Source organism: Bubalus kerabau, chromosome 7, assembly GCF_029407905.1.
Source record: "Bubalus kerabau isolate K-KA32 ecotype Philippines breed swamp buffalo chromosome 7, PCC_UOA_SB_1v2, whole genome shotgun sequence".
In the NCBI taxonomy this organism is placed as follows: Eukaryota; Metazoa; Chordata; class Mammalia; order Artiodactyla; family Bovidae; genus Bubalus; species Bubalus kerabau.
In genome coordinates, this window is record NC_073630.1 from 10,160,376 (window position 1) to 10,232,281 (window position 71,906).

The 71,906-nt window shown below is 39.7% G+C and overlaps 3 protein-coding genes across 8 annotated transcripts; 1 reads left to right on the forward strand and 2 right to left on the reverse strand.

Moving 5' to 3' along the window:
• The first annotated feature begins 4,855 nt into the window (after positions 1-4,855).
• HERC5 (HECT and RLD domain containing E3 ubiquitin protein ligase 5) lies at positions 4,856-51,403 on the forward strand. Of its 6 annotated transcripts, none has more exons than XM_055587598.1 (23): positions 4,861-5,340; positions 7,246-7,366; positions 7,979-8,055; positions 10,424-10,645; positions 11,851-11,942; positions 12,212-12,342; positions 13,786-13,931; positions 15,217-15,293; positions 17,133-17,236; positions 18,766-18,825; positions 20,365-20,458; positions 23,424-23,613; positions 24,909-25,063; positions 28,629-28,742; positions 29,658-29,768; positions 32,075-32,245; positions 34,006-34,149; positions 35,534-35,700; positions 44,172-44,238; positions 45,182-45,252; positions 47,685-47,868; positions 47,948-48,050; positions 51,126-51,403. In XM_055587598.1, exons 1-23 carry the CDS (start codon positions 5,046-5,048, stop codon positions 51,329-51,331), a joined length of 3,102 nt encoding a protein of 1,033 aa, XP_055443573.1. In that variant the 5' UTR covers positions 4,861-5,045; the 3' UTR covers positions 51,332-51,403. The 6 variants fall into 6 exon arrangements, 5 of the variants coding, with proteins under 5 accessions (XP_055443573.1, XP_055443574.1, XP_055443576.1 ...); XM_055587599.1 differs by having other exon boundaries at positions 13,786-13,913; XM_055587602.1 differs by lacking the exon at positions 4,861-5,340 and adding an exon at positions 5,500-5,768.
• A 3,562-nt stretch (positions 51,404-54,965) lies between these two features.
• Positions 54,966-55,753, reverse strand: PIGY (phosphatidylinositol glycan anchor biosynthesis class Y). The gene has a single exon (XM_055587607.1). It carries the CDS (start codon positions 55,751-55,753, stop codon positions 55,538-55,540), a length of 216 nt encoding a protein of 71 aa, XP_055443582.1. The 3' UTR covers positions 54,966-55,537.
• Positions 55,754-55,846: 93 nt separating this feature from the next.
• Positions 55,847-57,820, reverse strand: PYURF (PIGY upstream open reading frame). The gene is made up of 2 exons (XM_055587606.1): positions 57,512-57,820; positions 55,847-55,988 (listed from the first exon to the last, which is right to left on the reverse strand). Exons 1-2 carry the CDS (start codon positions 57,712-57,714, stop codon positions 55,847-55,849), a joined length of 345 nt encoding a protein of 114 aa, XP_055443581.1. The 5' UTR covers positions 57,715-57,820.
• Positions 57,821-71,906: the final 14,086 nt, after the last annotated feature.

Below are 71,906 nucleotides of genomic sequence, written 5' to 3' on the forward strand. Positions count from 1 at the left end.
CTAAGGCCCACTTGACTTCACAGTCCAGGATGTCTGGCTCTAGGTGAGTGATCACACCATCATGGTTATCTGGGTCATTAAGATCTTTTTTGTGTAGTTCTTCTATGTATTCTTGCCACCTCTTAATAGCTTCTGCTTCTGTTAGGGCCATAAAATTTCTATCCTTTATTGTATCCATCTTTGCATGAAATGTTCCCTTGGTATCTCTAATTTTCTTGAAGAGATCTCTAGTCTTTCCCAATCTATTGTTTTCCTCTATTTCTTTGCACTGATCACTAAGGAAGGCTTTCCTATCTCTCCTTGCTGTTCTTTGGAACTCTGCATTCAAATGGGTATCTTTCCTTTTCTCCTGTGCCTTTTGCTTCTCTTCTTTTCTCAGCTATTTGTAAGGTCTTCTCAGACAACCATTCTGGCTTTTTGCGTTTCTTTTTCTTGGGAATAATCTTGATCATTGCCTCCTGTACAATGACAAACCACTTCAGTATTCTTGCCTTGAGAACCCTATGGACGGTATGAAAAGGCAAAAAGATAATGACACTGAAAGATGAACTCCCCATGTTGGTAGGTACCCAATATGCTACCAGAGTTGAGAAATAATTCCAGAAAGAATGAAAAGATGGAGTCAAAGTGAAAACAATGCCCTTCGTGGATGTGACTGGTGATGGAAGTAAATTACAATGCTGTAAAAAACAATATTGCATAGGAACCTGGAATGTCAGGTCCACGAATCAAGGGAAATTGGAAGTGGTCAAACAGGAGATGGCAAGAGTGAACATCAACAAGAGTGAACTTGGATTACTGTGATACTAAAATGGACTGGAATAGATTTAATTCACATGACCATTATATCTAGTACTGTGGGCAAGAATCCCTTAGAAGAAATGGAGTAGCTGTCACAGTCAACCAAAGAGTCCAAAATGCATTACTTGGATGCAATCTCAAAAATGACAGAATGATCTATGTTCATTTCCAAGGCAAACCATTCAGTATCACAGTAATCCAAGTCTATGCCCCAACCACTAATGCTGAAGAAGCTGAATGGTTCTATGAAGACCTACAAGACCTTCTAGAACTAACAGCAAAAAAAGATGTGCTTTTTATCACAGGGGACTGGAATGCAAAAGTAGGAAGTCAAGAGATACCCGGAATAACAGGCAAATTTGGCCTTGGAGTACAAAATGAAGCAGGGCAAAGGCTAACAGAGTTTTGCCAAGAGATCGCACCGGTCATAGCAAACACCATCTTCCAACAACACAAGAGACAACTTTACACATGGACATCACAATACCGAAATCAGATTGATTATATTCTTTGCAGCCAAAGATGGAGAAGCTCTATACAGTAAGCAAAAACAACACTGGGAGCTGACTGTGGCTCAGATCATGAACTTTATTGCCAAATTCAGACTGAAATTGAAGAAAGTAGGGAAAACCACTAGACCATCCAGGTATGACCTAAATCAAATCCCTTACGATTATACAGTGGAAGTGAGAAATAGATTTAAGGGACTAGATCTGATAGACAGAGTGCCTGAAGAACTATGGACAGAGGTTACTGACATTGTGCAGAAGAGATCCTTAAGCACCTGACTTTTGGATTTTGTTATTCAGGCCTTTCAACGCCAACATTACTTTTTCTATACAAATGAGTGAGCTGTACTAAACATTTTAAGAACAAATAGTACCAGTTCTTTATATATTCTTTCAGAAAATGAAGAGGGAACACTTCCCAATTAATTCTCTTCTGCCAGCATTATTCTAATACCAAAACCAGATAAAGACATTACAGGAAAAGAAACCTACATGTATCTCTCATATGATCACAGATAAAAAAATCATTTACAAAGTTTAAACACATAAAACATTCAGTAAAATATAATATCTGTGACCAACTTGGAGTTAGTTCAGAAATTCATTTGAAAATGCATTATTTTCACCATATTAGACAAAAATCGTGTAATTACCTCAGTAGAGGTAGAAAAAAATTGACAAAATTCCGTACTCACTCATGCAAGATGAGTACTCTTGGCAAACTAGGAACTTACTTGACCTGATTACTTCATACTTAATGGTGAAAGAAATGCTTTCCTACTAAAATTGAGAAGTCCAAGATGTCTCTCATCACTTCTGTTCTAGATGTACTAGTCCATACATAAGGCCAAACTTAAAAAAGAAAGGCCATAATGATTGGAAAGGAAAGAGTAAAACTATCTTATTTATCAATTACATAGTTATCTGTAGGATATTAAAAGGCATCCACACAAAAAATCTACTAGAACCATTTATTAAGTAAATATAGAAAGGTGTCATGGTTCAAGGCAATATATAAAAGTTAAATGCATTTATATATACTCACGGGCTTTCCTTGTGGCTCATCTGGTAAAGAATCAGCCTCCAATGTGGGAGACCTGGGTTCAATTCCTGGGTTGGGGAGATCCCGTGGAGAAGGGAAAGGCTACCCACTTCTGTATTCTGGCCTGGAGAATTCCATGGACTGCATAGTCCATGGGGTTGCAAAGAGTTGGACACGACTAAGGAACTTGTATTTCACATATATACTCCCAATCAAACACTGAAATTTTTTAAAGTACAACTTGTAATATCAAAAAATAAATATAAGGATAAGTTTAACAAAATATGTTTGACTGCTCACCAAAAACTTGAAAATATTGCTGCAACAGTTTAAGAAGCTTTTAGTTAATGGCGAAAGATGCTCATGGACAAAAGAATCAATATTATCATCAGGTCACTTCTTCCTAAACTGATCTAATTTAGAGTAATTGCTAAATCCTTGCAGTCTGTTTTGTAGACATTGGTAAGGTGATTCTAAAATATTTATGGAAATGCAAAGAACTTAAAATAGACAAAACAACTGAAGAAGGACAATGGTCAAACACTTAGGTGAACTGATTTTGAGTCAATTAGCATCTACAGTAATTAACACAGTGTGGTATTGGAGTAAAAAACCGAAATACACAATGGAACACAATAAAAAGTCCAGAGATAAGTCCAATCACATATAGTCAAGAGTTTCGACAGGGACACTGAGGCAATTCAATGAGTAAAGGCAAACTGGAACAGGTGGAAATGGATAAAAAAAAAATGAACCTCTTCCCTTAATTTACCCCATAAAGCATAATTCATTTGAAATATAACAAAGACCTAAAGCTGTAAAACTTCTAGAAGATAATGTACGACAAAGTTTTAGGTTAGGCAAAGATTTTTTAACGTCAAAAAAAAAAAGCAGGAATAATGTTGGTAAGAGAAAAAGAATGGATAAAGAAAAAATGAATAATTTGCATCAAAATTAAAACTTTAGCTCTTTAGATGACATTTTTCATGTAATTTTATTAATTTTTTGTTTTAGTTTTATCATAACTTTCCTCTTTTTATTGAAGTATAGTTGATGTACAATATTATGTTAGTTAAAATGACATTTTTAATAAAATTAAAAGGCAAGCCACAGACTGGTAGAAAATATTTCAAAACATGTATCTAGTAAAGAACTTTATATGTAACATAGAGGACTCATACATTAAAAAAAAAAATCTTAGATGATAAGCAATGGAATCAGTAAGTAAGCAAAAGATGCAAAAAAGCAAAAAAGATGCAAACAGACACTTCACCAAAGAGGAGACAGAGATCAGCACTAATAAAAGCACTTGAAAATTTTCCCATCATTAATCATTGTTGTTTAGTTGCTCAGTCCTGTCCAACTCTTTTGTGACCCCCATGGACTCCAACCTACCAGGCTCCTCTGTCCATGGGATTTCCCAGGTAAGAATATTGGAGGGGATTGCAATTTCCTTCTCCAGGGGATCTTCCCAATCAAGGGATGGAGCTGGTGTCTCCTGAAATGGCAGCCGGCTTCTCTACCACTGAGCCACCAGGGAAGTTTTAATGGAAATGAAAACTGCAGTAAGATGGTATTTTAGACTACCGCAACTGCTAACATTAAGAAGACTGACAGTACTAAATGTTGGGAAGAATGCAGAGGGACTAGACCTCTCAAATGGCTGGAGGTAATGCTAAACGGTATAGCATTTTAGAAAAGTATGGTAGTTTCTTGAAACGATACTCATGTACTTGCCATATGACACAGCAACTTCATTTTTAGTTACTTATTCCAAAGAAATGAAAACACGTATCCACATTTATTCAACGCCTTGTTCACAGTATTCACAGCACTTCTATTCATCGGAGCCGCAAGCCAGAAAGGACTAAAATGCCTGCCTATAGGTAAATGGATCAAGAAATTTGTAGTGTATCCATATAATAGACTACCATTCAACAATAACAGAGAGAACTACTGATGAAACACTACAGGCTGAATCTTAAAACTTTATGCTAAGTGAAAAAAGTCAGACGAAAGACTGCACGAATCTGATTCCATTCGTAAGAAACTCTAGAAAAAGCAAAACTATATCGACAGCAGTGGCTGCAGGCACCGTCGTGTGGGCCGTGGGATGGGCTAGCTCTCTTCAGCTTTACCATGATGCTGTGGCCAAGCCTGGAGCAGAGTGCTTAGCAAACTTCAGCTTTCCTCGTCACAGTAGTTTCTGGAAATTCTGCAAGTCCGCCGGTGCCAAGGCTCCTCCTAGTGGAATTTGCAGTACTTCTTCGAAGGCCACCTGGTCCAGTTCAGGTGGCCACTGCCTGCCTGAGGACATCTTCTCAGCCCCGCCTCCCACCTCTTCACAGCCTTGTTTACTCTGGCCACCGTCCAAGCCAGTCTTAAAATCATGGAGTTTCCCTTTCTCTTTTCGATTCCGCTCCCTTAAAAAAACAACAACAATCAGTTTCGTTTCTCTCAGAAACTGCCGGCTCCGCCCCCAAACAGCACGTCGGGACCCAGCGTTTGGGCGGGGTAGGGAGCCTGCGGCTCCTAGACGTCGGTTTGCGTTCCGCTCGCTGCGCCTCCACACCACGACGCCCGGGGGCAGTGGGCGCCTTCAGGCCCTGGCAGCCTCTTTTCCTCGCCTCAGCTCGGTCTCCTTCGAAGGTTCGGACAGCTGAGACACGGCTGAGGAGCTCGGAAAATTGGTGATGGAGGGGAGGCCACGGAGGAGGTCGCGGGGCGGCGCACGCCCGGTACCCGGGCGGGTCCCCGAGTCCCGACCCCCCGCGGCCCGGCCCTCCGCGACAGCGCCCGCGGTGTCTTGGGGAGCGATGCTCTGGCTCTTCCCCAGCGCCGCCGGGCTCCGCAGCGCGCTATCCAAGAGGCCCGAGGCGACACGCCAGATGTGCTGCACGCGCCGGCGCCTGGCGGTGCTGGAGCGCGGCGGGGCGGGCGTCGAAGTCCACCAGCTGCCGGCGGGGAGCGACGGCGCCAGGAAGCCGAGTGAGTGAGGCCGCGCCCGCCCTCTCGGCCATCCCCTCCGCGGACTGGGGGTGTGAGTGCGGTGGGCGTCCTGGCCGGGGCCCGCTCGGACGCTTCTCTCTAGAGCGGCCCGACTTGTGGGTGTGCGGTCCTTCTTTGACCGTGAGAGACTCAGAGGAGGGACCCGACGGCGCAGCGGCCCGCGCGGGCCGTGGAAGTGCGCCCGGCCGGGGGTGTTTTCGCGTTTGGCACCCCTGAGTTCTCCAGCCTTGTTCCTCGCGGGCGCGGAGTTGGGGCCGGACGGTGGCGAGAAACACAAGGTCCGCTCCGCCCGCCGCCTCATGGAGGGAGTCTCCCGGCAGCGTTTCGGCCAGTCTGCCTCTATCTTTGGTTTCTATTCAAAGTGTGTTTTTCACTTACGCCTTTTAGAACATACCGGCTCTGATTTTGTGAGTCTTTGGAGAACCTTGTTTGGGTTTTCTTGTTCTCACTGATAATGTCTTACGTGTGCAAGCAATTTAAAGAGGGCTTTCAGTTGCACTTTGGTAATTTCTGTAGAGATTTATTAGCTCTGGTGACCCTGACTCCGGATTTTACAGGTGGAGGGGGTTGTAAATGACCACACATTTAATTTTGAAAAGTTTGCCCATCTATTGCGTGAAGAAAATGATATTTTACTTTTGTTCGTTTTGCTTTTAACTTGAGGGAAGTCGAGAACCTTTTTTCTGTAGGTTATTTGAGGTTTTTGGGGGGTGTGTGAACTGCCAGTTCATTGACAGCTTTGCCTCGCTTAAAAAAAAAAAAAGATGAGTTGTTTATCTTTTTCCTGTTTATTTGGAAGAGTTTTTGTGTATTGAGTAAGACTAGCCGTTTGTCGGTCAAATACGCAGTAAAATTTTACCCGACTTGCCGTTTGCTAATGTTATTTTATAGTTTACTACATCAGTCTTTTCATTTAAGGAGACTTAGGCATTTCGTGTTATGTTAGAAAGCTATTCTCAATCCGAATTTTTTTTAATGTGCTCATCTTTTTACTAATTTTAAGATTTTGCTTTTAAACCTAACATTTTAAATACACTTAGCAATTATTTTGACTTAAGGAGTGAGGTGGGGGGAATATGGATTGATTTATTTTTTTTCTCCAAAATGGCTAGCCGTGTCCCAGTACCTTTTTTTGAATAAACCCTCCTTTTTTTCAACTGATTTGAAATGCTGAGTCTCTAAAAAAGCTTTAGTCTATTGGGCCATTCTTTATTACCAGACTGGTTTGGTTCTCTTTAGAATTTGTATTATGAAGTGGTTTGTGCTTTGATCTTTCGCATAAATAGATTTATTTCATTAGAACTGAAAACTGAAACAAGGTCCCAACTCTACCTACTTTTTGTGAACAAATTAAATGAGATAAAAGTAAAGGGTTTAGTGGACAGTTTTAAATCTTTAACTTTGAGAAAGTGCTAAATATGCACTGACAGTACAATTTCTTTTAATAGCATCCTTTTAAAAAATTGTCCCCCAAACCCAATTCCTCATTTACTCTTAAAATGAAGTATGTTCTCCAAAAATTAAATTATAGTTTCTTACAGACTTTTTCATTTCTAGCACTTCAAATTTAGTTTCTCTCCTTGAACTTATTAAACAGGAATCTAAAAGCAAATATTTAGTTAGCTATTTTAATTGAAAAGATATATTCCATTTAAAACAGTATAAATCCATGCTTTCCCAAATTACAAAAAAAAATCTGTTGTCAAGACAGTAGTCGTTGCTATTTTGTCTGCTTGGTGCATTTGAATTTTCTTAAAAGAGACGTTCATGTTGAGTTGTGTAGTTGACATTTTTTTCCAGGTGTTTTAAGTGCATTATAATTAAGTGAATAGTAGTAGTGGGTCACAGTGAGTGATGATAGTTCCTGTTGGATTTGCTCTGCAGAGTGCATTAAGTTAGGGAAAAAAATGAAGATACATTCCATGGACCAAGGAGAAGAGCACATGCTGGTTCTATCCTCAGATGGAAAACCATTTGAGTACAAGTATAGCATAGAACATGCAAGGTAGGAAAGTTTTTTTTTCTTTTTATTAAAAATGATGTAAATTTCACTCAAAAAGCATCATAATTTTTGTAGGAAAATGTTACTTTATACAATCCTTGCTTTATATGGTGGTATCTTAAGTAAATGACGAATTCTGAACTGACTAGTGAACTGTAAATCAATTTGTATCTCCCAGGGCATGTACCATGTTGATTTGGCACTTAAAGGAAATGATTGGTTAGTCCACGTATCCCCAAATTGGACTTACATACTAATAAACTCATTTAACCCCAAAGTAGTTTTCAACCCCGGAGAAAAGTGAATTATGGAATGATTTGTGAGACTTTTTCCTAGTAGATCTTGTGAATTAGAACTTATTTTCATCTTGTATTATTCCTGCATCATAAAATTATGGTTTGTAAAAGAGTCTTAGAATCATCCTACCACAATTTTAGAATGAACATTATTTTCCTTTTAAACCACTAATTAAAGCATATTATTATTATAATAATTTTAGATGTGCTGAATGTGAAGTTAACTTTTTTGAGCTTCAATCCTAATTAAATACAGTTAATAATTCTTAACTGTTGTGACTTATTTGTGATCAATATAAAATATATTTCCTTTCATCAGGTTTCAGTGCATTTTACAAGAAAAAAATATAATTCAGATCACATGTGGAGATTATCATTCTCTTGCACTCTCAAAAGGTACTTTTCTAAATATTGTTTTTTCAAAGGGGGGTAAATCTATGTGTATATAGAACTAAGAGAATGTATGTGCTTCATTTGGTACCAGGACCGAAATATGGTTTTGAATGTGGTACGGTCTAGAACACTACTAAAAGAGATACAAAATCAGAATTCTTGGACCTGTAAAATCTTCCAGTTTTCATAATTACTTTTCCTACATTTTATTCTTTCAAATGAAAAAACTAAAGTAATTTGGTAATGAGTTTGATGTTCTTTCTTTAAGGGAAAAGAGCCTATTGATTGAAAGCGTTTAGGAGCTCATAAGCAATGGAATTCTCTTCCCAAGGGATTTTGAGCAAGGGCAAGTTTTGTAGAGTGTCAGAAGCTTCAATATGGAAACAGGGCATGATTGACTGTGGTTGCATATCTGATCAAGGAAATAAGTATAGAGCCCAGAGTAAACTTGGTGTTTGGGGATTGGCTGACTGGATATACTGTGTTTCTGGTCAGGCTGAGCATTCAGAGTGTGAAAGTTCGGTTTGGTGACATGGCATCTGGGTGCCATCTTGGGCCTAGAGATTTATTTCAGCAGTTCTGTTTTCTATTTTTCAAATATGAAACAATGAAAATATTCTAAATAATTAAAATCGTTCTCTCTGGAAGCAAGACTAGGAATGGTCCAACCTTTTCCAGAACTTTCTTCTCTTTTCCTAGGGTTCTTCCAGCTCCCATGATAGAAGCTCAGAATCCCTTGGGTCTGCTTTTATGGCCAGTTTGCTGGCCTTTGACATGTTTTAACATTAACTTTTGAATTTGGGGATTCTCCTCAACCCTGTATTACTTAACATTTCTTATCAGATGCCATAATGGTAGGAAAGGGAAGTAGTGAATTTGAATTATTTCATGAAGCCACTTGACCTAATTAAGACAGGCAGGTGATAAGGAATAGTGGAATTCAGGATCAAGGAAATTTTTTACATACATAGGACAGATACAAACTTTTAGAATGAAAGCTGAAATTCAAGGGAAGTAAGTGATCATGTATTTGACTTATACTGAAGGCTCTGTTAAGGTTTAAGTGTTAATTTGTATTGGAAAAAGCTGGTTGTTTGACATCATCCATTTATGAACAACTCTTTCATTTTGAGTACATGTTCAGGTTGTGAAGATGAAACAGATACATGTGCCTTCAAGAAGCCAATGATGTATGGATGTGGGGGGAAGGGATTGTTCAGGGTTTATTACTGGTAAGTCACAATACAATGTAGGAAGGATGAAAGTTGGGAAAGCAAGAAAGGGAACTACTCATCCTTCTCATTTTGGTATTTCCTGCTGACTGATAGGCACTTGGTAGTTAGGTTTGAAGGAAAATCTCTACCTCTCACCTGTTCTTGCATAGTATCTTGCAGACTAGTACTCACTAAAATTTAAGTCTCTGATATATTTTTTCAGCCTCTATTAGGTACTGTCATCTCTGTTAGATAAGATCTAAGAACTTTTCTTTAAAAATATGTTCCAATATGTGTATTCACTTTGCTGTACAACTGAAACTGACACCACATTGTGAATCAACTATACTCCAATAAAATTTTTTAAAATAGATAAATAAAAATATGTTCCATATATTTAATTCATGGAAGAAGATGCTCACTCTTCATGATACTGTACTGCAGTTTCAAATGTATGTTTACATTATTTATTTAGCATCTTTGGGCACATGGAGAGGGAGAGAAAGAAAGGTAAAGTTTGGAGTTTTTAGTTTTCAAAAGTAGAGTATTTCTGTCTTTCATAGGCCCATCCTGTGAGTTTTTAAAAATAAGTATTTCTTGAATTTGATTATAATATATTCCAATAGCTTTATTCTTTGTCTGTTTGGGTCGCTGTAATAAAAATAGAGTAGGTGATTTAAACAGCAGAAATTTGAAGTCCAGTTCAGAGTTTTAGCAGATTTGGTATCTAGTGAGGGCCAGTCTTCTTACAAGTGAAAAGGACAAGAGAGCTCTCTGGGGACCCTTTTATAAGGGCATTAATCCCATTCATGAGCGCTCCCCCTATCATGATCTCATCCAATTTTAGTCACCACCCCAAAGGCCACTTCCTAATACTATCACACTGAAGGATAGGATTTCAGCATACGAGTTTTGGGCGAACACAGACATCCAGTTCTTAATACTACCCTTTGAGGTAGGAGATAAGGAACTGTAACTTTTACTGCTGAAGAGAAGTTTCTTCTAGTTTTTCTGACTGAGTCTTGAGATCTGAGCAGTCCTGTCAGTTTGAATGGACGAGATTGTAATGGTGTAGTATGGATAGAATATAATGTCCTAGGGTGATGTCTGCTGCATTTTAAACTTACTAAGACAGCATTTTCTCTGTTAATGTCAAGGTGGTGAGCTTTTTGCTTGGGGACAGAACTTAGATGGCCAGCTTGGAGTTGGAAGAATATTTGCCTCAACTTCTACACCGGAGATTGTGGAGAACCTCTCAGGAGTCCCCTTGGTTCAGATTTCTGCAGGAGAAGCCCACAGCATGGCCTTATCCATGTCCGGAAATGTTTACTCTTGGGGAAGAAATGATTGTGGACAGCTGGGCCTGGGCCACACCTACAGTATGGAAATATATTTTAAAATTTCATATTATAAACATATATTTGACATATAAGAGAAATGAATATAATTGGAATGTAATCTGAACCAAAAATGGTTCAGATTCCCGCTTTCATTAGCACTGATTTGCCTGGTTATCTTTCTGTGTTCAGTGTAGAAGCGGTCTAAACAACACACGCAGTGTGCAGGTCATGGCTGTAATTGAGATGAGTGTCTGGGTCAAGTGGGAAAAAGGGAAAGAGCATTGGACAAGAGATCAAAATATCTGGGCTGTGATTCCCACTTCCACATTAACTAATTTCGCCTACCCAAGTCACTTCATTTTTCTCCATGTCTCATTTTCTTTTTCTGTAAAATGATGAGTTCGGATGAAATGACCTTTAAGGTACCTGTGGACTTTAAATATCTATTAATACAACATGGCAAAAGGATAGTAAAATTCTAGTTAGAAACACCTATTCTGATCTTATGCTTTAAGGTTTTAATTACATGTGTGTAGACACACATAAACATGTAATTCGCATTACTGAGCTACCTCCCCAAAGAAAAAGTCAATATTTCTGATGACCCCAAACCCCTTGTTAGAGATTTCAGGTGTGGCAAACTCCGATGCTTTATCAGCCGTGGTAATATACACATTCCGCCTAGGGTTACTGGTCAGATACTGCATTTCTGCCTCACATGTCCCCATGCTAGTTACTCAGGAGAACCCATAAGTCATTTCACAGGAGGAAAAGGAATAAAGGACTGCTGAACTTACTTTTGCTGAATCTCTTTGGGATAAGGAAGTAATCGTGATAGAGAGAAGAGGTAGTGTAAGGCAATTCTCTCCACTAGAGAATTTGAAAGAAAAATAAGAAGCTTTAGGTTCATTAGAAGGGTAATAATGCTAGACTGGAATTGGAAATACCAGATATGCTGCAATGAAAGCTAATCAAGTCAGGTTTAAAAAGAGAAGAAGGGGCTCTGGGAAGTGAAAGTGACACTTCACAGGTGAGTATCCCCAAGTGTGGCCCTTTGACCACCACCCCTGTTCCGGTTTCAGACCTAAATCTACCAGCATAGAGCCTTTCTTGTCAGAGTGTGTTGGGAGCTACTGTGATGGGCCTAGAGGAAGTAATCTGGGTGTTTTATCAGTAGCGTGGAACTGCATTATGAAATTCAATGTTTCCTTGTGGTTACTTGAACTCTTCTTTTCCTTGTGTAGATAAAGATTCTCCTTCCTGTATTGAAGCACTGGATGATCAGAAAGTTGAATTTATTGCTTGTGGTGGCTGTCACACTGCGCTGCTCACAAAGGTTAGTGTACCCTTGTCTCTTTGACTGCAGTTCCAGAAGAGCACTTTGTAGTGGAGAGAGCACTAGAACATGGAGATACGGGCAGCTGGTGTTTCCTGGGGAAGCAAGGTCACTGTTTCCCCATGCAGGACTGTCCTGATAATTGGGGGGCTTTGTTCTGATGGTGATTTTATTGATTTTTCACTGATGCCTTCACTGACACTTTACAGAAGTGAGTGTTACTTCTGTGTCATATTCTCTAATTTCTGATAAGAAATTCCCTTTCTTAGAGTGGACTGGTGTTTACTTTTGGTGATGGAAAGTACGGGCAACTTGGTCACAATTCAACAAAGAATGAGTTAAGACCCCGTTTGGTAACTGGGCTTTTTGGAAATAGAGTGACCCAGATAGCATGTGGACGGTAAGTTGTAAAGTATCAATAAAAATTGATAAGATAAATATAATAAATTTAGATAGGTAGTTTAATAAAATTTCAGTTTCTTTGAGTTAAAATTATCAAACATTTTCAGACAGGTGAAAATGCTTAATTCACACTGTTAGACAATCATAATCTTTATTTTAGTATACATATTTATTTTAATTGATTTTTTAAATGTGTAAATATACTTTCTGTTGGTCCTTCAGTGAAATACCTTTGTAAACATTCAAATGCACTTTATCTTTTAAAAAATTATTTATTTGGAAAAAATGAACAAACGAGTTAGAAAGGATTACTTATTGATATCCTCACTCTCTCTGTGTTAACCAAAGAAACTTTGTCACCACTTTGGATTTTTCATGACACACACTCCTCTGAGTAGCATGTGTTACAGGAGGAATCCTCACCTTAAGACATGTCTTAATGCAAACCAGAGCAGCACCCCTACTAACACAGGCGAGTTTACTGGAAAGACACAAGGCTCACTGAAAGCTATTATACTGTTGGTCAATTTTAAGAGGAGGATACAAATTATCAATAGAGTTAAAGGAAGAGCTGCATAGGACAGAGTCTAAAAGAGGTCCAAATGAGGAGCTTCTGATGTCCACTCCCCTTGGAGGCATGGACAGTGTTACCTCCTCCCAGCCTGATACATGACTGTGAAGAATATTGTCAATCAGGGAAGTTCACCCAAGTCCAGACTTTGATTGCTTAATCATGATTGATTGAATTATTGCCCATGTGACTGAACTCAGACTCCAGCCTCTGTGTACGCAGAGGTTCAGCTTACCTATAGCTGGAGGGGCCTCTATGAGCCACTTTGATAAACTATTAGGTGTGGTCAAGGGGCCTGCCATGAATAACAGAGACACTCCTATCACTTGGGAAATTCTAAGAGGTTAGACATCACCTCCTTAGAGGTGAGAATAAAGGCCAGAGCTCTGAGCAAGGCCAAATTCTTTCCTTATACATCTGTATAATAGGAGAGGTCATTAATCAGATTGGTAAGAAAATCAGCATAATTAAAGGTCTTTGGGAAGTAGAGTTGGAGCTCAGGATCACCTGATTCCATCTTCTAGGATGGGGAAGGGGAGGAGCTCAGAGATGGCTTCCAGGAGGTGGTGACTCAAGCCAAGGCCTAAAAAAGGAGTAGAATGCTAGAGGTGGTGCCTGTTCTGACCAAGGGAAATCCTTTGCCAGGATGCAGTATCATGGCTTTCAGTGGACTTTGGGGTTCCAAAATCACCTCAGCTACACATTAGTGATTTCTTAGTTTCCACATGGCTAATTTCATCCACTTGGAGTTTGTTTACTAGTTTCACTTACTGGGTAGCATAATTTCTATTCTGAAGTTTTACCAGATTGCTGCATATTCTGATCATTATGGAGAATTGAGAATTGACTGTATGTGCTTTTGTTTAATAGGCAGCACACACTTGCCTATGTTTCTGATACGGGAAAGGTCTTTTCTTTTGGTTCTGGAAAAGAAGGACAACTGGGAAATGGTAGGACACGTAATCAGCTGATACCACGTCCCATGAAATTGCCATCAGGTGAAGAACTCAAATCTGGTAAATTCTGTAGGAGCACAGGATTTGGCATAAATGCCTTTGTTGAAAACCTAATTTTCCTAAGTGTGTAATGTATCAATAAAAATGTATGACTATGAATGGAGTTTTACTGATTTCATGTTTACTTGTAAATAACTTAACATACCATATCTAATTTATCAAGTCAGAATAGCCATTAGTTTTCTAAGCCCTTCAGGTTAAGTTTAATGTGAACTTAGAATGATAGAACATTAAAAAAAAAACAAACAAAACTATATGGGTTCAGAGGCCTATGCAGTCTCTGATTCCAGTCTTCAAGGGACCTATCATTTCCATGATGATTGGTTTTCTTACCTGACTAAACTGACTCCTAATCATAAAAAACCCTCAGAATGATGAGCAGCTGACATACACCAGGCAGTGTAACTGTACTTAACTTGCTTGTGTCTTCTTACCTGTCCTTAAGCAGCATCAGGAGATGTAAGCTTTCAGTCCCATCTTACTGGAGGGCACAGAGACTTGGAAAGTGAAGGGTTAGCCTGTAAGCAGTTTGGGCTGGACTTGAACTGTGTTTGCACTGTGTAACTTCAGAGGCTTAACTCTGAAAGGTTTCACTATAGAAGTGCCTTGGAGCACTTGGGTCACTTGTTTCTGAAAGCTTAGTGGTGACCTAAAGTACTAAAGTTCTCTCAGTTCTTCTGGGGAAATGAACGATAGGGTTATTTCCGTAAGCAGTTTGTATCTTGTATCTAATTTCTTATAACCACGTACATAGGCCTTTGAAGTACTGTTAACATTCTTCAGAGCCAGTAGTCACTGATTAAATCTTGAGTTGTAGAAATGGCTTTTTGTTTGTTTGTTTTTGGCTGCACCAGGTGACTTGTACGATCTTAGTTCCCTGACCCGGGATCGAACCCGTGCTCCCTGCAGTGGAAACATGGAGTCCTAATGACTGGACTTCCAGGGAAGTTCCTAGAATGTGGTTTTTAGTAATAGGTGCTAAATTAAACCAGGGAACAATTAACTAATCAAGTATTTGTTTGACTGTGTTGAATATATAAGCATTTATAGTAACCATGTATATTAAACTGATACCACGTTGTCAGCCTTCCGAATCACCTGTTTGCCAACTAGACTTCACCCTGAAGTAGATAGGTATTTTTGCTTTGTGAGTGGGAAGTGTACTGAGTCTTCGTCTGTCAGAAAGATAAAAGGACTCTGTTTAAGAAGGATCTAAAGTTACTTGAGTGTGTATGTTTGTATCACATGAGTTTCTAAGCTCTTATTTTTTGTAAATTCCTTTCAGAAAGCAGCACCTCAGTAAAGGAGTTAATAATGGTTGCTGGAGGGAATCAAAGCATTTTGATTTGGATGGAAAAAGAGGTAAAAAAAGATCTCTAGAAGTTTTTTTTTTTTAATTGAAGTATAGTTGATTTATAATATTGTGCCAATCTTGGCTGTACAGCAGAATGACTTCAGTTTCACATGTATATACATTCTTTTACTATTCTTTTCCATGGTGGTTTATCCCAGGAGACTGGATACGGTTGCCTGTGTTATGCAGTAGGACCTTGTTTTTTATGCATGTTAATGTGATAGTTTGCATTTACAAACCCCAAATTCCCAGTCCACCCCTCTTTCTCTCTTGGCCTCCTCCTTAGCAACCACAAGTCTATTCTCTGTGTCTGTGAATCTGTTTCTCTTTTGTAGGTAGGTTCATTTTTGCCATATTTTAGATTTTACATATAAGTGGTATCATGTGGTACTTTTCCTGACTTACTTCACTTAGTATGATAATCTCTAGTTGCCTTCCATGTTGCTACAAATGGCATGATTTTTGTTCTTTTTATGGCTGAGTGATATTCCATTGTATAAATGTGTCACATCTTCTTTATCCATTCTTCTGTTGGCAGACATTTAGGTGGTTTCCATGTTTGGCTATGGTGAATAATGCTCCTGTGACCATGGGGGTACATGTAGCTTTTTGAGTGGGATTGCTGTGTCATATAGTAATTCTATTTTTACTTTTCTGAGGGTCCTCCATTCTGTTTTCCATAGTGGCTGCACCAACTTACATTCCTACCAACAGTATAGGATGGTTCCCTTTTCTCCACATCATCTCCAGCATTTGTTATTTGTAGACTGTTTAATAATGACCATTCTTACCAGTGTGAAGTGGTACCTCATTGTAGTTTTGATTGGCGTTTCTCTAATATGTGTGATGTTCAGCGTCTTCATGTGCCTACTGGCCATCTGTATGTCTTCATTAGAGAAATTTCTATTAAGGTCCTCTGCCCATTTCCTCATTTGGTTGGTTGTTTTTTCATTGTTGAGTTGCCGAGCTCTTTGTATACTTTGCAGGTTAAGCCCATGTCAGTCATGTTGTCTGCAGATATTTTCTCCCATTCCATAGGTTGTCTTTTCCATTTTTATGATTACCTTTGCTGTGCAAAAGCTTGTAAGTTGGATTAGGTCCCATTTGTTTATTTTTGTTGTTACTTGTATTACCTTAGGAGACTAGAGACTAGAAGTTTTATAACTTGGTATCTAAGTAAAACAAAAATTTCCAGAATCTAGATTTGGTGAATTCCAAAATCATGAGGTTCCTAGGCTCATGTTGGGGAATGGCTAGACGTTATTGACCCTTTATTGTTGAAACCGCATGCATCTTTACTCAACAAGAATCGGCAGATTTTTCCCATACTGTGTGTCAAATAAGTGTAATTTCCCTAAATTCTACTTACCTTTCAGGAGGCTCCTTGCAAATGGCATTTTGGTTAGGGTTTTAAGAAGCTAATGCGCTAACATTTTGAAGTGACTTTGCCAGCCAGTATTAATAAAGACCCGAGGTTCATAGTCTTATGAATAATCAGTCCATAATTTCCACATCCTACTTCACCAAGGCAAATTGAGTTCTTGCTACTTCTGTACCCAGTCCTTTCAGGATCTCCCCAAACTCACTGATGTTCAATTTAATCTGGTCATATCCATATAAAGTTCAGTGTTGGGGCATTCAGAGAAGTTTACTTTGGATCTAAACATCCTTGGTCAAGAAACTGGCAACCAGGCTAATGATTAATTGTTCCTTGGTAGACTCTTTATGATTTTCCAGAGCTATATTATCCATACTTAGTATTATGCTCTATCCTTAGAAGGTGCCTAAAAGTTGAAGACCTATTTCATTTGTATCTAGATTACTATATTCTGCTATTTTGTTTACAGAATTCCTATGTGAATCTGAGGAGGAAAATTCCTACCTTGAATGAAGGCACTGTAAAGAGATGGATTGCTGATGTGGGGACTAAACGATGGCAAAATACAAAAAGGTGCAACCTAAGTGTCTGTCTGCTCATATAGCTCTTTAAATCAGTGTTTTCCCAGTTGATTTTGCACAGTACAAAGATGTAAGATTTTGTGGTCCATTAGTAGTCTGTTTGGCTTCCTAGGGGCTCAGCAGTAAAGAATCATACAATTTAGGAGATGAGAGTTTGATCCCTGGGTCAGTAAGATCCCTTGGAAAAGGAAATGGCAACTCACTCCGGTGTTCTTGCCTGGGAAATCCCATGGACAGTGGAGCCTGGTGGGCTACAGTCCGTGGGGTCACAAGAGTTGGAAACAACTTGGTGACTAAATCATCACCCAGTGGTCTACTACTTGGTGATCTTCAGAGAAACAGAATCAGTAAGAGGGTGTGTGTGTGTAGAGAGAGATTTTTAAGGAGTAAAAATTCCAGTATTCTTGCCTGGGAAATTGTATGGACCAAGGAGCCTGGCAGGCTATAGCCCTGGAGGTCATAAAGAGTTAGACACGACTGAGTGACTGAGCACACACACACTCAGTTGTAGGGGGTGGCAAGTGCAAAATCTGTGAGGCAAGACTGCAGGTTGGAGACCTAGGGAAGAATTATATTAAGCTTGAGTCCCAAGGCTGTCTGAAGGCAGAATTTCCTCTTCCTTAACACTTCCTCTTAAGACCTTTACAGCTGATTGGATAAGGCACATCCCCGTTATAGAGGGTAATCTGCTTTATTCAAACTCGGCTGATTTGAATGTTAATGCTGTCTAAAAAAATACCTTCACAGCAACATCTAGATTGGTGTTTGATCAATTCTCTGGCCAAGTTGATACATACAGTTAACCATCACAACTAGCACTTAAGCTCCATGAGGGCAGCTCTCTTTATTGCAGGACTTCTCTGGGCCTTTGATATGTTTGTGTAATTGTGACTCTGAGCAGGAAATATAGTGTATAGTTTCCCAACCCTGCTTGACTTTGGGTCTCTTGTGTGTTGAACTCTTACTCACAGCTGAACATCTTAGGCAACCTTGTTGTAAATAATAGAACTCCTACCATCGTTAAAGATTGTACTCATTTTTACAAGCATTTCTTTTTAGAGACACTTTAGGTATTGCTTTATAATTCTGGAAAGTAGTTACACCAAATAGCTGCATCTTGACTTGCAGAGCACAAATGGTCAAGAACTGTTTGTGCAGTTACTTCTAAGATGGAACTGAGCATACTCCCCCACCCTCTATTTTGTTTCCACTTCAGTAGAATAGAAATAAATAGGGCTTGGAAACTGGGTATGTTGGGAGTGTTTTATTTGTCTTAAAATACTGACCCTTGGTCAAGCCTTCTTCTCTTCCCCTGTTGCTTCTCTGAATACGTATCTTTTTATTTCTTTGTTTGCCTCTGAAATTTTGAGATTTCACAAATGAAATAGACTTTCAGATGCACATGGCAGTATTCAAATAACTCAGAGATAGCAGGAGGAGTTTGAAGGACAATTATTATGCCTCTTGCTATAAGGAGACATATTCTGATTTGTTTTAACCACGATCTTATTCCTAATATAGGGAAATAAGAGAGATATTTTCATCTCCTGCATGTCTGACTGGAAGTTTTTTAAGGGAAAGGTAATATATATTATAAATTTAAAATTTTGTTAAAAGTATTCTGTAATGATAGCATGGTTACTATGATTAGTATTAATAATACTGTATTGTATATTTGAAAGTTGGCAAAGAGAATTGTGGCTCAGCTGGTAAAGAATCCTCCTGCAATGTGGGAGACCTGGGTTCGATCCCTGGGTTGGGAAGATCCGCTGGAGATGGGACAGGCTACCCATTCCAGTATTCTGGCCTTGAGAATTCCATGGACTGTATAGTCCATGGGGTTGCAAAGAGTCGGACACGACTAAGTGACTTTCCTTCCTTCCTTCCTTAAGAGAATAGATCTTAAAAATTCTCATCACAAGGAAAAAATTTGTAACTGTGTAGTGATTGTTTCACAGTACATGCTCTACATATATCAATGCACTATGTTGTACACACCTGAAACTAGTATAACGTTATGTGTCAATTATGTCTCATTTAAAAAATTGTGAAAGAAATTATAAAGAAAAATTATAAAATTATATTTTATTAAAATTTTATTTAAAATGTTTATAAAAATTTTTCATTAAAATTATTAAAAAATGATAAAATGGTTTCAGGGTAAAATAATATCTCATTTAAAAAAATTACCTTTTCCCCTACAAAAGCACATACATGTTTGCTGTAGAAAATGTAAAAAAAAAAATGACATGAAAGAACAACAAAAATGAAAATCAGCCAAAATTCAGCACTTACACATAATAGCTAGAGTTTGTATAAATATCTTTTTCTATGCAAATGTGTTCTTTTACAAAAAATGGTATTGTTTTATATATTTCTTTATACTTAATGTTTTGTCCACTTTCTATTTTATTCAATTTTTATAATAGTATGTCTCCATAACATCATTTTAATGGTTGCAAGGTATTCCATGGGAAGGACATACCTTAATTTATTTGTTTCTTTATTTCTGGATACTTAGGTTTCTTTGAATTTTTAAGTATATGAAAGAATGACTTTGTACTTCTTTTCCTAAATATTGGTATAATATTTATTTAAAAGAATTTGTCTCTTTTCAGACACTAAATATATTATTTCACAAAGAATGTGTCTGTTTTAGTAATATATTCAATCCAGTATAATTCTTGGGTTAAGATAGTCATTTCATTAGTAATTTTCTATTGGATTACTACAAATTTACTGCTTGGAGACCCCTTTTTTGGTTCCTGCTTCTGGTTCATGAAACTGGGAAACAAGAAAAACTTTTACCTTTTATCTTTGGCTGTTTTTTTTTGTTTGTTTTTATTTACTGGAAAATAAATATTTATTGATTACTCATTTAAGGTAAGACAGTATCTGATGTAAAGTCTGATAGCATATATATTGTTAATGCAGACTTGATATTTTTTGGCATTTTAGAAACAATCATATGTTATTGTAAAGGTGAGAAAAAATAATTTTATTAAAATGAAGCAAGCTTTAGAATAAACTTTTCATCTGGATAAATAATAAAATACTTAATCTTGAAGCCTCTTTTTTCATTTACTTACTTATCTATCTTTCATTTATCTTCCTTCACAGAATAGATGGAGAAATGATATCTATTCATTTGGACTTGAATACAGCAAGCAACACCTTTAAGGAATTAACCCAAAAGGACTGGATTACTAACACGGTGGTATTCTTCAGATTGTTACTTGGAAAAAGAAAATACACTGAAACATTTTTATAAGAACTCAGAATTTCAGAAGAAATATCTTGTTTTCATATATTCTCTGAAGCCCTGTGGCTTATATAAATTAAGTTAAACTCCAATAGTATTCAGGAGTTCCCCACATAGGGTGAAATAGTAGGAACATAGGTTACAGATAGTCAAAACAGTTTATCTGTATGCACACATGTTTACACGTATATGCACAGACTCCCCTAGAGGGAATGTTTTCAACTCTGACTTTAGGAAGATTATTAAAATATTTGCTGAGACGGTTACATCAGAATAAGAGCAGCATATTATTTGCAATTATTTTACACTTAAGTATAGAAATGAGAACACCTTTTCTAATGTGACTGTCCCCCTCAGAAAGGGCTGTGTGGGTTCTTCTTCTGTGTTTCGTTGCATTGCTTTTCCTTTTCTGTAGATTCTAGAATGTTCTTATTCTTTCTAGGATTGTTGCTTCTTTGTTTCAGCACTGTTATTACTATCCTTAGGCTTCGCACTTAGAGATGCTTCAAATATACTTCCTTTTTTAATATAGCCTTTCCTAATATATAGCTTTTATTAATTTATTTCCCTGTTCTACTGTACTGATTGATCTAGGGGTAGTATTATCTGTTCTTCGCTCAGTCTGTTTCTTCCTAAGTCTCTGGTTCTTTTCTCTCCCCCACTTTCATTTCTCCTCTCTTTGCTTTTCCGTCCCTCCCCAATTTGGCCTTTCCTTCTGCTTCTGTGGCTCTCATTCTCTTTCCCTCCATATCCACTCATTCTCTCCATGCTGTCAGCTCCCTCACCTGCTCTCTGGCTCTGTCACAATCCACATTCTGTATCTTAGCTGCAAGTTCTCTCTCACATACACTCTTTTCTCTCAAGGGAAGATGGAAAATTTAATTATGTTAACTTTGGCAGAACTATAGCCCAATTAGGAGTCTGAAGTAAAATGGATCCCTAATTAAGCACCTTTATCCAGGACTCTGCAGCACTTGGAAAGATCACCCAAAATAGAAAACCATTTCTGCATTCATGAAGAGGTTGGACTAGTTCACCACTAAGGTTAATATACCTTGGTTGCGACAGAACAGTATCACATACAGTGCAAGCAACATAATCGTGGAGCAGTCTCCCATTGTTTCAGACGAGATAGTTGCATCAAAAGACCTATAATGTTTCTTTCTATTTTGAGATTTCTGTGATATGAACTCACAGACTTGGCCTTCCTTCATTTATTCAGCAAACAGTTGAATACTGCCATGAGTAGGGCATTGTGGTGGGATTCCTGATGCAGATGAGAGAGACATGCTCCCCATTCTTAGAGGCTCTTAGTTCATGAAGGGAGACAGATACCTTTGTGCAGATGTCAGTGTGAAGACTGGATGTGTTTTACACTCCACTGGGTTCCCTGGTGGCTCAGAGGGTAAAGCATCTGCCTGTGATGCGGAAGACCCAGGTTTGATCCCTGGATCGGGAAGATCCCCTGGATAAGGAAATGGCAACCCCCTCTAGTATTCTTGCCTGGAGAATCCCATGGACAGAGGAGCCTGGTGGGCTACAGTCCACGGGGTCTCAAAGAGTCAGACACGACTGAGCAACTACGCTTAGTCTTCCCAAATGCCTAACTCAGAACATAGTGAGTGTATAATAAACATTTTTGGGTGAATGAATTCATTCATTACTCTGGGCTGTAAATGGTTGGTTCTATTTAGAGTGCTCAAAACAAGGTGCCCAGGGTGGAAGGGGACTGTACCAGGTTCCTACAGGGGAAAGACATACCAGGCAATCAGGAGGGTGTGCACCAAGGCCTAAGATGTGAAACTGTAACTGGTTCCAGAATTTTGCAGGGGTTCTAAAGAGCTGGGAGGCTTGGGGGTGTGGATGATGAAGAGCACAGAGGAAGATTTCGGGAGGCATGGAAATGGGTTACAGTGTAGTAATCAGGTGTGCATGACTCTGAAGATTGAACCTAGTAGAGGGAGCCCAATATAATGTTTACAATAGATGGTTATAAGAATTTGTACATTTAGAGATAACATTTGCTAGTATCTCCTAATTCAGTGATTGAGCTTTGGAGTCAGAAAGAACCAGGAGAGATTCTTACTTAGCTCTGTGACCCTGAGCAAGTTAATGTCTCTGACATGCAGAGTTCTCATTTATAAATCAGGGATAATAATATCTATTATACAGAGAAATGACAAGAATAGATGACCTTATATATGTGAATTAGTACAATATCTGGCAAATAATAAGAACCCTGGAAACACTAGCTTATCTTCTTAGTGGGCTTTTAGGCAAATTACTACTGTTACCTCAGCCCACATAACACATAAAAATTCACAATTCCATTTGAATTTTTCTTCAACTTTTTTCTTCAAATTTCTTCAGATTTTTCTTCAGCTTGCATTCTGAATTGGGGATATTGAAAGAATATTGGGAGAGAGAGAAACTAGAGTTTGGTGGAGAGAGTTTGATGAGACAGATGATTCTGTAAGAAGATAACAGGAAACCATGTTGATTTCATTGTAGTTCCTTTTTTTTTGTTTTACTTTGGGAGATTCTGGCATATTCTTCCTCTTTAATAAATGAGGTGTGATAGTGGAGCTGGAGGGAAGACTATGGAACTTATTAGGGGGCTGCCTTTTAATTCTGAGTCCATTGTGCATTTAGTACAGTCTTGCACATGTGATTTCTTCTTGATCTCCTTCATAAACGCCAACAACTGGATGGGGAAAATACTTGTCAAATACGTACTCCTAGGTACTTGGGAGGGTAGATGAGATGAATTGTAAACATGGGTTTTAGAAAGACAAGTGATCATTCCAGTTTCATGGTGGAATGAAACTCCAGGTTCCACACTTTATTTTATTACAGTAACTGCACCCAGTTCCTGCTGTGTTTGACTTGTCTTTTCCCGGATCCTTTTTGACCACAGATAACCTCATGTCTCAGGGATAATCTGCTGAAAAATCTTCCATTTAATTCTCCACACCAAGAAGCTTTGGAAGTTTTCTTCCTTCTGCCAGAATGTCCTGTGATGCATGATAGTAACAACTGGGAGAGCCTGGTGGTTCCATTTGCAGAAGCTATTTGTAAAATGAATGACCAGATGTCAGGGGTTCTGGGTAAGATGGATGTTTTACACTTGAAAATACATGACAATCTTCTCAATGGAAACACATGCCTAGCAAAGTTACAGCAGATCTTAGGTAGATAACTGTAAACATATTATTGTTTTTTAGTTTATATTCTTAGCATATAAACATGCTATAATCATTACTGTGGTCATCCAAAATGGATTGTTCTAGTCACTTTTTAGTGATCTTGTAATGATACATGTGTGACTTGGTCATGAGGTCCTTTGCTCCCTACTTTTCATTAAGAAAAACTTCATTCCCAGACAATGAAAGACTAGTACAGTAAATCTCAGATACTCTCTGAGAGTCAGTAGCAGTTTTGTTGTGTAAGCATCTCCCTCTTGATGTACAGATTAAGTTTCATTTTTGTTGAACTATATGAAAGTAAATTGGAGACATTTACCCATAATATTTGCATGCATATCTCGTAAGGATATGGAATCCTGTATTACAATGACTTTGTTATCACACCTAATAAGATTAGACATGATTCCACCGTATTATATAATATCTAGGCCATGTTTAGATTTTTGCACTTGTCTCAAAAAGTATTTCGCAGAATTTTTTTTTTTAAGAAGAGCCTGGGTCAGTTTTTCTGTACAGTGTTTTACATCTAGTTTTGTCTGATTGTTTATTCTTTTCCCTGTGTTTCTAGTACACTGGAAGTTAGGTCTAGGCCTTGATTAAACTTTGTTGCGGTCTTCGACACAATTAGCATATCAGCTCAGGGAAGCCCTTTCTTATGTTTTCTTAAGTCACATTGTAAGTGAACAAGCAGTTGTTTAAAGCAGTTTTATTTTTCACAATGCTGAAAGGTGGTTTTTAAGAGTTAAAAACTCATGCTCAGAGTGAAAAAAGAGTCATCATCACAAATAGTTTTTTATCTGGTTTTTCATACGGTATGCTATTTTACTGGGGCAAAAAATGTGACTAATTAATTTTGTCTAGCTTTTTTCCCCCTTCACAAATTAATTAGATCAGCTTTGTGGTTCTGTTACTGTTAAGGCATTCTTTTTTTTTTTTAGGACACTAAACTTTCATTTCAACTCATTTCTTTGAGGACATCTAAACTTTCAATTGCAATTATATTTACTGAAAAGTATATTACAAATGTGTTTTTATATTGATACCTATGATATATATGAAAATACTCTGTTTTAGAAAATATTGACTACTTTTAGAAAATAATTTTTTGACTACTTTAGAAAATATTGACTACTTTTTACCTTTAAGAATCCAAGAAACATTACATGCTAACAGTTATCTACCTTTGTATCCCTCAGAGGAATATTGGGCATCTCTGAAAGAATCTGTTTTCATCAGTCTGGTCCAGATGTTTAAAACAGCTGTCATTGCTCAACTGCATTATTGGACTGAAAGTTCTGAGAATAACGGTCACATTAAAGCTCTCCTAGAAGTGTTGAAAAAGCTCTATAGGGTAAGTGCTGATTTAGAAACCCATACATCTTTATTTTGCAATAAGAATTTCTTTGATTTCACCTGGCTTGAATCTTAAGCAGACTCTTACAAAGCATGAAGTTGATATTGCTTTTTTAAAATGTTTTTTTGTGAAGTCATGCATATAGAGTGTGTATAGTATCTATGTACAGTTTAAAGACAAGTGGTAAAACAGACATCAGTGTAACTACCACCCATGTTAAAAAAGAAAACTTCAGGAATACCTGTGTGTCTCTCACAGACTGTACTTTCTCATCTCCTGAAGGCCACCAGGATCCTGGATTTTCAGTTACTTGTTCCCTTAACACTTCTTTATTGTTTTATAGCTATATGTAATTTTAGACACTATGCTGTTTAATTTTGCTGTTTTCAAAATTTAATATGAATAGACTACGCTGCTTACATAGTGTTTCATTTTATAGATTCATCCAGATTAATACATCTGTCTGTATTTCAACTCATTTTCACTTCTGAGTTTATAGTATGTCTCTACCATAAGTACCCATTCCGGTATTTTTTTTTAATCCAGACAAAAATTATATGTACTTTATTTTTATTGCTAAATTGTGAACTACCATGAATATTTATCTTTTGTGAAACCAATCAGCTTCAAAACAACAGCAGCAGCTTCAAAAAAACAGCAACAGGTTCAAACCATAAAGCTAAAAGTACACAAAGAATACAGCCATTTAAAATTTTAATTACTAGGAAAACTTTAAAATACTTTTCAACTTTTAGTGTAACAAATAGAAAAAAGAGTGTTTCTTCGCATTTGTCAAGCAAAACATACAAACAGAAAAAATATTGTAGCTGCTGCTGCTGCTAAGTCGCTTAGTCGTGTCCAACTCTTAGCGACCCCATGGATTGCAGCCCACCAGGCTCCTCCATCCATGGGATTTTCCAGGCAAGAGTACTGGAGTGGTGTGACACTGCCTTCTCCAAAAACATTGTAGAGAGTATAGTAAATAATTATAAAACAAAATTCCGTGTCAAAAAATCCCAAAACTGTCAGACTCTAATGTAACTAAGACATGTTGGATTTTATATTCTAAAGATAGAACATATTTTTTGTTGCTTTGGTTTTTTTAATTTTAAATTTATTTATTTTTTAATTGAAGGATAATTGCTTTACAAAATTATGTTGGTTTGTGCCAGACATCAACTTGAATCAACCATAGGTATACATATTCCCCTCCCATTCCAGTATTGATTGATATGTAGTATGTACTGTTTGCAATTCTATTTGCTGAGGAGGGGAGAGGGTTTCTCTGTGAGTAAACAAAGTACGTCAACATTTTTGTACATACCTCTTAGTGTTCATCACTAAGAGATATGTATAGTAAAAGATATGTATTGTGTATCAAATGTTAGTTTTTAGTTGCCATCCCTAATTCTGGAATTGATAGAATTGAATTATGTTGTTCTTTATTGGTAGTAACAGTTTTCCAAAGTGGTTGGACCAGTTTAAATCGTCTCCAGGAGATGATGAGAATTCTGTTGCCCCATGTCTGACTTTAAAATTTGGAAAATATATTTAGTACCACATTGAAATGATGGCGAATTATGATTTTAATTGTTTGTCCCTGGTTCTAATGCATTAGAGCATATTTTCATCTTTATAATTGTAGTACTTGTTTCCTTTACTGTAAAATGCTTGTCCTTTTGCTCAATTTAAATACATTCAACTTTTTCCTACTGATTATAGGAGCACTTTTTATTTTGGACACTAGTCCTTTGTTATACGTGTTGCAAATATCAAGTCCCAGTTTGCAGCTTGTGTTGGTGGTTTTTGATGAACCCACATTCTTAATTTTAATGTAGATGATGCTGTCAATCCATTCCTGTATAATCTTTACTCCATCTGTTTTGTTTTAAACTTTTCTTTCACTTCAGAGTTTTAAACTATTCACCTTAATCAGGGATCAGCAGGGCTTCTTTTTGGAAGGGACCAGATGGTAATTATTTTAGGCATTTGTGAGATTTATAAAGTAAGCAGAGGGCCTAATTTAGCCCTGAGAGCTGCTCCAGATAGTCTTCTAACAGAGATGATACCTGGGACCAGCGGGAGAATACAAACAGAGGCTCCTGTACCATATGTCTAATGTATAAAAGGTTAGAAAGCTAGCTAACAACCTGTTGAATGAAATAAAGTATAGTCTGTCCTCCCATCTTGACAAATAAATCTTCCTGATGACAGGGGAGGGCTTCCCTGGAGACTCAGATGGTAAAGAATCTGCCTGCAATGTGGGAGACCTGGTTTCGATCCCTGGGTTGGAAAGATCCCCTGGAGGAGGGCGTGCAACCCACTCCAGTATTCTTTTCCTGAGAATCCCCATGGACAGAGCAGCCTGGTGGGCTGCAGTCCATGGGGTTGCAAAGAGTCAGATGCGACTGAAGGGACTAAGCACAGTGTCAGAGGAGGCCAGATTTGAACTTAGAAAAATCAGCTCCTTGCAGAGTTCTGCAGTGAAAGCAGAGGTGCCGATGGACCCTCCCCCTGGCCCATCCCAGGGCCTCTGCCCTGCTTTTCCTGCCTTGGCTTTATCCCACACCAGGGGTGTCCCATGGCCATGTGTGCACCTCTCACCTCCTGTCTCTGTTCTGTCCCCACCTTCTGCAGCAGCCCTGGTACGCTGGAGCTTTGGGGTGTGCTCACCTGTGACTTCCACTCCTGAGAGAGCAAGTGGAGGGAGAGGCCTGTGCAGGTCCTGGGGCTCTTGGAGCCATTTGAGCAGGGACTTGAAGATCTTGGGTTCTCGAGCTCAGTGTAGATGGGAATATGTGGGCTGCATAGACACAGCCCTTGACCCAGCATACCCTTTGTGGGAAGGGGATTGGCTGGAGAAGGGCCAGAGCAAAGACCTTTAAATCAGAGACCCAGGGCAGAGGTCAGTCTTGTCCAGGTCTAAAGGGAGTATTGTGGTTAGCTTTGCCTTTCACAGTTAGCTGTTTAAACCAATTGAAAATTTATTTTCATTATTTTCCATATGCAAACAATTACCTAGCACCACTTAACTGAAATCCCATCCTTTCTACACTGATAGGTGATGTGAACTGTGATAAAACAAGTTTCTGTGTCTGAGATTCATTTCCAGGCTCTCTTCTGCACTGTTAGTCATTTTATGTGGCTCTGTATTGTTTACATTTTTCTAAGAGAAATACTCCTACCTTGTTCTTAAAGTGAATCTTGGCTATTTTTGGCATTTGGCTCTTCCATATAAATTTCATTCATTTGCTTATTTTTAAATATTTATTTATTTGGTGGCATCAGATCTTAGTTGCAGCATGTGGTGTCTAATTTCCAGACCAGGGATTAAAAGTAAGTAGAAGTTTGTCATCATACCATCAATTCCTACGATTAGGTCATAGGTATTCTTTATGCTCCTGAAAGTTTGGGGCTTTGGCGATGGGATAATTGGATAGAACTAAATTCTGGTCATTAAAGTATCTTTAACTTGCTATTTATTCTGATAATCTAATTTATAGCTATTAAGCAAAATTGTGTTTATATATAAAACTTTCTCACATGTCATATTTTATTTAAGGTAAACCAGACTAAATGTCAAGTGCCTGAAAATATCTTTGAAATAAATGAACTCGCACAGTGGCTTGATTTTTATGTAGATGCATATAGAAGGTCCTCCTGGAAAGCGGACTCAGTAAGTATGGCATATTTAAAGAGGGTATTGATCATTGGTAAGTTAATATAGGCACTTGTGCTATAACTTTGTACAAATTTCCAAAAATTCTTACACTCTGCAAAATCGCCCAATAGAAATAGCAGGGCTTATGGGAAAAACAAGGCAGGCCCCTCAAAACCTATGCAGTTTTGTAGCCAGAACTATGACAGAAAAGTGCCTGCTAGCTGGGGAGATAGCTCGGATCACATGGAGAGTGCCATGAGAAGATAAAAAATGCACAAAAATCTAAGGATAGAACTCTATCCACAGGCTAATAGGGGAACAGTGGTACTGAGATAACCGATGGGAGTGGAGCTCTTCTCTTAAGGTGGGCATAGGAGGCAGGTGACTCACCAGGGGCCAACAGTACAAGGTTGTAACTTTGGTGAGGGTTCCCTGGGTGTTAGTAGGCCTTTTTTTACTAAAATAAAGCTAAAGAGCTCTGGCTACCAGTTCCGCAGCTAATCTATTTTTTCTCCTTTTCTCTGAAGATTCTCATTCTACTAGCACATCGTCCTTTGCCTGGCAAAAATCAGGTCTGAGCTAACCAGTTTTCTGTATTTTATCACTCCCCTATTTACTGAATACATGTGAACTAATTCACATTTCATAAGTCAAAGTAGGAGCAGAACAGACTTTTGGGAAAGTGTCTGGAGTTCATAATTAATGGTGAAATTAAATGAGCACCGAAAATACTAGGTTTATGTACCTTTCATTGATACATAAAACATTTTCTTAGAATTTTATATATCCTAGCACCACTGGCCAACATTTTGGATTCCTTTGACTGTAAGTACTGAGACCTGAAACCATCAGGGGTTTAAGGCTAAGAAGTAGGGTGTAAGATTTCTCTGTCCTTTAATTTATCAAAATTGTTGTCATTTCCATTTTTAGGACGTTTTAGTAGACGTCGAGTATCCTGTCATATTCAGTCATTTTCCATTTATCTTTAATATTCTGTCGAAAATAAAACTACTGTATGCAGACTCACTTTTAAAAATACAGGTATGCATGCTTCTTTCTTTGTCTTTGTTAGCAAATCAAAGGATGAGTATCTTTTTCAGTGCACAATAGCTGGGTGATTAGGGAACCACTCAGTAGTGAAATCAGTGGTGGTCATAGCATTCATGGAGCTTATACTGTAATAAAGAAGGCAAGAGAGACCATCATAATTTAGGTTGCGTTGGCCTTGAGGCATATTAGGGCCTCAGTAGTAAAGGATAGAGCTTGGGCCTAGTTATAGGGCTTTTATCTTGAGAATAGCACTAGTAGCCTTCTGAATGGTGCTCAGAGAGGCATAGCAGATGTGGACTTGATTCGGATTAGCAACATATGTAGGCAGGTCCAATCTAATGGGAAGACATAGTAGTGGGAATAGAAATGATGGAGGAGTCTTGAAATTCAGACTCAAATAAATGACCGTGTGTGCTGCCACTTCAGTCACGTCCGACTCTTTGCGACCCTATGGATTGTAATCTGCCAGGCTCCTCTGTCCATGGGGTTCTCCAGGCAAGAATACTGGAGTGGGTCGCCATTTCCTACTCCAGGGGATCTTCCCAACCCAGGGATTGAACCTGCATCTCCGATGTCTCCTGCATTGGCAGGCAGGTTCTTTACCACTGAGCCCCAGTTGGACACAACAAATAAACGGCTAGTACTCTGTGATTGTGCCATAGTATGGGTTTATAAAAAGTGTTTCCTGTTCACATGTACTTAACTGTCATCAACTGACTTGGCTCTGTTTGTCAACATATCCAGCAAAGTGGTTTTGAACTTAAAATTGAACAGTTGAGAAAGCCTCAGAAAACATACTTCATTGCATTTTTTATAAGGGCTAAATGTGTTAATATAGGTAAAGCATTTAGAACAATGCCTTGCACAAAGTGCCCAAAACTGTAGCTTTTACCCTTGTATATGCATCTGTATATGTATATGTGCCTGCATATGTATTTGCATGAATAATATATATGTCATAAAACTAGATAACTTTTACATAATACAGTTACCATAATAAAACAAAATAGGAAACTGATGTAAGAGTTCCAAGTAAGATCATTGATGAAATATTTTAAAAAGGATATTGGAAGGAAAAAAGATATAAGAACTTTATTTTGCTTCAACTCTAACTCTTCTCTCTTGATTTTAAACAAGTTTCCAGTAATTATTTTATGGAACTGGCATTTGCTTCCTCTCTCTTTTGCAAAGAGACATAGACATTATCCCAAATTGTCATTTGGTTCCAAATGGACAGTCTGTATATCAGTCTGTGAGTCTGTATGTCTCTCTCATGTTAACTTCCTAGATTATCTGTCCCCTAAAATCAGTCTGAATTTTCCCCCTAAAAAAGGATATCTTTAGAGAGGTCTCTCATCCTCCAGCTGGCTTCTCTTCTAAACGTCTGAACTTTTCATCCCGATGAGAGTATTAGGTTTCAGCCTACTGCTTCAGGCTCCTTAGTCAGGCTAAAGACTGATGGTCTTTAGCTTGGTCACTGAAGTGTTCATATTTGTGTTTACAGCAGGGGTCCCCAACCCCCGGGCTGTGGACCAATACTGGCCTGTGGTCTGTTAGGAACCTGGCTGCACAGCGCAGCAGGTGAGCAGCCGGCAAGCAAGGGAAGCTTTATCTAGCATTTCCCATCACTCACATTACTGCCTGAGCCATCACCCCCACCCCCGGTCTGTGGAAAAATTGTCTTCCGTGAAACTGGTTCATGGTGCCAGAAAGGTTAAGGACCACTGGTTTACATGGTACAGTGGTCCAGAGGAGCCTACAGTTGGTCACGTTCCTGCTTACCCAAGTTGACCCCACAAGCTTTTCATTCCCTACGGCTCATGTACCTTTTGTTCTCAGTGGGTAAATGCTGAATATATAGCCTGTCTTCAGTGGTGTACAGGCTTCCCTGATAGCTCAGTTGGTAAAGAATCTACCTGCAATGCAGGAGACCTCGTTCAGTTCCTGGGTCAGGAAGATCCCCTGGAGAAGGGATAGGCTACCAACTCCAGTATTCTTGGGCTTCCCTTGTGGTTCAGCTGGTAAAGAATCTACCTGCAATGTGGGAGACCTGGGTTCGATCCCTGAGTTGGGAAGATCCCCTGGAGAAGGGAAAGGCTACCCACTCCAGTATTCGGGCCTGGAGAATTCCATGGACTGTATAGTCATGTGGTGTATATAGTCAGTGGAGTATATAGAGCTCTTATCCTAAGTGTTTGTGACATGTGCTTATAAGAAACTGAGTTGGTTTATTCCACTTTGAAAATTTCTACTTAGAGTCAATGGTGAAATGAAATGAAACATTTTTATTTTCCCAGGAGAAGAAATTTCGAGCTTGTATGAGGTTGGCTGGCATTGTGGACCAAGAACAGTCTGCATTATCTTCACTGCCCACCTTTAATCTGATAGTCAGAAGGAGTCACTTGATTGAGGATGTTTTTAATCAGCTAAATCAATTTGAAAATGAAGATCTGAGGAGGGAGTTAATGGTAAAGTATAATTCTTACTTAATATTTTTGCTGCTGAGAGAAGGAAAACGTAAAAGAACGTAACAATGGGCCTTACAGAGAGGGAATTACATCCCTTTTACGCTGGAGTTGTCTGTATTGCGGGTCCCCTAATTTTCCTCAGTTACTTGTGAATTCCAGGGGAGAAGCTGCCATTGTTCTCTGGCTAAGGGGCTGCAGGGGAAATGGTTGTCCTCTCCAGTACTAGCCCTAAGATATTCAGTTCCCTTTTGAGGCCTGTCTAAGCCTGGCTGGTCATCACCTTTTAAAGGTTCCAGTGAGATGGGGTTGACACAGAGGAGAACTGAGACTTTGTTTCTGCTCTCCTTCAAGAACCCAGATTACTTTGTTGAAGAGAGAACAGTCTCTTCATTGATAGTTTTTTGAGGGTTTTAATTGTAGTTATCACCATGTCCTGAACATTTGTTAATGATCCTTGGTCTAGTTCCTGTGTAACTTGTCTTACTAATAGATACTTGACATAGAATAATAATCACTAGAAGATCTAATGAATGTTTTCCTTATGCCAGGAACTATTATAAAAGCTTTATACCTACTTGTGTAACCCTTTCAACTACACTGTGTAGAAGGTTTTTTCTTCCTGTTACAGATGGGAGAACTGAGGTACAAACTATTAGATAACTTATCCCAGAGTGAAACAACTGATAAGTATCAGAGCCAGGATTTGAGCCCAACCATCAGGTTATAGGGGCTTCCTTGGTGACTCAGACGGTAAAGAATCTGCCTGCAATGCAGGAGACCTGGGTTTGATCCCTGGGTCAGGAAGATCTCCTGGAGAAGGGAATGGCTACCCACTCCAGTATTCTTGCCTAGAGAATTCCATGGACAGAGGCTACAGTCCATGTGGTCTCAAAGAGTCAAACAAGACTAACACACAAACGCACATCAGGCTCTAGACTTTCCACTTAATCAAAAGAAGTAAAGATTTTCCTGATAATATTTATTAGAATGGTTTGATGGGAGATGTTAATTTACCGTTTGTCCTACTCAGATTAAAGAATGATTGACTTGACCAAAGCTCAAGATACTGTTTTAAAAGTGTGGAGTTTGCAATTAGAGCGGGCATTTCTAAATATTTTTGCACATAGATAATGTTTAAAAACCTGGTAAATTCATTATATGATTCTAACCTGTGTCATCCAGCCAGTCCCCTGAGTTATTTTAATTTTCATTCATCCATTTTTAAAATTTATGTAACAATTGATAAGTAGCTATTATTTTCCAGACTCTGTGAGGGATTTTACTTCTGTTATCCCATTTAACCTTTCTGATGATCTTGTGGGAAAATAGGCTTTGTGAGATTAAGGAGCTTGCTCATATAAAGGGGCAGGGTAAGAGAAAGAATAGAGGTGCCAGCATAGAGCTGCAGGAATCTTCAGTATTAAAGCAACATGAAAAAGAAGAGAGAAACAAAAACTTAAATAGTGCTTCATAAGAGAAAGCAAGGGGGAAAAAAGAGTGTGAAGAAAGAGGAGGTGGTTCAGAAGTGTAAAATGAGTTTGGTGAAATCAAGATGAGACAGAAGAAACTCAAGTCCTTAGAACTGGGAATTCATGGGTTCTTAGGCCTCTTGGAGAGAAGCACTTAAGTAGAGAAACATTTTTAGAAGTTGCTGTACATTAATCTCTGAATACTGGGTCTACAAATAATTATTAAATGAGATTTAATACATAGCAGTACAGAGCTCTGGAAGTGATGCATTATTTCCTCTGTATTTTTAGGTTTCATTTAGTGGAGAAATTGGATATAATTTTGGAGGAGTCAGGGCAGAGTTTTTCTACTGTCTCTTTCAAGAAATGACCCGGCCAGAATACGGAATGTTCACATATCCTGAAGAGGCTTCCTACATGTGGTTTCCTGTCAGGGTAAGTCCTCTTTTCTTGGTGTAGGTATTTCTTGAGAGAAAAGGTGTAGGGATATACCATAGAAAATTAGGTTGTCTAGGACTGTTTTATTTTAGGAGAAGAATTATTGCTATAATTTTGGAGATAAATTTTAATTCTAAAAGGTGATATTTTTTTCTTTAAACTGGGGTCCTCTTCCCCCAGATTCTCAACTCCACACAGGAGAACTCGAGCAATATATATTTTTGACCATTTATAGAATGTATAGGTAAAAATGAGCCCTTCCTTTCTTAGGCATTCATTCTTTGTTTTAGTTCTTTTTCTTCAATGAATTTAAAGACAAAGGCTATGAATATTGGAGTGGGTTGCCATCAGGGGATATTCCTGACCCAGGGATCCAACTCACGTCTCCCACATTGCAGGCAGACTCTTTACCATCTGAGCCACCAGGGAATCCCATTAGCACCTCTATGAGTAGGAAATGACAGCCCACTCCAATATTCTTGCCTTCCAAGGACAGAGGAGCTTGGCAGACTACAGTCCAGGGGTTTGCAAAGAGTCAGACACGACTGATTGACTGACTGAGCACACACACATGCAGTTAAGATCTGGGCTTCCTGGGTGGCTCAGTGGTAAAGAATCCACCTGCCAAGCAGAAGACTCAGGTTCAATCCCTGGGTTGGGAAGATCCCCTGAAGAAGGAAATGGCAAACCACTCCAATATTCTTGCCTAGGAAATCCCATGGACAGAAGAGCCTGGCAGGGATCAGATAAGAGTTGGACATAACTTTGAGATTAAATCACCACCACCACCACCACCAATTAAGATCCTACTACCTTAGCAAATTTGATGATTATAATGCAATATTGTTGCAGATACCTAGTGGCTCAGATGATAAAGAATCTGCCTGCAATGTGGGACACCCGAGTTCAATCCCTGGGTAGGGAAGATCCCCTGGAGAGGGAAATGGCAACCCACTCCAGTATTCTTGCCTGGGAAATCCCATGAACAGAGGAGCCTGGCGGGCTATACAGTCCATGGGGTCAAAAAGAATTGGACATGACTTAGTGATTAAACAGCACAGTATTGTTATCCATACTCACTATACTTTACATTTGACCTTTGGGATTTATTTGCTACTCCTTGCAGTTTCTTCCCTTAAACAACATCTCTCCTATCCCCTACCCCCATCCTGTTAAAGCTTTTAGTAACCAAAACTGTGGGAGAGATTTAAATTGACTTGGTGATTGAGTATAAAACCTAAATATTCTTATCTCAAGATTTTTGGTTTTAATTTGTGATTTGATTTTGATTTTAAAGGGGGAAAAAAGGTTCAATTAATGTAAATATTCCATTGTACTGGTAAAAATTTATAATACATTAAGTTTTTTTTTCTCCTTTCAGCCTAAATTTGAAAAGAAGAGTTATTTCTTCTTTGGGCTTCTATGTGGACTTTCTCTATTCAATTGTAATGTTGCCGACATCCCTTTTCCACTGGCTCTGTTTAAGAAACTTTTGGACCAAACGCCATCACTAGAAGACTTGAAAGAACTCAGTCCTGTTTTGGGAGAGTAAGTTAACATAGTTCTTTTTTCAGATATATTTATGTATCTTAAATATATTTATACTATAGTATGATTGGACTGCAAGGAGATCCAACCAGCCCATCCTAAAGGAGATCAGTCCTGGGTGTTCATTGGAAGGACTGATGTTGAAGCTGAAACTCCAATACTTTGGCCACCTGATGCGAAGAGCTGACTCATTTGAAAAGACCCTGGTGCTGGGAAAGATTGAGGGTGGGAGGAGAAGGGGACAAAAGAGGATGAGATGGTTGGATGGCATCACCAACTCAATGGACATGAGTTTGGGTAAACTCTGGGAGTTGGTGATGGACAGGGAGGTCTGGGGTGCTGCGGTTCATGGACTCTCAAAGAGTCAGACACAACTGAGCCACTGAACTGAACTGAACTGATGATTGCCATTGTAGAGATAATTAGCACCTCTATCTCATCTCATAATTATATTTAAATAAATATTTAAACATATACACATTTCAGTAGTATTTTTATGTTCAATAGTAGCATTCTGGGTACTTTAAACTGATTTTAACTTAGGCAAGAATTGTTAGGTAATAATTTAACTTTCTAAACAATTAAGAAAAGTTGAATTTTATATAGTTAGTCCTTGCTGTGCTGTGCTCAGATGCTCAGTTGCTCAGTCGTGTCCTACTCTTTGCAGCTCCATGACTGAAGTCTGCCAGGCTCCTCTGTCCATGGGTTTCTCCAGGCAAGAATACTGGAGTGAGGTGCCATTTTCTCCTCCAGGGGCTATTCTTGACCCAGGGATTGAACCCAAGTCTATTATGTCTCCTGCATTGGCAGGTGGATACTTTACCACTAGCGCTACTTGGGAAGTGCCCATAGTTAGCCCTTACTGTTTATATTAACCTTTAGACATTGTACAGAAACAGTCATGACAGAGCACAAGTACACCTTGGTGCACAACCTGCAAGTGATGTTTATTTTAATAGTTGTTACATGTCATTACCTTTAAAAGGAAAACATTTCTAAGTTAAAAGGTGAGCCACTACCTCACAAAACATATTGGTAACATATAATAGAAAGAGTTAATATCCCTGCTGTGTAGTGTTCCTGTATATCCATTAGAAAAGCTGATAGAGTATATAAGAAAGTAATCTACAAAGGAAGCAATAGAAATGGCTCATAAATTGAGATGATTGGTTTTAGACTTCACTGGTGGTGTAATGGTTAAGACTCCACGCTTCCAGTGCAGAGGGGTGCTGGCTTGATCCCTGGTCCAGGAACTAAGATCCCATGTGCTGTGTGGCACGTCCAAAAAATTGTTTTAAAAAGATGATCAGTCTCCCTAGTGACCATAGAATACATATTAAAATGAGAGGCTAATGTGATTTCACATTGGCAGAGTTTGGAAATACTGGTGCTATATAGTATCAGCAAGGATTTGGGAAAAGGTTCACTCTGGAAATTGTTAGTGGAAGTGTAAAGTGGTACCTCCTTTTCAGAGAATACTGTGGCAATACAGTAGTCCCCCCTTTGTTTGCAGGAGATGCATTCCAGGCTCCCAAATGGATGCTTGCAACCATGGATAGTGTACACACATATACATGTAGGTACACACACACACACACACACACACCATGTTTTTTCCTCTACATACGTGTTTTTTCATATACATACCTTTTACTTATGATAAAAAATTTGTAAATTTGGCACACTATGATAGTGGCAATAACAAATAATAAAATAGGACAACTGTAACAATATCCCTTCATGGATCACAGCCTTGTGGCAAAGAGGCTTGTATAACTCAGTGAAGCTATGAGCCATGCCATGCAGGGCCACCCAAGATGGATGGGTCATAGTGGAGAGTTCTGACAAAATGTGGTCCACTGGAGGAGGGAATGGCAAATCACTCCAGTATTCTTGCTGTGAGAACCCCATGAACAGTATTAAAAGGCAAAGATATGACACTGGAATATGAGCCCCCCAGAATGGAAGGTGTCCAGTATGCTACTGGAGAAGAATAGAGGGCAGTTACTAATAGCTGCAGAAAGAATGAAGAGGCTGGCTGAGCCAAAGCGGAAACAGCTCTCAGTTGTGGATGTGTCTGGCTGTGAAATTAAAGTCTAATGCTGTAAGGAACAGTATTGCACAGGAACCTGGAATGTTAGGTCCATGAGTCAACGTAAATGGGATGGGGTCAAGCAGGTGATGGCAAGAGTGAACATCAGCATCTTAGGAATCAGTGAACTAAATGGATGGGAATGGGTGAGTTTATTTTAGATGACCATTGTATCTGCTACTGTAGGGGAGAATCTCTTAGAAGAAATGAAGTGGCCCTCATAGTCAACAAGAGTCTGAAATGCGTTACTTGGGTGCAGTCTCAAAAATGACAGAATGATCTCGATTCTTTTCCAAAGCAAACCATTCAATATCACAGTATTCCAAGTCTATGCCCTAACTGCTTATGCCGAGAAAGTTAAAGTTGACCAGTTCTATGAAGACCTGCAAGACCTTCTAGAACTAACACCAAAAAAAAGATGTCCTTTTCATCATAGAGGATTAGAATGCAGAGATAGGAAGTCAAGAGAGACCTGGAATAACAGGCAAGTTTGACCTTGGAGTACAAAATGATGCAGGGCAAAGACTTAATAGAGTCTTGTTAGAACACCTTGGTCATAGCAAACACTCTTTTCCAATAGCATAAGAGATGACTTTACACATTGATATCACCAGATAGTAAATACTAAAATCAGATTGATTATATTCTTTGCAGCTGAAGATTGAGAAGCTCTTATATACAGTGAGCAAAAATAAGACCTAGAGCTGACTGTAGCTCAGATCATCAGCTCATGATTACAAAAAATTCAGGCTTAAATTGAAGAAAGTACGGAAAATGACTAGGCCATTCAGGTATGACCTAAATCAAATCCCTTAAGATTATACAGTGGAGGTGATGAATAGATTGAAGGGATTAGATCTGGTAGACAGAGTACCTGAAGAACCATGGAAAGAGGTTTGTAACATTGTATAAGAGACAGTGACCAAAACCATTCCAAAGAAATAGAATTGCAAAAAGGCAGAATGGTTGTCTGAGGAAGATTTAGAAATAGCTGAGAAAAGAAGAGAAATGAAAAGCAAGGGAGAAAGGGAAAATATACTCAACTGAATGCAGAGTTCCAGAGAATAGTAAGGAGAGATAAGAAGACCTTTTTTTAAAAAAAAAAAAAGTAGAGGAAAACAATAGAATCGGAAAGACTAGAGATCTCGTCAAGAAAATTGGAGATACCAAGGAATATTTCAAGCAAGGATGGGCCCAATAAAGGACAGAAATGGTAAGGAGCTCACAGAAACAGAAGATATTAAGAAGAGGTGACAAGAATACACAGAAGAACTGTACAAAATAGGTCTTAACGACCTGGATAACAATGATGGTGTGGTCACTTACCTAGAGCCAGACGTTCTGGAGTGTGAGGTCAAATGGTTCTTAGGAAGCATTACTATGAGCAAAGCTAGAGGAGGTGATAGAATCCCAGCTGAGCTATTTCACATCCTAAAAGATGATGCTGTTATAGTGCTACACTCAATATGTCAGTAAATTTTGTACTCAGCAGTGGCCACAGGACTGGAAAAGATCAGTTTTAATTCCAATCCCAAAGAAGGGCAATACCAAAGAATGTTCAAACTACTGTACAGTTTTACATTTCAGATGCTAGTAAAGTTATGCTCAAAAATTTTCAAGCTAGGCTTTAGCACTCTTTGAATTGAGAACTTTCAGATGTACACGCTGGGTTTAGAAAAAGCAGAGGAACCAGAGATCAGATTGCTAACATTCATTGGATCATAGAGAAAGCAAGGGAATTCCAGAGAAATGTCTATTTCCATTTCATTGACTATGCTAAAGCCTTCGACTTTGTGGATCATAGCCAACTGGGAAACCCTTAAAGAGATGGGAATACCAGACCACCTTACCTGTCTCCTGAGAAATCTGTATTCAGGCTAAGAAGCAACAGTTAGAATCAGACATAGAACAACTAACTGGTTCATAATTAGGAAAGGAATATGACAAGGCTGTATATTGTCAACCTGTTTATTTCACTTATATGCAGAGTACATCATGTGAAATGCCAAGCTGGATGAATTACAGGCTGGAGCCAAAGATTGTTGGGACAAATATCAAAAACCTCAGATATACATATGATACCACTTTAATAGCAGAAAGTGAAAAGGAACTAAAGAACCTCTTGATGGGGTGAAAAAGCTGACTTAAAACTCAGCATTCAAAAATGAAAATCATGGTATCTGGTCCCATCACTTCATGGCAAATAAAAGGAGGAAAAGTGGAAGCAGTGACAGATTTCATTTTCTTGGGCTCCAAAATCACCGTAGATGGTGACTGCAGCCATGAAATTAAAAGACACTTGCTCCTTGGAAGAAAAGCTATGACATACTTTGACAGCGTATTAAAAAGCAGAGACATCACTTTGCTGACAAAGGTCTGTATAGTCAAAGCTATGTTTTTTTCAGTAGTCATGTATGAATATGAGAGTTGGATCATAAAGAAGGCTAAGCACCAAAGAACTGATGCTATTGAATTGTGGTGCTAGAGGAGACTCTTGAATGTCCCTTGGACTGCAAGGACCTCAAACCAGTCAGTCTTAAAGGAAATCAACCCTGTATATTCATTGGAAGGACTGATGCTGAAGCTGAAACTCCAATACTTTGGCCACCTGATGTGAAGAACTGACTCATTGGAAAAGACCCTGATGCTGGGAAAGATTGAAGGCGGGAGGAGAAGGGGACGACAGAGGATGAGATGGTTAGATGGCATCATGAACTCAATGGACATGAATTTGAGCAAACTCTGGGAGATAGTAAAGGACAAGGAAGCCTGGTGTGCTGCAGTCCATAGGGTCGCAGAGTCACACATGACTTTGCAAGTGAACAACAACAACTGTAATAAAAGTTACCTGAATGTGGAATGCAGTCTTCCTATCTTTCAAAATATCTTATGTACAAATCTAATGCCTTTCCATCCTAACTAGCTTTATCATGCACTGTGGCCAGAACGCTGCAGTTTGAGGGGCAACAGCAAAACCAGTATGTTCCTTTGTCCTTCTTCACAATTTCCCAGATAGAAGATTCTTCTTACCATGGATTATAGCAACCTCAGGATACGATTTTTTTCTCTCCTCATTAAATTGAGAACTTTCAACTTTTCACTTAAAAGATATACTTTACAGCTTTTCTTTGGCACATCCCAATTGCCAGCATCACTACTCTTGCTCTTTGAGGCCATTATTAAGTTAAATAAGAGTTCCATGGATGCAGGGCTATGATACCACAGTGGTCACGAGGCAGCTACTAAATGACTAACAGGTGGGATATGCTGGACAAAGGTATGATTCATATATCCTGGGACAGCGTGAGATTGCGTTATGCTACTCAGAACGTCCTACAATTTCTGATGAATTGTTTAATTCTGGAATTTCTCATTTAACATTTTCCAATTGCAGTAGACCACAGATAACTGAAACTGTAAAAAGCAAAACCAGGGGTAAGGTGAGACAACTTTGACCCAGCAATTGTACCTTTAGACATTTCACATTCAGAAATACACAATCACGCAAGGACGTATGCCGGCTAGTGCACATTGTATTAGTCTGTAATACGTAGACTGCCTAAATGTTCTTTAGTAAAGTGAAAGTGTTTGTTGCTCAGTCGTGTCCAACTCTGTGACCCCATGGACTGTAGCCCACAGCTTCCACTGTCCATGGGATTCTCCAGGCAAGAACACTGGAGTGGGTTGCCATTCCCTTCTGAGAATTAATATTTTTCGTATATTTATGCAGTGGAATACTATGGAGATTTTTTAAAGAATGAGAACAGTAGTATGATTCTGTTATTATCCTTATTTTACAGATGAGGAAACTGAAACAGAGAAAAGTTAGGTAATTTGCCTCAGACCCCGTAGTGACAGAACCATGAGTGGAACACAATCTAGCTCGAGAATCCCAACTATTAATCATTATATTTATATACTAATAAGGAAAAAAATACTGAAAGCCCCCGATTTGGTAAAGAGGTAAATTTGTCATTATTTTTTACTGAAAACATTGACAATGACTTAATCCAGCTTATGTCTAAAAAGAGTTATTAAACTGAATAACTTCATATGCTGCTGCTTATAAGTCGCTTCAGTCGTGTCCGACTCTGTGCGACCCCATAGACGGCAGCCCAACAGGCTCCTCTGACCCTGGGATTCTCCAGGCAAGAATACTGGAGTGGGTTGCCATTTCCTTCTCCAGTGCATGATAGTGAAAAGTGCAAGTGAAGTCGCTCAGTCGTGTCTGACTCTTAGCGAGCCCACGGACTGCAGCCCACAAGGCTCCTCTATCCATAGGATTCTCCAGGCAAGAGTACTGGAGTGGGGTGCCATCGCCTTCTCCGAACTTCATATAGATGAACTAAGTAAAGACCATTAAATCCATATTAGCATTTCTCAAACTTTTAGGTCTTAAGATTCTCAAAAATTAATAGAGGACCTTGAAGAGCTTTTGCTCATATTAAGTAAACTTGTCAGTATTTATGATATTAAAAATTAAAAGTAAAGAGTTTTAAATATAGGAATACGTACTTATTAGCTATCATTATTACCTCTGGAAAACTGTTCTGTGCTCATGACAGAATGTGAGGAGGCAAGTAACATCTGAGTATTATTATAATATTTGTTTTGACCTTGCAGACCCTACCCCACCCACCCAGTAAAGGCCTCAGGGATTCCCAGAAGTTGTAGTTACACTTTGAGAATCCTTGATCTCTGAACTGCTATTTTAATCCTAGAAGGCTTAAAAAAAAAAAAAAGAAAACCCAGCTGATTTAAAGTTTATATGGATGAGCAAGGGGCCAAGAATAGCCAGAGATCATTTGAAAGGTGAATAAGGATGGGGAACTTGGCCTACCAGATATCAAGAATCATTAGAAAGCTGTATTAATTAGGGCAGTATGATTTTGGTGCTGGCTTTCCAATGGGACAGGAGAGTATGGAACCTGACCCATATACACATGGCACTTTGTTAGAGGTAGTTTATTAGATCAGTGGGAATAGAAGTACTCTTCAAGTAATGCATCTGGGGAAAAAAACGAGAGCAGATACCTTAGGCCATGGACCGAAACCAACTCTGTGGATTAAGGACTTAAATATTGAATGTAAAAATGAAGGAAATATGGACAGTTATTTCACACTATTGCAATTTCTCAAGCAAGACATAAAAACACCAACATTATAGGAAAGATTGATACATTTAACTGCAATAAGATGAAAGAAATTCTTTGTTCATCAAGAGATACCTTGCTGCTGCTGCTACTAAGTCGCTTCAGTCGTGTCCGACCCTGTGCGACCCCATAGATGGCAGCCCACCAGGCTCCCCCGTCCCTGGGATTCTCCAGGCAAGAACACTGGAGTGGGTTGCCATTTCCTTCTCCAATGCATGAAAGTGAAAAGTGAAAGTGAAGTCGCTCAGTCTTGTCCAACTCTTAGCGACCTCATGGACTGCAGCCCACCAGGTTCCTCTGTCCATGGGATTTTCCAGGCAAGAGTACTGGCATGGGGTGCCATTGCCTTCTCCCAGAGATACCTTAGCAAAGAGAAAAGGTATTCTTCAAACTGTAGATATGTGTATAACACGTTGAGGGTGGTAGAAAGTGAGATAAGAAACATACCCTTTATACGTAGATATAAGATACTGGCCGTGTTTTAGTTCTTGTTTGGGGAAGTGTTCTTCATAAACACACCCATAAATAAGCAAATAAGCCAACCATGGACATACAGTGACAAAGCATCATGAACCAAATCTATGATGAATCCAGTTTTGTCAGCTGAGTTCCCATTAGTCTCTCTCAGCGCCCCCAAAACACAATAAAACATGGTCTGTTTTTATCATGATACTGTTTAAAAGATCCAACATTTTAGAGAATTCTTTGGTGGTCCAATAGTTAGGACTTGGTGCTTTTACCACCATGGCCTGTGTTCAATCCCTGGTCAGGGAACTGAAATCCGACAAGCTGCATGGTGTGGCCAAAAAGAAAAGATCCAGATTTTGGCAAAATTAAGTAATAAAAAATTCAGCAGGGGAAAAATCAACTGATTGCACCTTCTCCCAGAGGCCTTACCCAATGACAAGCATCCCTTTAGAGTTAACGAAGCTCTCCCATGTTGTACCTGTACCAGTTATGCTGTTTCTAGTGGTACTTATCCGACACCACTGTAGCTAGGGTGGAGGGAAGAGAGCTGGGAATTGGGTGGGGAGCCTGCAGAATTACAAATAAACCTCCAAACCTCACACTTTTGGCTGCAGTCTGGCCCTCGTTAGACTATCAATATACAGAAACAAGTGACATGAACTAAACCTGACCTCCCACCTTGAGAACAGGCATGCCCTTGACATTTTTAGATGATGTATCTAGCCATCATGATTACTGACAATAAGACTGTTCTTTAGGAGTTTGCAGACACTTCTGGATGATGATGGCGATGACTTAGAAGAAGTATTTCACATCCATTTTAATGTAAGTAACAGTAAAAATAAAATGACAGCTCATATTTAATCTTTTACTACTTATATACCTTATAAATGTATATGCTTTATAAATTTGTATACTCTATTAAGTTATAGACTTTATAATTGGGTTAACTATTTATATACTTTTAATAAAAAACCAAACTATAAATTAAGGTAGTACAAAAGGTATTTTTTCCTCATTTTTCATGAGCTGGGTGTATTATCAGTTAGATTTTACTGAGTAACAGATAACACCTAAACTTAGTGGTGTAAAATAGCAAACACGATTCTGGGGCTTTCTGGACTGGCCTGACTTGACTGTTCTGGGTGGATCACAGTGGCCTTGCTCCCACACCTGTTCGTTAGCAGGCTGGTTGGTTGAGGGGGTGCAGCTGGAACAGCTGTGTCTGTCCTCGTTGACTAGCTGAGGCTTCTTCACAGAGTGAAGAGTTACAGAAACTAGGAGGAGATGGCAAGCCCCAACACGCAGCTTCCTTTCAAGCGTTTACTCCTGTCAGGTCCCACTGGTCAAAATCTTCACACTTCTGCACTCAGATTCACCAGCTGAAGAAATAGACCCCCCTCTTGATGAGAGCTGTTGCAAAGTTACATGGTGTAAATACCAGGATGGGAAGAATTTTTGACCAGTTTTGCAAATCTACTGCACTGGGTCTGTACTGTGTGAAGTAAATACTGAGATGTGGCAATTTTCCCAGTAGTTCATTCAGTATGATCAGTTAAAATAGATAATTCAGGTTTTTTAAAGTTTATTTTTTTCATTCTCTGTGATAAATGTGGTAAATTTCTTTTACCACCTTGCTGGTTTTTATAGCACAAATATGTATTTTCACAAATTCTTGAGGAAAAGAGGTATGCTCAAAAGTATTTTTGTTGACAGTAGATTGTTGGGGATTCTCTTGGAGATTACTGAGTTCATTTGTGGGTTACAGGTGCATTGGGACAAAAATGATGTAGACTTAATTCCTGATGGAAGTCACGTAATTGTTGACCAGACTAACAAGTAAGTATAAAGAAATAATTGTTTCATCTGAAAAGAGAAAGTGTTACTCGTTTAATCGTGTCCGGTTTTTTGCACAGTGTGTATTTCACTGGGCTCTTAAAATTCCTTGTCATTATAATTTTCCTTTCTTAACCATTTTCCAGTAAGGCGAGGATCAGTGCATGTTGTGTGCATGTGTGTGTCTCCAAGTTTGCTGCCGGCAGGGATGGAAATGGCTATCTTGCAGAGGCCTTCTCTTATCTTCCTGTCTAGGGGATAAAGACCTCTCTTTATCCCCTTACCCGGCTTTACTTTTTCTTTCCATGTCATACATTATCTGCCTTTATTTTTACTTGAGTGTTTCCCCCAGCTCTTAGGAGCTGTGTGATGCCAAGAGCATGGTCTCTTTTGCTCACTGTTGTTTGTCCAGTACCTAGTTCACAGTGGTGCCCAGTCCATAGCAGGCACTTAGTTTTGTTAATATTATTAGATCTTACTGTGGTATCTTGACCTCCCATTACCTTATGGGATGCCATTTAAAGCCGTAGAGTTTGGGATCATAGAATATTCCCCTGATGGTTGGTCAGAGTGGCAAAGAAATATCTAGTGAGCATTCTGGCCTAAAGCCCAATGTTTTTCTTAAAATGTTTATTTAAAAAAATTTTGAATTATAACATATAGAAAAGTTCAAAGTTATAAGTATGCAGATCAAGAAATGGAACATTTCTAGCTCTGTGGTATATTTAATCAGTATACCTCAATTTTGTCCATAGAATTATTGATTGCCTGGCCCCTTCCCCTGAAAGAATTGGCAGGTGTGCCCAGAGGCAGCAACTTCAAGTGAAGTGCTGGGCTCACCCCAGGGAGCCTCCATGCTCTCTTGGTCCGGAAGCCTGTTTGAATATTGGCTTTGATTTGAAAGTCTGGAGCTTTTGTATTTGTTACCTGGCTTTTTCTAGTTTATCCCTGGGAACCTTTGCTACAAGCTGCTTCAGCTAGACATACAAATGTCCTTTTTGTATTTAACCACAAATACTCACTCTGACCAGTTCAGACAATACAAGAGTATAAAATAGGAAGTTTCTCCTCTCCCAAGCCCATTCCCCAGAGACAGCAGGAACAAATTTTTTTCTCTTCTGGTCTGTCAGTTCTCTGAGCCATGTGACTGTGAGCAATCTCATACTTGCACTGTGTCTCAGTTTCCTTTTTACCAAAATGCATAAGAACCTGCCTCATGGTTTTATGAAGATTAAATTAGATAATCTATATAAAAAAAAGCCACAACTCTAACAGTTGATTGTACATGGTAAGCACCCAATTTTAGGTATTCTAGCTCTCTTGATGCTGGGGAAGATTGGAGGCAAAAGGAGAAAGGGGTTGGGGGCCACAGAGGATGAGATGGTTATATAGCATCACCAAATCAGTGGACATGAATTTGAGCAAACTCTGGGAGATATTGAAGGACAGGGAGGCCTGGCATGCTACAGTCCATAAGGTCACAAAGAAACGCGATTTAGTGACTAAACAGTGACCAAAAACTAGCTCTTTATTAGTAGTATTATTTTGCTTTAAAATATTTTATTAGAATCCTTTTAGTAAGACCAAATGAAGGCCATCTAATTAATTTTGGCCTCAAATTTCTAGACAGTCCCCTCCCTCCCACTCCTGGAGGTTGACAGCCGCTCACAAGGGTTAATGCAGGAAAGAAGTAAAGTTCCTAGGGTCTATTCAACACCAGATAGAGGACTTCGTTTGTGTCAGCAAAATTCACAGTACCCAGGTAGAAGGCATCATGCTCTCTGCTTCTTATCGCAGCCTTTGAGGTGACAGGAACTATTATCTGGGCGCCCCAACCATCACAGCAGCGCTTCTCCAAGAGGAAAGTTCCAAACCAGGCCAGCCTGGAGTCTCTCTGAAGGGGCACTGCCCTGCCGGGCTTCCAAAGCTCTTGTGCTTTATCCAATAATAGTACACTAGAGAGTGAAGAGAGTGAAGTCGCTCAGTCGTGTCTGACTCTTTGTGACCCCATGGACTGTAGCCTACCAGGCTCCTCTCTACATGGGATTTTCCAGGCAATAGTCCTGGAGTGGATTGCCATTTCCTTCTCCAGGGGATCTTCCCAACCCAGGGATCAAACCCAGGTCTCCTGCATTGTAGACAGACGCTTTACCGTCTGAGCCACCAGGGAAGTCTGAATAATAGTACACTGTGGATCTTAAACCCCTTGTGGCACTGTGGATCCTTCTTTGAGAATAAGGGCCCTGCACACCAGCAGTTGTGTGGAGATGGTGCCCGCGACCGTCTTCCCCTTATTTGGAGAAGGTGCTGCCGCAGTCACCAGGCAGATCCCAAGGTCACCATCTCTTCCTCTATTTATATCATTCTTTTCACTCCTCCCTCGGTTTTGTTTGGAGTATTGCTGTAATCTGAAATCATTCTTTGTTTCATTAAAGGAGAGACTATGTTTCTAAGTATGTCAATTACATCTTCAACATCTCTGTAAAGGCAGTTTATGAGGAGTTTCAAAGAGGATTTTACAAAGTGTGTGACAAGGAGATTATTGAATTTTTCCATCCTGAACAACTCAAGGATGTGATTATCGGAAATACAGATTACGACTGGGAAACATTTGAAAAGGTACATCATAAAGGCCGAGTGGTTTAAATTAAAATTGTATTTGTTTCTTGAATATTTTTTTTTTTGCATTTTTCTATAGAATGCACATTATGAACATGGATACGACAGTTCACATCCCACCATAGTGATGTTTTGGAAAGCTTTACACAAATTGACTTTGGAGGAAAAGAAAAAATTCCTTGGTGAGTGTTACATCAGGAGGAAGTCTATACTCTTGTGTCCTTTTTGTGGGATAAGGAAATCTTGTTCTTCACAGGCATCACTTGCCTGTGAAGTCAGAGTCACTCATAGTCCAGTGGAATGTTCTTTATTCCAGGTTGTCCCAATATAAAAAAAAAAAATGGTAATATGTATTTTTTTCCAGTCATTTTCAATTCTGCCTGTTGTAAATTTGGCTTCTTTGAGCTAAATATTGAGACTCCTGTAGTTGTATCATCATTCAGTTACCCAGGCCCCATGGGATGAGCCAAGCTGTACACTATCACTTGTCTCCATGGTTTTAACTCAACCTTCAGACTTCGATCTGTTTTATGCCTACGCACTGCTTTTCAGATCATGAACTCCTTATTGGCAAATTCAGACTTAAATTGAAGAAGGTAGGGAAAACCACTAGACCATTTAGGTATGACCTAAATCAAATCCGTTATGATTATATAATGGAAGTGACCAAATAGATTCAAGGGATTAGATCTGATAGAGGGCCTGAAGAACTATGGACGGAGGTTCATGACATTGTATAGGAGGCAGTGATCAAGACCATCCCCAAGAAACAGAAATGCAAAAAGGCAGAACGGTTGTCTGAGGAGGCCTTGCAAATAGCTGTGAAGAGACGTGAATGGCAAAGGATAAAAGGAAAGATATACCCATTTGAATGCAGAGTTCCAAAGAATACAAGGAAAGATAAAAAGCCTTCCTAAGTGATCAATGCACAGAAATAGAGGAAAACAATAGAATGGGAAAGACTAGAGATCACTTCAAGAAAATTAAAGATACCAAGGGAACATTTCATGCAAAGACGGGCTCAATAAAGGACAGAAATGGTATGGACCTAACAGAAGCAGAAGACATTAAGAAGTGGTGGGAAGAATACACAGAAGAACTGTACAGAAAAGATCTTCACAACCCAGATAATCACGATGGTGTGATCACTCACCTGGAGTCAGACAACCTGGAATGTGAAGTCAAGTGGGCCTTAGGAAGCGTCACTACGAATAAAGCTAGTGGAGGTGATAGAATTCCAGTTGAGCTGTTTCAAATCCTGGAAGATGATGCTGTGAAAGTGCTGCACTCAGTATGCCAGCAAATCTGGAAAACTCAGCAGTGGCCACAGGACTAGAAAAGGACTATTTTCATTCTAATCCCAAAGAAAGGCATGCCAAAGAATGCTCAAACTACCGCACAATTGCACTCATCTCACATGCTAGTAATGCTCAAAATTCTCCAAGCCAGGCTTCAGCAAAATGTGAACCATGAACTTACAGATGTTCAATCTGGTTTTAGAAAAGGCAGAGGAACCAGAGATCAAATTGCCAACATCCGCTGGATCATGGCAAAAGCAAGAGAGTTCCAGAAAAACATCTATTTCTGCTTTATTGACTATGCCAAAGTCAATAGCATAGTCATTTGCCATTTAATTACTATGTGGATCACAATAAACTCTGGAAAATTCTGAAAGAGATGGGAATAACAGACCACCTGACCTGCCTCTTGAGAAAGCTGTATGCAGGTCAGGAAGCAACTCTTAGAACTGGACATGGCAACAGACTGGTTCCACATAGGAAAAGGAGTACATCAAGGCTGTATCTTGTCACCCTGCTTATTTAACTTATATGCGGAGTACATCATGAGAAAAGGTGGGCTGGAAGAAGCACAAGCTGGAATCAAGATTGCTGGGAGAAATATCAATACTCTCAGATATGCAGATGACACCACCCTTATGGCAGAAATTGAAGAACTAAAGAGCCTCTTGGTCAAAGTGAAAGAGAGTGAAAAAGTTGGCTTAAAACTCAACATTCAGAAAATGAAGATCATGGCATCCGGTCCCATCACTTCATGGGAAATAGATGGGGAAACAGTGGAAACAGTGTCAGACTTTATTTTTCTGGGTTCCAAAATCACTGTAGATGGTGATTGCAGCCATGAAATTAAAAGACGCTTACTCCTTGGAAGGAGAGTTACGACCAACCTAGACAGCGTATTAAAAAGCAGAGACATTACTTTGCCAACAAAGGTCCATCTAGTCAAGGCTATGGTTTTTCCAGTAGTCATGTATGGATATGAGAGTTAGACTATAAAGAGAGCTGAGCGCCAAAGAATTGATGCTTTTGAACTGGGGTGTTCGAGAAGATTTTTGAGAGTCCCTTGGACTGCAAGGAGATCCAACCAGCCCATCCTAAAGGAAATCAGTGTTGAATATTCATTGGAAGGACTAATACTGCAGCTGAACCTCCAATACATTGGCCACCTGATGGGAAAAACTAATTGATTTGAAAAGACCCTGATGCTGGGAAAGACTGAAGACTGGAGAAGGGGACGACAGAAGATGAGATGGTTGGATGGCATCACTGACTCTATGGACATGAGTTTGAGTAAGCTCTGGGAGTTGGTGATGGACAGGGAAGCCTGGTGTACTGCAGTCTATGGGGTCACAACGAGTCGGACATGACTGAACGACTGAACTGAACTGAGTGCTTTTCCTGAGACTTAATGATTGCCTCTCTCATTTCCTTACTCAATTTACTTACTTTTTTTTAAATTTTATTTTTAAACTTTACAGAATTGTATTAGTGTTGCCAAATATCAAAATGAATCCACCACAGGTATACTTACTTATTTTTGAGAAACATTTATCTTCTTTTTTCTTTGGATAACATGGATGTTGAAAGGTATTCGGACTTCTCCAGAAACCCAGCCTGCCTTTCCAGTCTTTGAACTCTAAGGCCTCCTGGTTATCCCAGCCTAAATCTCTCCCTGCTGTGCCACAGCATTTACAGTCATGAGGGACTAATTCCATGCGCTGTCTTACACCCTTTTTATTTTTCTCTCTTTGTCTTTTCCTGCCCAATAATTTAATATTCCCAACCAGACTATAAGCTGCTTGAGGGCAGTGACTGTGTCAGACTTTGTCCTAACAGTGGCCCCCAATGCAGTCCAAAGCACATGGGCCCTCAATTAGCGTCTTTGAATAAACACATTTTCTCTATATAAATTTTGGTTTCTGTGAATTAGATAGCACTGATTTTTCTTCTTTTTTTTAGTGTTTCTTACAGGAACCGACAGAATTCAAGTAAAAGGTTTAAAGAATATGAAAATAACATTTCACTGTCCTGAAAATCTGAATGAAAAAGATCCCATAAGAGCACAGACATGTTTCAGTGTCCTCTACCTCCCTAAATATTCTACAATGGAAAGAGTAGAAGAAGCACTCCAAGCAGCCATCAACAACAAGAGAGGATTTGGCTGACCTACCTCATACTCTTTACCCCTTTTGGGAAATACTTTCAGAAATAAAATTAACTTAAAATTAACATAAAAATCTTGCTGACTCTTCACTGTGTTTACTTGCTTTTTTAGAATTCCTATTTTTGCTTGTAAAATGTATTGGCAACGATATAGATTAGGCTGTTAAAACAAGTGCATTGAGAAACAATGCATTGAGACAGCAGGGTTTTTTCTCATGTCTGGGTAGTTTGTCCAGGGCTTAAGTGATTCTTCTCCCTCTTAAACTGCTCTAGTTACCTAGATGACTTTCTTTTTGCAAATTTCAATGGAAACTTGCACATTTCTATCTTAAATATATTTATCGCATTTGAAACTATTGACTCCTTTCTCCTCAAAACTCTTAATGAACTGCTAGGCTTTCTTTTTCGTGGCTGCTTTCCCATTTCTTTTGCATGCTTCTCTTACACTTCCTGACCTTGAGTGCTCGTTTAGTCATCTTTTCTCATTCTACACATATTCCTTCTTGTTGCTGTGGCATAGTTACTATGTCCATGCTGATGATACCCAGATCTCTCTCTGTCCGACAGGAACTGACAATACAGCACCACAGCCATTTTTCCTACATGGCCTGTGTTTGCCTGCATACTTCTCAGCTCCTTCATCTCAACATGTTTAAGAATATGATCATCTTTCCTGTATTCAGCAGCTTAAAATGGTACCACTAACACCTCCTTCAACCATCTTCCCTTCCTCCCTCTTACTCACCCCCACATTTAAGAAATACCAGGTTTTGACAATTCTTGTTCTTCATCTTCCCCTAAGCCCACTGCCAGTGCTTTAGTTCAGGCTCTTACCATCTCCTGTCCCATCACTGCAGTCCTCTCTCAGCTGGTCTCCCTGTATCTAGACCAACACTGTCCAGTAGAACTTTCTGTAAGGCTAGAGATCTAGATGGGCTTCCCAGGTGGCGCTAGTGGTAAAGAACCTGCCTGCCAGTGCAGAAGACTATGGAGACACGTGTTTGATCCCTGGGTCGGGAAGATGCCCTAGAGAGGGCATGGCAGCCCACTCCAGTATTCTTGCCTGGAGAATTCTATGGATGAAGGAGCCTGGCCGGCTACAGTCCATAGGGTTGCAAAGAGACACGGCTGAAACCACTTAGCACACATGCAGAAACTTCAGTAGATTTGTACTGTTGAAGATGGACTCCCTGCTGTAGATAAGGTTTAGTTGTTGAATTTTGAAGAGAGAAAACTTTCATTGGTAGTAATGGGAAAAACAGTGTTGAGCTATGCTGTCCAGTAATTTGTAGCTATTTAACTGAGATTTAAAATTCCTTAGTCATTTCAAGTGTTCAGTGTCTACATGTGACTGGTGGCTACTGTATTAGTGCAAATGTGAGCACTTGCCACTTTAGGAGTCCATAACACACAAAACCCCTGCAAATTTCCATGTTCTTTTTTCTTTTTCTAGGAAGTGTTTATCAGCTGCATACAGCAAAACAATTTTAAAATCAAGCAATAATGTTCATTAACACGGTTATTCTAGTTTGAAAATCCAACCTGATGTGCCTCCTGGTCCACCACAGCCTTGCATATGCAGTGTACCATGTTCTAGTCACTTGTGACTAGCTCTGTTTCCTCAACAGGCCACAGTCCTATGTTTGTATGGTTTTCTTCTGCTTGGAACCCTTGTCTCATCCCACCTCTACCCCTGCTGCTTCCTCACCTCCTGTCTTCAGTTCTCCTTCCCTCTCTGCATGGGTTATTCCATTTGTCAGGATTCACTATAGCTATCATGGCTGTCCAGTACATGCCATGAGAGTGAATTAAGCATGTGGGATATGGCTATCTAGCTCAATGTCCCAACTAGCCTTGCAGTGTCCTGAGAGCTTACCTGCCAGTGAGTTGGCTGAGAGTGCCACCTAGTGGCTTGTGCGGAAAACAGCAGCCACTTATAAATGGAGAATTTCAGTAAGCTGGGCAAAACTTAGAAAAGGGAATAGGACTTTCCCTCCATAAGTACACATAGTAGTGAGAATCTACTATGGCTTGTGGCTGTAACAGGTAATTTTGTATTTCCTGCCTCATTTAAAACTCTACCAGGCCTGAAAGTTGGTATCATTTCCATGTCACAGATGGGCAGGATCTGAAGTTCAGAGAGGCTTCCTTAAAAGCCCACTCTGCAGGAATGGAAGAAAATGAAAAGGTAAAGTAGGTCACGACAAGTCCTTTCTTGTTCCCTCAGGGTGGAAAATCCCCACTTACAAAGTTGGTGGCAAGGAGCTTATTCATAGGTCTTAAAGATGATCCCTGTCAGTGATGCAGTGAGGACAGCAGGGAACATAGTCTTGCTAAGAGGCTCTGAGGAGGCAAGAAGTCCTGCCATTGTGAAGTCAGCTCATTATTGGGGCTGTGGGTGGGAATGAGTGGGGAAGAGTTCCAATTAGTGAAAGAATCAGGCAGTATTTCCATGATGGGTTTACAGTGCAACAATATACTTAGGAGAAAAGAAAGGTCATCAGGCTTGACTAAGAATTAGAGTCCAAGCATTTTGATATCTCATTCTATTTTTCCTGAAAATAGAAAGGATGAGTTTGCACAAAATAAAGCAGTACTATTACAGTGATTCAGAAGACAGACCAAAACTGCATTCCCGAGTGGTTTCAACTTGTTATTGTCCATTACTCTGGGTAAACCACTTAACCTGTGTGCTTTTGTTTCCTCATCTAAAATTGTTATATTACCCACCTACCCCTTAGATTATGAGATTTTATATGTGTAATATGTTTAGAATTGTACCTAGTGTATAGTTTGTACTACACAAATGACTGCTAAATAAATACTAGTGAAAGGATGGCGTTCATACTGTAGTCCCCCAGGGCTTTGCTACTCAGTTCCCTCTAATACGGTAAAATGCTTAGTTTGAAAAAGCTAAAATTGACTGTTTAGAATACAGTGCTTGTTTTCTCAGAATTGTTTCATTTACATTGACCACAGTGAAATTTAGAGCAAATTAAGAGTAAAACCACTTCCAGAAGGGATGGGTCCCTCATTCAGTTTCTGCGTTATTTGTACATTGCCAGAAGAGTAATTTTTAAAACAAGAGTACTAGAGTATATACGTTGAAGTTATGCAACAGAAAACACATGTAAACTCATTTTAATTTTCTTTTGAAGGAGAAGAATCACTATCTAAAGTTTCTGTTAAACTGCTTTAAGAGTCTATTTAGAATCAATTAAAGTATATTCAGTTCTTAGGTTTCTTTGGGGTAACTACTGAAACATGTTGCATCTCTGAAATAGTTACTAATCAGCCTTGTTTAAAGTTCTGGAAAGTCAGGAACTATTAAAATGTCAAATGCTCATGTTCTTAGTATCGCTAAATAGGTCCATGGCAGGAAAAGGAACTGAAATGTGAGGCATAACATTAAACTCTAGGACATAATCAGCTATTTTCAAGTCTTTCAACCCCATCTCTACCCCCAGAAGCACATATTTTCCTGGGAAATTTTTCTACTTTGGGTTAGTTAAGTGTCTCTCTAAACATAGCCTATAGTTTGAAATTCAGAATATTTTACATTTCCCCTTTCTTAGAATCATACTCTTGTGACCAAAGGAGGGGGAAAAAACACAAAACTGCAAATTGCTTTATGGCAAGTGTCAATATCTTTTTATTTATTATTTTATTAAAATTAATGTAAGCATTTGATGCCAAAGAAATGGTGATTTTAAAAACTCAGAATTTTGGCAAGTCCATGAAATTTCCATTTTATTATAGTTTTATATCACATTAGTTCAAATGCATTTCTCTACAACTACTCCAACATAGCTCCTTCGGAATTATTTTAGTCATTGTTAACATGTGACATTACCAAAGCTGTTGAATCTAAAATAAACATAAAATTTCAAAATAGTAATTTTTAATTATGAATGGGATAAGCCATCAAGTGATGGTTGGGGCTGTTAATTTCCAACAAGACACTTTGTATTGTTCCTTTTGATACTCCAGGTATAAATGAGAACCTTCAAAAAACAAGGGCAGAACCAAAGTACAATAAAGACACCTCTGCAGCTTAAGCCTCTCATAGACCTAGACCCCTGACAGAAAGCTAGGCAAAGCATCTTTCCTGCAAATTAAACGGGTTTCCAGTATTCCCATGTAGACGAGCCTTCAGAGACAGGCACTCAAGCGTATCTTTAGGATATACCATCTTGGCTCTGGCTGCGTTAATTATGCCTGAAGAGTTTAATACCCATCCAAGTCCAAAGGTGGAAGAACACATAAACAGGTATGGTAATCGGCAAGAGCAGACTGTAAAAGCACAGACTGGTGGTGCGAGTGCAGCCTTGAGGGAAGTCTTCTTCCACAGAGGCTGAGTAAAAAAGTCCTGCTAAAGATACCAGTGGAATCAGGACAGTCAGCGTAGGAAGAGACAGAAACATTCTTCTCTTCCACTTAATACCCGCCACTCTGACTTTTTAAAAAGTAGGTGGTATTTAGAATATTTAGTTGTGTGTGTTGTTTTTAAGTATGATCTAATGCTGCTCCACTTCTTCTTGCTTCTTATTTTGATGTGTCATCCTAGCTGCCTGTGGTATCATATTAGGAATCCCATCAATAATTGGATAGGCTATTCCTAACTCTTCATTAATCAATTCATTTGTCGATGCTTCATATCTGAGGGGGAAAGAAAACCAAAATGAATCATGGGAAACAAAATGCTTGGAAGAGCTTGATGTTCAATAAACAGTAACATTTATCCAATTCTAAACATGGAGTTAATCCAAGAAAAGCAGAATTAGACTGCTTTTCATTTTAAAAGCAGTAATAGCCAATTGAACTATTTCTCTTAGAAAATAAACCTCTTGTTTCCATTTTAGTCAGTTTCTCTCATTTTTTTTTTCACTTTATCCTCAAGCTATGCCTTAATTTTTTTAAATACCAGTCAGAAAAGATCTCGCCCTTTTCATCCAAATAGTCCTTCATTACTCTTTTCAACCCCAAACAATCCCCATTAATCTACTACTGGAACAGACACTAGAGGAAATTTCAACTTCTTCCTTTTACATGCTTAACAGAGCAGCCTTATTGACCCATTAAAAAGGAAACCACTGAAAAATCAAAATACACAAGTCTGAGAAAGAGAGGGCAAAAATGAGGAAACTTCAGAATGTTACGTCTGCGAATGTGCTATTTACAAAATTAGCCAAAAAGCAGATCAAGTGGTAATTTCAAGGTTTAAGAAAACTGAATGAGCAATATGTTCATTATGAAAAATATTCAGAAAGAGAAGTGAAAAAGATGAAAATAAAGATTACTAGCAATCTACCACCCAAAGACTCCTATTGATAACATTTCGGTGTTTACTAGTGTTGTGAATGTTCAGTTTTAGTAGCCTGAGACAGTAGGGCTGTTTACCCTCAAGACTCTGGGTTAAAGGTTAAGAAGGCCTTAAAAACAAAACAAAAACACAACTAGTTGAGAACTAAAAGCCAAAGTGCAGCACACGTCGTTTACATGCTTAAGATCGTACATGGCATTTTCCCAAGAATCTGGAGGCTACTACATTTTTCATCATCTTGGCTTAAAAATCTGAATGCCTTGGGTTTCCAATAGTTCATAAACTTGGCTCTACGTGAGAAACACTAGCGGTCCTGTTAAGAAAAGACACAATTGCTCAGGCCCCGCCTCCAGGCCTCCCGATTCGCCCCGCCCTGGGTGGTGCCTGGAAATCTGCTAGCAACGCAGGAGACAGGACATACGAGTTCGAGCCCTCGGTGGGGAAGATCCCCTGGAGGAGGAAATGGTAGCCCACTCCGCTCTTCCTGACTGGAAAATTCCGTAGGCAGACGAGCGTGGTGGGCTCCAGTCCAAAGGGTCGCAGAGTCGGACACGACTGAACACAGCAGCAGCAACTGGCGATTCTAATGCGAAGCCAGTGAGTGACTAATCTATATGCGCCTCACCCAAGCCTGCGAGTCGGCGGTTGGCTTCAGAGGCCTCGGTCTCTGGTCTCCTGTCTCCCTTCCCCCCGCAGAGGGAAGATTTGGGAACTGGCGGCCCAGGTCCAAAAAATGGCAGCCAAGACTACCCAGAGTCACCTAAAAGACTCCTCAATGGCTGTAAACGGCCATGCGGTCTATCTGCCCACTCCCCTCGACTGAGGCCACGAAGGAAAACCCGCAGCGGACGAATCTCACCTGAGCGGCTTCTTGGAGAGCGGACACACCAGGAACTCCAGCAAGGCCTGGTCGAAGGCGCGGGGCGGTTTCTCCGTCCTATCGCTCTTGTCCGCGGACTGCCGCGAGCTGCACGCGTGCAGACACCTCAGGGCGACCGCGGACGGCGGCGCGCGTGTCCCTCGCAGCGCTGACGCGAGCCGGGCGCACACTCCACTCAGCATGGTCTGGCAGCTGCGACCGAGCTTCTGCACGTCCTCGGCCACCCGGGCAGCTCTAATCGACACCGGTGAATCCACCCCCACCGGCCTGGCCCCGCCCCCCGGTGCTCTGGAAACGCTGTCCCCGACAGGTGGAGACGAGCGCTTTGGTTCCGAGGCCGCGACAGCTTTTTCCCACGACACCGCTTGGTAGTTGACAGGCTCCCGAGACTCTTGGAGCTGTTCCTGTGCGTTTGCAAATTAGAAAGAAAACCAATGCTTAAGTGGGGGTGACTTGAGTTTTCACCGGAGCCTGTCACAGAGTTGCCAAGAAGCAAGTGGCCGGACCTCAAAGTCACACAGTGACTCTTGGACCTACGCGGTTATCACCAAAATGAGGTTTCAAGCACACTGTCATATTGGGTATGTTAAAAAACATTACTTTGTTTTTATGTAAATCTTTACCAAGGTTCCTATAACCTTTTTTTTTAATTCTTTCATTAAAAAAAAAAAGAATCTGAAAAGATTGGCTTAGTCCTTTTAACCTCTAAGATGTCCAGATTCTTACCCTGGGGAACTCACCCTGAACTCAGTGGATTAACAGTAGCGCAACTGATCTGCTTCTATAAATGAGCTTGGAAACTTCCAGAAGTCTACGTAACTGCGTCTGTTAGTTAAATGAGTGAACCATTCAATGGATTTTTCACCCCATGTCGGCTTCTTAGTCTCCAAGAAAATGACGCAGATTTGATCTGTTTCTTATAGTGTAGTAGATAAGTTCTTGGGCTCTGGGGTTCATAGTTTACTAGTTGTATGACTCCAGCAAATGCCCTAAGTCCTGCTTCCGTATTTGTATAATAAGATTAATAATTGTACATGCTTCACTTACCTAATTTAATCCCCATGTGCAAATGCATGCAAAGAGCATTTAGAAAATTAATTTTTGCCTGGGACAAATTAATTCTCAATGTTATCTACAATTATTTTTATTTTTCTCTATTCTTCCTAGTGCAGTGTACTAGGAGATTCTTCGTTACTCATCATTCTTTTCCCTCTTTTTTGGTAAATATTTAACCTTTTCTCATGTCATTGGGCTTTACCAAGTCACACTTGGAGTTCCTCAGAGGTAGAGGTGGGAGTGAGGAATATATAGACACAAATACAAGATTATATTTTCAAATTTCTCTTCTCTCAGCAATGTAAAAGTGAAGAAACTTTTATTTGCTTTTTCGCTCTTATTTTTGAAAATTCTTTACATTATTTGATACTCTTTGTTCACTAATGCTCAAAAGACTTCAACCTAGGCAGTTGTCAGGTATGTAGCCTTGCTGCTGCTGCTGCTGCTAAGTCGCTTCAGTCGTGTCTGACTCTGTGCAACCCCATGGACAGCAGCCCACCAGGCTCCCCCTTCCCTGGGATTCTCCAGGCAAGAACACTAGAGTGGGTTGCCATTTCCTTCTCCAATGCATGAAAGTGAAAAGTGAAAGTGAAGTCGCTCAGTCGTGTCCGACCCTCAGCGACCCCATGGACTGTAGCCCACCAGGCTCCTCCATCCATGGGATTTTCCAGGCAAGAGTACTGGAGTGGGGTGCCATTGCCTTCTATGTAGCCTTAAGAGGGCCTATTGTAAAGTCCCTATGTTACCGTCCCATTATTTCCTACTAGGGCAGTAGTAGGAATTAATTTTTCAGGTGTAGTTAGTTGATACCTAGGGAAGGAGTGAACTGTAGATAGGAGGGTGAGATATGGGGACACAGAGGTTGACTTCTGCCAGCACTGAATGATCTCAGGCCTGGCTGTGCTAGCCAGAACCTTGACCCCTGTTGGGTAGGGCCAGGCACCCATGCTTACAACAAGCTTCATTAGCTTCAATGCATCTCACATGGCTGATAGATTCTCATCAACTGGGTTTTCTAACAACTCGATGCACATGAGTTTGGGTGAACTCTGGGAGTTGGTGATGGACAGGGAGGCCTGGCCAGTGGCACCCCACTCCAGTATTCTTGCCTGGAGAATCCCATGGATGGAGGAGCCTGGTAGGCTACAGTCCATGGGGTCGCTAAGTGTTGGACATGACTGAGCAACTTCACTTTAATTTTTCACTTTCATGCATTGGAGAAGGAAATGGCAACCCACTCCAGTATTCTTGCCTGGAGAATCCCAGGGACAGAGGAGCCTGTTGGGCTGCCATCTAAGGGGTCGCACAGAGTCGGACACGACTGATGTGACTTAGCAGCAGCAGGGAGGCCTGGCGTGCTGCGATTCATGGGGTCGCAAAGAGTCGGACACGACTGAGCAACTGAGCTGAACTGAACCAGTTATAAGTTAGTTTCAGTTTTCATCCACATAGAAGGTTTAAAGCAGATCAGTTTAATTTACATTAGTATTGGAAAAATGGAGAGTGACAGCAAAATATTGAAAATGTCTTCAAATTTGGAAGACTCCAAATCAACATCCAGTATTTAAAGAGCATCTGAGTGTGTAAAGCATTAGTCCAAACCATGTAACTATTAAGTTGTAAAATTTCCCTAAATAGCCCTTGATAATTAACTCATTTCTCTAACTCATTTCTGCATGTAGTATACAAAGCTGAAAACAGGTGACAGTATAGAATTGTAAAGTCATTGATGCTTTTTCCTGCTAGTGTGGCTATGATCATTCCTGTCAATGAGATCTGGACTCAGGTACCATATTAGCTATGTGACCTTGGGAAATTCCCTGCCTCAATCTTAGCCTCTGTAAACTAGTATAATAATACTACTTACCTTATTAGAGTTGTTGAGGGGATTAAATAGAGCAATATTAATACAAGGAAAGCAGTTAGCGCAGGGGCTAGCACGGAGTACACATTTTAAAAATATTTATTTATTCATTTGTTTGCTTTTGGCCGTGTCGTGTCTTCGTTGCTGTGTGAGCTGTTCTCTAGTTGTGGCGAGTGGGGGCTACTCTCTGGTTGGGGTACTCAGGGCTCTCATTGCGGTGGCTTCTCTTGTGGAGCACGGGCCCTAGGGCATGCGGGCTTCAGTAGCTGCGGCTCCCGGGCTCTAGAGCCCAGGCTCAGTAGATGTGGTGCACACACTTAGTTGCTCCGCAGCGGGGGATCTTCCTGGGTCAGGGATCAAACCCATGGGCAGATAGATTCTTTACCACTGAGCTACCAGAGAAGCCCCAGAGTACACATTTAAAGAATGTTACCAGAGCAGCATAATCTCCTATTGTGAGGAAGCTGGAGAAAATTCTGATGAAAAAGGAAAGTATCAGGTACCACTGGGAATCCAAATTTATACTTTACAATATGGATAATATTGAAACACAACTCTTGGGTTATCATATATATTAAGGGAGTTAGAAAACATAGGCAGAGGTGAGGCTAGAGTATATATTTTAGTAAAGTCCCATAAATGCCAAATTTGGGGCATTGATATTTGGGAATCTCTGATTCAGAGAGAGAGAGAAGTTAAAATCACTTTTCCACTAGATGGCATCAATCAATATTTGAACTAACATTTGTTCCCGCTTATACTTTTATTTCTGTGATTACAAATTTGTCTTTATTTTGCCAGTTGTTTCCTAAATTTGAAGACATGTATTTAGGCATAAAGGGTCGGACATGACTGAGCGACTGAACAACAACAAAAATTTTAGGAACAAAAGTCACAAAAATTTTATTAGTAAGTTACAATTGTAATGAGTTCATTAAAATCAAAGGTCTGACAGATAAATGTACAAAAAGTATGAAAAAAATCACAATTGAGAAAAACAGTTGATCAATAAACACATAATTATTCATCCTCAGTAGTAATGTAAGTTTCAAACATCAAAGAAGTTTCCATTTCTCACCTATAAAATTATAAATATTTTAGAAATGTAATTAATATTTGCCTTTCAATTATTAATTTATTGAGTGCCCACTATGTAGCAGATACTGTCAGAGTTCTCCAGAGAAACAGAAATTGATTCTGTTGTGTGTGTATATGTGTGTGTATGTGTGTGTGTGTACAGGGAAGAGATTATTATGAGGAATTGGCTCACATGATTATGGAAACTGAGAGGCCCAGGAAAGCCAGTGGTGAAATCCAATCTAAATCCCTGAAGGCTTGAGGGCCAGAGGAATGGATGGTGTAAATCCTAGTCCAAGGGCAGGAGAAGACAGATGTTTGAGCTCAAGCAGCCAGGTGGGAAGCAAAAGGCAGGAAAGCCTCCTTCCTCCTTCTTTTTGTTCTATTCAGACCTTCATGGATTGAATGATGCCCATCCACATTGCAGTGAGCTATCTATTTTCCTGAGTCTACTGATGCAAATGCTAATCTCATCTGTACCTCACAGACATACCCAGAAATAATGTCTAACCTGGACAACCCTTGACCCAGTCAAGTTGACACAAAAAGTTAATATCAGACTGCTCTAGAGGCTGGAGCTATCCTCTGCATACACTGTAATACAGTTTTTGAAAATAAAAACTCATCACAATACCAAAATGATTATTAAGTATAAGTGAAAAAAGAAGGATACTAATTTTATTCATGAGAACAATTATTTTTTATTGTTTTATTTTAACACCAGAAACATTATGTATTGGCGTTTAGCTGATTAACAATGTTGTGATAGTTTCAGGTGAACAGTGAAGGGCCTCAGCCATACATATGCATGTATCCATTCTCCCACAAACCCTGCTCCCATCCAGGCTGGAACATAACATTGAGCAGAGGTCCATGTGTTATGCAGTAGGTTTTTGCTGGATATCCATTTTAAATATAGCAATGTATACATAACCTTCCCAAAGTGCCCCCACCCCGGCAACCATGAATGTGTTTTCTAAGTCTGTGAGTCTCTTTCTGTTAGTACAATTATTTTTTTTAACCAAGAGTTTAGGGATAGAAAGAAAGAATAAAAATCAATTATTGATTGTCATTAGGTTGTTGGGATATTAGTGAATTGTTCTTTCATTGTTTTTCTCTTTTAAATTGTTTCTTTAATAAAGTAGTTTTAAACTATAAACATTACCATTTAATATTTGAGGTTAATCATTGATAGATGTGTATCTTATTTCAAAACTATTGATTCAGTCAATGAATATTTATTAAGCACTTTCTGTATTCTCAGTATTATAATAGGAGGTAAAAGAAGAGGCATAAAAATATGAAAGATATGATCCAAATTATGGACTTAAAAAGTTCATGATCTTAAGGGCAGTATATTGCATAGGATAAAGTTAACTAAAAAACCTGGTTTATACATGATGCATTTTTATGTATTTATTCAGCATTTGTTGAATTTGTATTGTGCATCAGGTACACAAAGAAGGGAGTGATACCTGTGCCTGATGGAAGGGCTGAGGGCGTATCAGTAAAGTATGGGTTTTATAGACTATCAAATTACGTACTTAGGTCTCAGGAGACACCCATTTTAGCCCCTTTTATAATCTCTCTTAATCCATGAAAACAGATTTTAATTTTGCAGTGAGGATATAGATGGTTACTGGCAGGGATGAGTATGATCAGCTTCCATGTTTTCTCAGTAGTAAAGAATCCACCTGCCAATGCAGCACATGCAAGTTTGATTCCTGGGTTGGAAAGATCCCCTGGAGGAGGGCATGACAACCTATTCTAGTATTCTTGCCTGGGAAATTCCATGGACAGAGGACCCTTGTGGGCTGTAGTTCATTGGGTCTCAAGAGTTGGGTACAACTTACAACTGAAAGTTGTACCTAGCCTAGAGGAGCTATCCCATGTTGAAGGTCAGGAAGGGCGGTGGTGAGGAGATACCCCTCATCCAAGGTAAGGAGCAATGGCTGCGCTTTGCTGGAGCAGCCGTGAAGAGATACCCCACATCCAAGGTAAGAGAAACCCAAGTAAGACGGTAGGTGTTGCAAGAGGGCATCAGAGGGCAAACACACTGAAACCATACTCACAGAAAACTAGTCAATCTAATCACACTAGGACCACAGCCTTGTCTAACTCAATGAAACTAAGCCATGCCCGTGGGGCAACCCAAGCTGGGTGGGTCAAGGTGGAGAGATCTGACAGAATGTGGTCCACTGGAGAAGGGAATGGCAAACCACTTCAGTATTCTTGCCTTGAGAACCCCATGAACAGTATGAAAAGGCAAAATGATAGGATACTGAAAGAGGAACTCCCCAGGTCAGTAGGTGCCCAATATGCTACTGGAGATCAGTGGAGAAATAACTCCAGAAAGAATGAAGGGATGGAGCCAAAGCAAAAAGAATACCCAGCTGTGGATGTGACTGGTGATAGAAGCAACGTCTAATGCTGTAAAGAGCAATATTGCATAGGAACCTGGAATGTCAGGTCCATGAATCAAGGCAAATTGGAAGTGGTCAAAGAAGAGATGGCAAGAGTGAATGTCGACGTTCTAGGAATCAGCGAACTGAAATGGACTGGAATGGGTGAATTTAACTCAGATGACCATTATATCTACTACTGCGGGCAGGAATCCCTCAGAAGAAATGCAGTAGCCATCATGGTCAACAAAAGAGTCCGAAATGCAGTACTTGGATGCAATCTCAAAAACGACAGAATGATCTCTGTTCGTTTCCAAGGCAAACCATTCAATATCACAGTAATCCAAGTCTATGCCCCAACCAGTAACGCTGAAGAAGCTGAAGTTGAACGGTTCTATGAAGACCTACAAGACCTTTTAGAACTAATACCCAAAAACAATGTCCTCTTCATTATAGTGGACTGGAATGCAAAAGTAGGAAGTCAAGAAACACCTGGAGTAACAGGCAAATTTGGCCTTGGAATATGGAATGAAGCAGGGCAAAGACTAATAGAGTTTTGCCAAGAAAATGCACTGCTCATAACAAACACCCTCTTCCAACAACATAAGAGAAGACTCTACATATGAACATCACCAGATGGTCAACACCGAAATCAGATTGATTATATTCTTTGCAGCCAAAGATGGAGAAGCTCTATACAGTCAGCAAAAACAAGACCAGGAGCTGACTGTGGCTCAGACCATGAACTCCTTATTGCCAAATTCAGACTTAAATTGAAGAAAGTAGGGAAAACCACTAGACCAGGTATGACCTAAATCAAATCCCTTATGATTATACAGTGGAAGTGAGAAATAGATTTAAGAGCCTAGATCTGATAGATAGAGTGCCTGATGAACTATGGAATGAGGTTCGTGACATTGTACAGGAGACAGGGATCAAGACCATCCCCATGGAAAAGAAATGCAAAAAAGCAAAATGGCTGTCTGTCTGGGGAGGCCTTACAAATAGCTGTGAAAAGAAGAGAAGCGAAAAGCAAAGGAGAAAAGGAAAGTTATAAACATCTGAATGCAGTGTTCGAAAGAATAGCAAGAAGAGATAAGAAAGCCTTCTTCAGCGATCAATGCAAAGAAATAGAGGAAAACAACAGAATGGGAAAGACTAGAGATCTCTTCAAGAAAATTAGAGATACCAAAGGAACATTTCATGCAAAGATGGGCTCGATAAAGGACAGAAATGGTATGGACCTAACAGAAGCAGAAGATATTAAGAAGAGATGGCAAGAATACACAGAAGAACTGTACAAAAAAGATCTTCACGACCCAGATAATCACGATGGTGTGATCACTCACCTAGAGCCAGACATCCTGGAATGTGAAGTCAAGTGGGCCTTAGAAAGCATCACTACGAACAAAGTTAGTGGAGGTGATGGAATTCCAGTTGAGCTATTCCAAATCCTGAAAGATGATGCTGTGAAAGTGCTGCACTCAATATGCCAGCAAATTTGGAAAACTCAGCAGTGGCCACAGGACTGGAAAAGGTCAGTTTTCATTCCAATCCCAAAGAAAGGCAATGCCAAAGAATGCTCAAACTACCACAGAATTGCACTCATCTCACACGCTAGTAAAGTAATGCTCAAAATTCTCCAAGCCAGGCTTCAGCAATATGTGAACCATGAACTTCCTGATGTTCAAGCTGGTTTTAGAAAAGGCAGAGGAACCAGAGATCAAATTGCCAACATCCGCTGGATCATGGCAAAAGCAAGAGAGTTCCAGAAAAACATCTATTTCTGCTTTATTGACTATGCCAAAGCCTTTGACTGTGTGGATCACAATCAACTGTGGAAAATTCTGAAAGAGATGGGAATACCAGACCACCTGATCTGCCTCTTGAGAAATTTGTATGCAGGTCAGGAAGCAACAGTTAGAACTGGACATGGAACAACAGACTGGTTCCAAATAGGAAAAGGAGTACGTCAAGGCTGTATATTGTCACCCTGTTTATTTAACTTATATGCAGAGTACATCATGAGAAATGCTGGACTGGAAGAAACACAAGCTGGAATCAAGATTGCCAGGAGAAAAAGCAATAACCTCAGATATGCAGATGACACCACCCTTATGGCAGAAAGTGAAGAGGAACTCAAAAGCCTCTTGATGAAAGTGAAAGTGGAGAGTGAAAAAGTTGGCTTAAAGCTCAACATTCAGAAAACGAAGATCATGGAATCCAGTCCCATCAGTTCATGGGAAATAGATGGGGAAACAGTGGAAACAGTGTCAGACTTTATTTTTCTGGGCTCCAAAATCACTGCAGATGGTGACTGCAGCCATGAAATTAAAAGACGCTTACTCCTTGGAAGGAAAGTTATGACCAACCTAGATAGCATATTCAAAAGCAGAGAGATTACTTTGCCAACAAAGGTTCGTCTAGTCAAGGCTATGGTTTTTCCTGTGGTCATGTATGGATGTGAGAGTTGGACTGTGAAGAAGGCTGAGCGCTGAAGAATTGATGCTTTTGAATTGTGGTGTTGGAGAAGACTCTTGAGAGTCCCTTGGAGTGCAAGGAGATCCAACCAGTCCATTCTGAAGGAGATCAGCCCTGGGATTTTTGGAGGGAATGATGCTGAAGCTGAAACTCCAGTACTTTGGCCACCTCATGTGAAGAGTTGACTCATTGGAAAAGACTCTGATGCTGGGAGGGATTGGTGGCAGGAGCAGAAGGGGACGACAGAGGATGAGATGGCTGGATGGCATCACTGACTCGATGGACATGAGTCTGAGTGAACTCTGGGAGTTGGTGATGGACAGGGAGGCCTGGCGTGCTGCAATTCATGGGGTCGCAAAGGGGCAGACACGACTGAGTGACTGATCTGATCTGATCTGATCTACAACTGAATAACAACAACAACAACCATCAAGACTATACAGCAACTCAGATAAGAATGAATGATATGGATTTGAGTTGATATTGAGGAAAGTGAAGTTGCTCAGTATGTCTGACTCTTTGAGACCCCATGGACTGTAGCGTGCCAGGCTCCTCCATCCATGGAATTTTCCAGGGAAGGATATTGGAGTGGGTTGCCATTTCCTTCTCCAGGGGATTTTACCCTGCCAGGGATTAAACCCTGGTCTCCTGCACTGCAGGCAGACTCTTTACTGTCTGAGCCACCAGGGATATTGAAGGGCTACATGTTAAAATACATTTTTAACAGCTTCTATATATAAGCATCAGATTTCAAAACTGATTACAAAAATGTCCAGATTTGATCTTCACCTTAAAAGTTCAGCATAAGGGGAGGGGGAAAAAAAAAAAAGTTCAGCATAAGTAGGGAATGCAAACATGTGAAAAGCAGAATAGTATTTCTTAAACTCTCAACAGGACTATTTTGTTCTTTAAAATATTTTTTATACATATTTTGAAATATTTAAAAAATAAGAGGTCATTAAAACAAATGTATCAAAGAGAAAGTGACCAGATAAGCAATTCCTCATAATAATTTATCTACTTAGAATAAAGGAAGTCAAGGAAAAATGGCAGAAAGTTCTTTCCAACTTGGCTTTAAATAGGAATAGTGGTAGTGCCCATCTGTGCTGGGTACTTGGGCCCTCCCTACCTCCATTTCACCCTCCTAGTTGGAGAAATTGGAAAGCTAAAGGTACATTTTCCAAAAAAATCAAAGTACACTTTCCAGACTCTTGCAACTAGGCTTGTGGGTGTGCCCACACATGAGATTTGAAACAGGCTGAAGCAAGCTGCCTGCAGAAGGGAGTGCTGACAAGTGGGTTGCATGGGCTTTGCATGGGCTGACTCCATGTTTCTCTCTGAACAGATCTCAAATATGAGACAGCTGTGGCAGCAATAGCAGTTGTTGCAGCAGAGTTTTCTGCGCCCCGGATCACAGCTATGAGGGTGTGACCTTAATGCCAAACCTCAGAGCAAGCCCCCTATTTCTGCTCTTCCTGCTCTTCAAATGAATTTATAAGCATGGATTTCACTATTTTAAATTCCTTTATATTGGAAATACCTAGAATAATTTATTTTTCCCATCCTGAATCCTGAGTGATAAACTATGGCAGAGTGTTGATATAAGAATATAACATAATAATATATGTAAATCACTTAGAACAGGACCTGACACTTTGTACTCAATATATGGTAGTTATTAAAATTTTTATCAGGAATGAGTTAAAAATGCAAAGAACAATGTAGGTCAGAGGTTGAAAACTATGGCTTGAGGGCCAAATCGAGCCCACAACTATTTTCGTAAATAAAGAAGTTTTATTAGAACCCAGCTACTATCATTTGTTTACATGTTGTCTGTGGCTGCTTTCATTCTTCAAGGTCACAGTTCCAACAGAAACAATCAACTACAAAGCCTAAAGTATTGACTCTCTGGCCCTTTACAGAAAATATTTGCTTGCCCCTGATCAGAGCTATGAAAAAGAGTGAGGAGTATGAGGATTAGGAAGCATCGTGAAAACTGTCATCCTCTTGACAAGAGCTGTCATGGCTGGGAAAAACCGTTTGGGAAGTTTTCTTTCTGCAAAGGTTCAAAGTAGAGCATTAAGGAGTGGGGAGGATACGGTACATGCAAAATTCTGATTTTATAGATAAAAATTGGAGGGATCAAAGGAGGCAAAACCGATGTCACCCGAGGCCTCAGCAAGTAATTTGGTAGCATTCATAGTATGGACCCTAGCCATTTCCTAAGGTTTGCTTCTGGATCATGCAACCCAACCAGAAGTCTGTGTTACTTCTTTCATACCCAACTGGTCCCTAGTTCTTACAGTTTGTTTCTTCATAAATTCTCTGGCATTCACTCACTTTGATCTTCATAGTCACTGTTTGAATCCATGCCTCAGATATTTTAAAAGTGTGGTTAACTGAATATAGTCCTAAATTCCTTGTTTTTTAATTTTTCTCCTTTAAAATTCAGGTTTAGAAACTTTCTCTGTTTCTTTCTCATTGGCAACTGTGTTAAAATGTTCACAGAAAGAAAAATTATTTATGCTTGACTTACTACTTTTCAAAAGATTCACTGACACATCATTATCGCCCAAAGTCCATAGTTTACCTTAGGATTCACTCTTGGTGTTGTACAGTCTGTGGATCTGGGCAAATGTATAGTGGCATGTACACTTCCCAAGTGGCTCAGTGGTAAAGAATCCGCCTGCCAGTGCAGGAAATGTAGGAGATGTGGGTTTGATCCCTGGATTGGGAAGATCCCTGGAGAAGGAAATGGCAGCCCATTCCAGTATTCTTGCCTAAAAAATCCTGTGAACAGAGGAGCCTGGTGGAATTCAGTCCATGGGGTCACGAAGAGTTGAATGACACTGAGCAGCCGAGCACACAGACACGCATAATGGCGTGTTCACACCACTGTAGTATCGTACAGAGTTTCTCCACTGCCCTAAAATTCCTCTTTGTTCCACCTACTTTTATGTTTGATTTTAAAGTTCTATAGTGTTTTCAATTTTAACTACGTGTCTTAGCTTTTTTATCTTTTCTTTACTCCTTTTCTCCCTCTTGCTGTATACCTCCTCCCCCTCCTCCCACTCCTTTCTTCCCCATTTCCTTCCTGCTGCTGGATACATATGATCCATATCATCTGACAGCACTTTTCAGACTTGAATGTGCATATGAGTCACCTGGGTATCTTGTTAAAATGCAAATCCTGATTCGGTATGACTGAGATCATACTGAATAGGAAGTTTGAAATCCTCATGTCTTAAAAGCTTCCAGATGATGCTACTGACTTTCAGATCACACTTTCAGTAGCAAAAATTTCGAACACTGATTCTCAAACTGGGATGATTTTGGCCTCCAGAGGACACTTGGCAATGTTCTAGAGACATCTTTGTTACAGCTGAGGTGGTGCTACTGGGTAGAGTCCAGGAATGCTGCTAAACATCTTACATCTTATGCATAAGATAGTCCCTCACAACAAAGAATTATCTCAACCTAAAGGTCAATAGTGCTAAGGCCAAGAACCCTGCTCTAGAATGATCTTAAACACTGTAAATACCCGATGTGTATCTTTTATGACTCTAACAGGTTTTCTTGAGAGTTTGTTTTTTGGAGGTGGTGGTAGGGTTAATTGGTAGGAAAAAGCTTTCCAGGTTGCTCCCAGTGAGGCCTTATAGGTTCCCTCTTCTAAGCCAGCTTCTGAAAGGGTTTTTTACATAATATCAAGAAGAATTTTTTTCTTTCAAAAGTCTCCTGCTGCTGCTGCTAAGTTGCTTCAGTTGTGTCCGACTCTGTGCAACCCCACAGATGGCAGCCCACTAGGCTCCTCTGTCCCTGGGATTCTCCAGGCAAGAATACTGGAGTGGGTTGACATTTCCTTCTCCGATGCAGGAAAGTGAAAAGTGAAAGTGAAGTCGCTCAGTCGTGTCTGACTCTTAGTGACCCCATGGACTGCAGCCCACCAGGTTCCTCCGTTCATGGGATTTTCCAGGCAAGAGTACTGGAGTGGGGTGCCATTGCCTTTTCTGATGTACTCTGCATATAAGTTAAATAAATAGGATGACAGTATATAGCCTTGACATATTCCTTTCCCAATTTTGAACCAGTCCATTGTTCCATGTAAGGTTCTAATTGTTACTTCTTGACCTGCATTTAGGTTTCTCAGGAGACAGGTAAGGTGATTTGGTATTCCCATCTCTTTAAGAATTTGCCAGTTTGTTGTGATTCACGCAGTCAAAGGCTTTAGTGTAGTCAATGAAGCAGAAATGGATGTTTTTCTGGAATTCCCTTGCTTTCTCTGTGATCCAAAGGATGTTGGCAGTTTGATCTCTGGTTCCTCTGCCTTTTCTAAATCCAGCTTGAACATCTGGAAGTTCTCATTTTATGTACTGCTCAAGCCTATCTATCTTGAAGGATTTTGAGCATTACCTTGCTAGCATGTGAAGTTAACAGAATTGTATGGAAGCCTGAGTATTCTTTGGCATTGCCTTTCTTTGGGACTGGAATGAAAACTGGCCTTTTCCAGTCCTGTGGCCACTGCTGAGTTTTCCAAATTTGCTGGTGTATTGAGGGCAGCACTTTAACGGCATCATCTTTGCTCTTCCAATTTGTTAGAGTTTTTCATGGTATTAACATGATTTGAAAAGCCTTGTAATCCTAGAAAAGGATGAAGAAAAATTAAGGCAGCAACTTTATAAGCTTGAAATATATGACCTTATATGGCTTTTGCATTATTCATATTTATTGGTGCTTTTTGGAGTCTTAGAAAACAGCTGAAGTGATTCTTAAAATGATAATCAATAGATGTTTTACGCTATGTGTGTTTCCTGAGAATCTTCAGATTGTATAAATCAAATAGTCAATGATGTAAATAGTAATGAACCTTAAAAGAAGCCTTTGCCTGTATTTAGGTGAGCAAGATGGGAACTGGCTCTAAGAATCTTCACTCTGACTATAGGAAGCTATGTTTTCCATGGTTGAAGAGATTTGGGAATTATTTGACTCTCCAGCAACACAGCCCACACGAAAGACTTATTGCCTATGAAAAATATGATGATTTTACTAGAATCATGATTAAATGAAAATAAAAGTATTTTTATGTAAACTATGGTCACAATTCCAAGTTTTTGAAAGCCTGCTTTTCCTGGTTTTCTCACCTGTCAGGCATCTCTGGATGACTCATAGCCCAACATTGAACTTCCCACCAGACACTTATCATGTGGCCTGCCAGCGCCCGGGGCACACACAGCCTTGGGATTCATTCTGCTCTGGTTTCTTCTTGCTTTCTTTCCACATTTTAAAACAGTGTTTAGACTTGTCTCTGAGGATATTTTCTTTTAATGTAACGGACTCATCGAAACATAATTTACTCACCAACTTATATTAATAGAATTCATAAACTGAAAAATGTTATATAAGGTGACTAAATCAGACAGAATGATCCTCTTAAAGTTAATATCTCACTCCCCCCCTAACTCTCCCTCCTCTTTGCTAAACTTAGTAAATGATACCA

Excerpts from the sequence above, each read along its gene's own strand:
- HERC5 (XM_055587598.1), top strand. The coding sequence starts at position 5,046 with ATGGAGGGGAGGCCACGGAGGAGGTCGCGGGGCGGCGCACGCCCGGTA. Across the intron at positions 34,150-35,533 it reads ACATGTGGTTTCCTGTCAGG|CCTAAATTTGAAAAGAAGAG; the intron begins GTAAGTCCTCTT and ends TTCTCCTTTCAG. Across the intron at positions 48,051-51,125 it reads GGAAAAGAAAAAATTCCTTG|TGTTTCTTACAGGAACCGAC; the intron begins GTGAGTGTTACA and ends TCTTTTTTTTAG.
- PIGY (XM_055587607.1), bottom strand. The coding sequence starts at position 55,753 with ATGTTTCTGTCTCTTCCTACGCTGACTGTCCTGATTCCACTGGTATCT.
- PYURF (XM_055587606.1), bottom strand. The coding sequence starts at position 57,714 with ATGCTGAGTGGAGTGTGCGCCCGGCTCGCGTCAGCGCTGCGAGGGACA. Across the intron at positions 55,989-57,511 it reads CTCTCCAAGAAGCCGCTCAG|ATATGAAGCATCGACAAATG; the intron begins GTGAGATTCGTC and ends TTTCCCCCTCAG.